Genomic DNA, 72,089 nt, shown 5'->3' on the forward strand with positions numbered 1-72,089 from the left:
CGTGTTCTTTTTCTCCATGCAGGGCCGCTCTTCTCAGGCCGTAAATGGCTACCGCAGGGGAAGGAGAGTTCCCAAAAACATGCACTTTCATGCGGTATTCAGTGATCTGCTTGCTTGGGTTGTTGTCTTCAAACCACAGAAACCTCAGGAAATCGCGATGGTCTTCACGGACGATGAAGCAGTAGAACATCTGTTGGACATCAGCCGAAACCGCTACAGGCTCTTTGCGGAAACGCATGAGGACTCCCAGCAGTGTGTTGTTCATGTCAGGCCCTTTAAGAAGGACATCATTGAGAGAGAGGCCCTCGTGCTTGGCGCTGGAATCGAACACCACACGTATTTGGTCTTTTTTCTGTGGGTGATAGACACCGAATATTGGTAGGTACCAACGTTCCTGTTCTGCAGTCAGCGCTGGGGCGGGTTCTGCTTGGTCGGAATTGAACATTGTTTGCATGAAACTGAAGAAGTGTTCTTTCATGCCTTGTTTCTTTTCTAGCATGCGGAGTAGGGACGTGAGACGGTTGACAGCATGTCGTCTGTTGTTGGGTAGACGCGGCCTGTTTGACCTGAAAGGGAGAGGTGCTACCCAGCAATTTGCTTCGTCCATGTAGACCTCTTTGTCCATGAGGTCAAGGAACAGCTCATCTTCAATGGACATGCCAAGCTTGTCGTCATGCTGCGTTCTTTGAAACACATTTCTGCCCAAGCGGTCTACCTCATAGCTGACACTGGCTACATAAGAAACACCTGGGGACATGTGGGGTGGCACAGGTTTATCAATCTTCTCTTTTACTACTAACCTGCTGGTGCATGGGCTCAGGATGGAATGGCGGCCGCTCGTTAGCACACTGGTCCTGAAGATGCTGACACTGGCGGCTTTGTGTGTTCTTCCCAGACACACATCTCCTATTATCACCCATCCAAGATCGAGTCGCTGGGCAAACGGTGCATTGGGAAGCCCATTACATTGTTCTCGTACTTTGTGCACCTGGATTAAATCCCGTCCAAGAAGAAGTAAGATTGACGCATCTGGGTCCAGGGCTGGGATTTTGTCTGCAAGGTGCTTGAGATGAGTATGATGTCTGGCTACCTCTGGTGATGGTATTTCAGACCTGTCGTCTGGCAGCATGTCACACTCAATCAGAGTAGGCAAGGGAATGTGGGCATTGCCATCTAATGATTCCACAATGAAGTTACTGGCGCGTCGTCCGGCAGTCTTGTTGCTTTGCTCGTCAAGAACAGCATAGGTCTTCATAGCTTGGTCTCTATGCCCTGCAGGATACACCAGGACGAGACAGATCTTGGAACATGATTTTGAAGTGTTCACACTCCCACAGATTTCAGTGCATTTGGACGTCACCGATGGAACAACCTCCAGCTGCTGCTGCTCCCTGCCATGATCTGTAGTACTCACATTGGCATCAGTTTTCCATGGGGCGGGCCCAGGATGTAGCGCTGACAGGTGTCTGTTGCTGTTGCACTCTTTGCACTCCACAGGCTTGTCACAGTCTTTGGCAAGATGGTTAGATGATGCACAGCACCTGAAACAGATGTGCTTTTCTTTCAGATAAGCTTTCCTTTCATCCAATGTTTTATTTCTGAAGCTGCGGCACTTTCTCAGTGGATGAGGCTTGTTATGTAGCGGGCACTGTTTGTCAGGATCATCATCTTTGCTAATTGCTGTTGTGCTGTCACCACTACTTGTTGAGACTTCAGTCTTTCTTACAGCAACTGATGTTCTCGCGTGATGACTGGATGACTGGAAAACACTTTTTTCTGTCTTGATGGCACACCATGCTCCCGTTATGCTGGCAAAGCTGGGGTCATTGCGCGTTTTTGCTTGTTCAATGACGAAGTTCACGAAGACTACAAATGGAGGGTAGGGCACCTTGTGTTGTTCTTTGTAACGTGATCCTACAGTAATCCACTTTTCTTGTAGGTTGTGCGGTAGTTTCTGGACAATCGGGCTGACTCCACGGGAGGTGTTGAGATACGACAGGCCAGGTAAGTACCCGTCTGCCCTAGCTGCTTCTAGTTCCATGAGAGTGTCTCCAAGCTCTCTTAGTTTGTGGTTGTCTTTGGCTGAGATTTTGGGGAAATCTTCAACTTTTTTGAGGAGGGCGTTTTCGATCACCTCAGGTGAGCCATAAACATCTTCCAATCTTTGCCACAACATCTTGAGGCCTGTTGGTGCATTATGAATATGTACTGCTCTAATTCTTTTAGCTTGCTCAGACGATGATGGACCTAGCCATTTACATAGCAGATCAAGCTCCTCTCTAGCAGAGAGTTTTAAGTCATCAGTAGAACTGAGGAAAGATGCTTTCCAGGCCCAGTAATTCTCCGGCTTAACATCAAACTTTAGCAGGCCTGAACTCACCAGCTCACGTCGCATCAGGTACTTGCCTAAGTCTGTTGTAGCTGCAGTACTGTATTGGCTTGTGTCATACATAGGGAGTGGATGCGCTTGATATGGCAAGGGAGGCTTGTAATCATCGCTGATGATGTTGTGGGGAAGTTCTCTATAGCTGTGTGGTTTTCTTTGTGCATTTACAGTGCTAGTGACCGGATTCGAATTCCAGGTAGCTTCTCCTCTGGACGAGCGTTGTCGAGCCAATTCGAGGAACTCATAGTCACTGATTTCACTCGATGTTGTATCACCTTGGTTCTCACAGCTCTTCACTTCACCGCTGTCCATGTTAGATTGGCGCACTGGTGTGTGTGGAGTTGTAGGTGGCTTTGCATCGGGAGGTGAGACTGTGACTAATGTATTGATTGTTCTTCCACTCTGATAGGACTGATGGCCTGGATGTTGAACAGGGGTCTGCACAGTAGCACTTTCACCATTAAGTTCAGATGGGGTCTGAGGCAGCATGTTGGTTTTAATTGGCTGAAGTGGGCTTAACAGTTCATAATCATCTTCGGCAGCTGCTTCTAGCATTTCAGCTTCTGCAATTGCGGCTGCCGCAGCCTTTTCTAGTTTCAGTTCATGCAAACTGGCGTGTAGTATAGCTTGTTGTTTTAATAGCTCAGCCTCTCGCTTAGCAAACGCCAGCTCAGCACGCGCAGCTTCTGCTTTAGCCCGTGCTTTTAAGGCGAGGGAATTAGCTACAGAGCGTTTGCTTGTTCTTGAACAGTTGGATATTTGTGACCGTGTCTCTAGTTCTTCAAAATCCATTTCTTCGTTTCTTTGTGTGGTGATGATTGTTTTGTTTTCTACTTACAGAACAGATGATTATTGGCCATTGAAAGAGTTGCCTTTTTACTGTTCTGCCCCCGCTCGTGTGTGAGGTGGTTAGCCGGTTACATTTGCTGGGCAGACAGACAACAGTTTCCCCAAGAATGACGCTGATGTTCCTTTTAAATGTTTTACTTGGAAACACTGTAAAACTAAGCATACATACAAAATATATCTTAGTTATATGTTCAGATTACAGCAGATATGTACACAATCACGTAACATTACATGCTTTTAATACAAATGGATGGGTTAGCTTAAGGCTAATATGTATGGTGAATTCCATTGGGTTGTTACCAATTAGCATATTGGACAAAAGTAATCATTCAAAACGAACTAAATTCCATAGACAAAGTTCCACACAAGAGGAACTTTTTCATTGCAACTAGAAATCATAAAACTGAGAAAATACTTACAGGCAAATGTTTTCTGGCCATGTAAAACTGAGTGGTAAAAAACGTGTCTGAGTAACTCATCAATGTCGTTCTGAACTAACTACGGAAACCCCGCAGGTACAAAATAACGTTACTGCAAGTGCATTTGACCACTAGAGGTCTCCCTACTCCTAAATTAACAACAGAACAGCACACAAACTGTTGATAAGATGTGCACTATGGAAACTGGTCTGTAGGCTAACATTGGACAAATAAATGACACTGACTCGCCATATCCTGACTCAGGAAAAAAACATTGTCTTGCTTTGCCGCAAACTCAGCAATGAAATCATAGGCCAGTTTGCAGGTAGCATAACGTCTTTTTCAATTCATAGAAGGGTGACATTGAGGTGCGCTAATAGTTTTTAATAGCCTGTTCAACTTCGAAAAGCTTCGTTCACCCGATGCCAGTCACTGATCGCAATTTCAAATTTCGGGAAGCTTCGTTCAATCTTTTTAAGTTTTAAGTGCAGTAGGCCCCTATCTGCCCCCTTTGGAATTATATCTCGAGCCTATTATAAGGTCCAGTGCGTTCTGGGATTCGGACGTGCTCAAAAAGAAAAGAAAAAACACTTTTTTTATAGATGGTGTTGTGGAAAAAATCACTAACTTTAACTCTAACTTAGCACTCTGAACAAAAACCAGCGGAGAACGGTCTGAGATGAGAAGTGGCCGCTTGTGGCCTTTTATTCACAAATCCTCCTGGGTACAGCTCTGGAAAATGCACAGAGACTAAGTGTCGCCAGGCAGGAGTTGCGAATGATGGATGTCCTCTGCAGCGGAGACTCAGGCCTTGGGGAGAAGGATTTTCCTGAGGGATTTTCCTCTTGGGGAAAGTTTTTGTATGTTATCAAAACACCTCCTTTTTTCGTATGGCCAACCCTGGCCGGGTGTCTGCCCCCTATGTAAATGGCAGACCCCCTTGTAGCCAATCAGTATACACTCAATAAATTATATTGGTGGATGAGCTCACTGAGCTGCCACAAAAATTATTAAATAATCCCCAGTAGGCCTGTGTCACGTTTGCGCACATGCATGACATCCTCCCCCAGCCTCTGCCTGGCCACCTGGCTGCACATGAACTCTTCATGAACTTTACTACATATATCTCTCGGCTGCAGCCTGGCAACACATGACATCTTCAAAAAAATCTGCCACAATGGTTATGAGGAGCAATATGAGTCTGAACTCCGTGTCATTCAGACTCAACCCTCTTGTTGCTTTGATATCTTTTTCGTCGTCGTTTGAACGTCGGCAAGCAGGCATGTTGCGGTTGCAATTTAAGTGAAATTTCTACAGTAGGCCTACAACATGCAACATGCTTGTTAGGCTGGGCTACTGTCAATGTACTTGTACAGGTAAATGTTCAACAATTGCTGGTGTACAGGCTATAATCAATTAGCTAAATCATTTGTCCAGCTGTTTAAAAAAAATGTTCGTGCTACATTCAAACGCAAAGGGTGCTTTGATATCTTTTTCGTTTGAATGTCGGCATGCTGCGGTTGCAATGAATGAGGATAATTGGTTTTATCTGTGGATTTATTTTTTGCATTATTTTGAATATGACTTGCTCCAGTCTCAACAGCACGTCTACTTTTTCCACACGCATCTAAGTTCTAACACACATCCCCTCTCGCTTTCTCTCTCCATCCCTGCGCATGGGGCTCTCTTAAAGGAGCTGCACCATTTTACAACAATTGCATCTACATTTAGAATGTTTTGTCTGTTTAAGTGTAAGCTTAAACTACCGTGATCAATTTAAGTTCCCGTGCCCCGGCTGAAAGTCTCATGCGCTTATCGTTACACTATCAAATCTATAAGTAACCGTGACAAATAGGGTATAAGATATATAAACTCACGCTATTGTATTATCATATATGTTTGGTAATGGCTCACTGCGTCATGGAAGCAGTTAAGTCAAGTCGCATCAAAAATAGTAGTGGCAGAACTCCCAAGTGACACCTTGTGGTTGTTTGTGTCAACTGCAGTTTGTGCCATTTCTGCTGAGAAAATGGGGTGCGTGATTCATGAAGGAACCCGTCCAAACTTAACTGGGACCCACTGTATAAGGCTGAGAAAAGTTCCTTGAAATCTTCTTTGACATACAGCTGTTCTCTGTAGATGTCATTTGCTCCAACATGCACAATGATGCGCTTGATAGTTGCATATTTTGACACCAGTTCTGCAAGCTTGTTTTTTGTGTCAGACACTGAAGCATTTGGGAAACAACATACAATCATCTTTTCCCCATTTATATGTCTCACAGCAGAGTCGCCTAGAACAGTGGTTTTCAAAGTGGGGGCCGCGAGGGGGTGCCAGGGGGGCCTCAGCAAGTTGGAGGGAAAAATAAAAGCAACAAATAAATACATTTGAAACATTTAAAATATACTATGAGGGTTGTTATACAATGGCATTATAATAATGTGATGCATATCTGATTTTCCATGATAATGACTGGGAATAATAGTAGAGTGATGGCTCTCATATAGCAGAAAGCCCCAAATAAATTTTTTACACACTGTATGCTCCATCGCGATGTGGTTGTGGCTAAAATAATTATTAGATTAGCTTAATGTATTTTTACATTTGCCGTAGTATTGTCGATGGGTTTAATTAATAAAACATCAAGGGGGTCCTTGGCCAGAACCTAGTGGTATTTGGGGGGCCTTGTCGTGGAAAAGTTTGGGAACCCCTGGCCTAGAACAAGGGTTGTGGGATGAATAGGTGTCGAGTGCTGCTTCTTGTCTGTGCCCATCTTTCTATTGTTGTGGTTTGATCGCTGCCTGCTTTGGGTCTGTTCCCTGGGACATTCCTCTCTCACGTCCCGGAGGCATTCAAATCTGTTCCATAGTGTTAGGGGCTGTGGGCTTCCCTTAGAACCACAAGCCCTGTAGTAGTTTGCTGATCTGTCTGTATTTCTGATACGAGGCCTGAAATTAACATCTGAATTTACTGGTGTTGAGGTAATTACAGTTCTTGTATTACGTTTTTTGTTTTTTGGTCTGTCACCTTGCCTGTGCCAAGGCTATGTACTCACATTTCCCTTTGTGAGGTCGATGCATTCATCTGCTCTATTAGCAGTGATATTAGACTGCTGGGTTACATTCTCTGCATTTCCAGTAGTTGCTGTACTCACTTCATGAGATGCCTCTCGTAGTTCATCTGTCTTTGATGGAAGGGCATGCATCTTTGATTCCAAAGTAGAAATCCTCTGTTCTAGCTCAGTACATTTTCGGCATGATTTCCTGGGTCACTGGCCGGAGGAGCGCATTTTGTTTTAATCCAACTTCAAGGTGAATTGCCATTCAGTTTTTGCTCTTTGACTTGGCTGGCTCATGTAAAGTAAAAAAACTAACCACTAAAGTTTCAGATTTAAATGTACTGGTTTCACTGTCTTTGCTAAACTAGCTTGTAAATGAAATAAAAGAATGAAAAAGAGTGGAAATTGCTAAAAGGATAGGTGAAGCAGGAGCAGTGTGAAATGCGTCCTACTCGCTTGAGTAGGTGGAGCAGATCCGACTCAAAGGGAATTTCAAAGTATTTCTATAGAGTAGCCTGGCTATTTTTTTCGCAACAATAGCAAAACAAAAACTTGGAGTCTCTGTGTCCATTATATATTGTCCATGTTGTATATAGGCTAAGTTTTTCATTTATTCAAGCAGTGACATTTGGTTTAATGCATGGGGTAACGTGACGTGCGTCAGAAAAAAGATGGGCCTCTCCCTCTCAAAAACATGTTAAAATAGTGTGATTAGCAACCAGAAAAGAAAAAAAATGCCCATGATCATCAAACCCTTCTGACCATTTCAGGTACATTTTTAGCATTTTTGAGCATCCAGTCTGGAGAAAATCAACTCTATATCTGGTGTGCGCCTGTTATTTTGCCTGCTGCTGTTGGCCGGTTGCTACGTATACTCAATACGTCAACGACATGCCTCTTTATGCAGACAGGACTCGATCCCCATTCTGTGCCCATAGACATGAACTACGACGAATTATCTTGCTCTGCCTATGTATAATCTTTGACGATATTTAAAAAAAGTCATCTGACTGACCCTCGGAGGCTTGGTTCACCTCCAACATAAGCATCCAGGCGAACATGCCTCATCCTGTTTGCCTTACTCGTGTCATCTGAGACCAGGTAAAAAGTCTACTAATTGCAGGGCTCTCAAGTGTCACCCATTGAGCGTGACAGTCACTCATTTCAGTCTTTTGTCACGCTCTCCCGCCACACATTGTATTTCTCACGCAGAAAAACTATTTATATATTTAATATATAAATGTCTCTGGCCGCGCCGCTCTCACTATGGAACCGGCAGGAATCAAGCGCGTATCTCCTGGAGTTGAGCCTGCCACTTATCAGCCAATCAAAAATAACGATACACAATAGCCAATCAAAAAATAGCTCTATTGTATCTGGGTAAGATTTAACGCAACAACCAATGAAAAATGCGTATCCTGGAATTGTTGAACGTGAACCTGTTACCTACTTCATCCAAGTTTCGTTCACCTTGGAGCTTCGAGCATCAGTTCATGGTTTCAGCACAGAGTAAGTCATCTTTTAATGTTACAACAAATCCACAACTTGTTTGACAAAAACAATGACAACGTGACTGCTGCTATAAAGAATGTTTCCCAGATAATTAGCATCAGTTTTTCATGACGGTCTGTAACCAACAGTTTCACAGCCTGTTCATTGACAACACTTGCTCAGAACAAGTAGCCTATGCCTAGTCATACTTTAGTTCACACGATGACTGACATATTGTCACATTCTAAACACCTCTCTTTCCAAATAGGCTTAATTATTTCATTAGCACTAAACAAATTAAAGTGTATTGCATAGCCTATTGTTATAGGTCACTTTTAAAATCATGTCATATTATATAATTATATCCTGGCCATGGATGCATTAATCATTGCATCTGTATTCAAAAATGTCGGGTAAAAAGCAATTAAGCATCCTCTCATTCACCCTGAGAGGAAAGCCCCCTAAAAGGTCCAGGTTAGTGGATGCTCAGAGGTGGTGAAAAGTAGGGGTGTGCATTGTCACAATTCGATTCGATTACGATTCACCAGGTAAAGATTCCATTCAATTCGATTCTACGATGCATTGCGATGCATCAAAATTCTACTGCACACAACAAGGCAAATTTTGAGGTCATGAGGCAATACAAGCAGTCAGATATTGAACAACAGATTTTATTGGCTGCTATGTGTGTATTATCACTCTCCTGTATCTTTGACATAAATATAATTAAATAAAATAAAATTGAATGGTACAGGGTATTGGATATGGCATTTTAATAAGTTTAATAATTTAAACACATTGTAAAACTTAAGAATTCCGGTGTGATATTGACCTAAAGTGTGTTGAAACATGATACCGAGTGTGAACGTATGTCTCATAGCTCATCTCGGCTTGTCCCCTGCACTCCAAAATCTGGCGCTAGTTAGCCGATGCTACCAAAAGCTTTTTCAATGGTGGTGCTTCGGCATCGGCCTAGCCATGCAAATAAATCACTGTTTTAAACCATTTACTAGGCTCAATGTATCTCCACACTTCATTGGTAGACTTCCGAGGGCCCTGACATTTAAAACGAGACATTGAGAACTTTGAAAAAGCACTGGTAGTTTACTTACAAGACGATTTATACAGACAGTGTCTTCACGAAGTTTAACGTTTGCAGCCATCTTGAATTTAGTCACGATAAGTCGAGTGACGAGTAAGAATGAACAGGTATGATAAGATTCAGATCAGATTCCAAAAATAATTCAGTGGAAATGCATGTATTCCAGTTGCTGCTACTGGAAGAAACTGGAATCCATGCATTTCCACAGAACTATTTTTGGAATCTGATCCCTTATCATACCTGTTCATTCTTACTCGTCGCTCGACTTATCGTGACTAAATTCAAGATGGCTGCAAACGCTAAACTTCGTGAAGATACTGTCTGTATAAATATTCTTGTAAGTAAACTACCAGTGCTTTTTCAAAGTTCTCAATGTCTCGTTTTAAATGTCAGGGCCCTCGGAAGTCTACCAATGAGGTGTGGAGATACATTGAGCCTCGTAAATGGTGTAAAACAGTGATTTATTTGCATGGCTAGCCCGATGCCGAAGCACCACCATTGAAAAAGCTGTTGGTAGCATCGGCTAACTAGCGCCAGATTTTGAAATGCAGGGGACAAGCCGAGATGGGCTATGAGACAAACGTTCACACTCGGTATCATGTTTCAACACACTTTAGGTCAATATCACACCGGAATTCTCCTTTAAAGCCCAAATTTGGAGACATCCATGCATGTCGAAATTTGCTGCAAATTCAAAACTGGATTACTCTGGAACGGCTAACTGTACAGGGGACTGCTTTACACCTTTCTGTTCGGTAAGGTCAGCTGTATATTATGATATATGGTTTGTTATGTGTTGAACGAAGGGTTCGTGTAGTATCCCACCGATATGAATGGGTAGGGAGATGGCGCAGAACCTTCAGTAGAATTTATGATTAAATTGAATTATATTATTTACTTTTCTCATGAACCGTTCACCACAGCAATTAATGGCTAACATCGTTTAAAAGCTGAGAAAAAGCTCTTTCATGTGATGTGATAGGCTACTTGTGATGTCTGTGTGATAAGTGGGCTCGTTCGCGAGTAGTTCAACTGAGAAGAATGGGTGAATTTGGATGCACTTTCTCCACTGCGTAAAAGACTAAATTAATGTGTGCTGTGAATGCTTATTTTGACAGGCTCAATAAAATTCATTATTAGTCGGACGCAAAACAGAATATCGAAAGAATGGGACACCAAGGCCACCGTGGCCTGTAAACCTCTGATTTTCAAAGGGGCATCACAGCCACCTCAAGGGGCAACGATTGCCACGGCCGTCGTGAAATTCCTACTCTGCACATACTGCACACACAGTAACGAAGCCAACTCAGGATGCCAACGATCGACATGGTTTGTGAAGTTAGTTGTATTGCCAACGTGCTTGATTTTAGTGTGGCAGGTTTTACACACTGGTACGTCTTGTCCAGTTTCCCATTAACTTCGTAGAATCCGAAATGTGCTCAGATGTCCGCTTTCCAAGCTTTGGGTGCGTTTTTAATTACCCGTCTATCGCGTTCATCTCCCTCCATCATCTTGATTCTTTAGCGTTGTTGTTATGCTAGCTAGTGCTGCCGCTTAGCATGTAGCTACAGGCTGCGCATGCCATTACAACGTTGCTCCAGAAATGCCCCCAGAAGTAATTGAAACTTCACAACTTTATTGTCCACTCAAGGCCAGAAAATAAACAGTGACATAATCGATTATGGCACGTTGCCGCATCGATGCTGAATCGTGCATGCCCCGCATTGCAATGCATCGCCGAATCGATTATTGTTGACACCACTAGTGAAAAGGCCCATTATTGAATTGTTAGTGCCATGTGTCAAATCTTTTCTTTTGCAAATCTGAGCAATTATAAATTATACTTTTGCCCCATTTTGACTTAGGAGGGCATTGCTCCTACATACTTTAGCCAAAAATCAAATACCTGCTCTCTTTTGGAAAGCTGAGGCACTGTTGGAAAACAATTAGAATAACTGTGTGATGTACTGACACAAAGTTACAAAGGCTAGATTATTCTTTTCTTTTTCTACCGGATAACAAGCACCTTTGAACTGACCACATTTCAGCCCTCTAGGTCTTGACTTGATATGACTTGAGTCCTAGCATTAGGTCTTGTCATGCTGTGTGCAAAAGTAGATCAATATAGAATGACAACATGAGTACTTTAGACCATTATTTGCCAAGGTATACTCATGCATTTTGTAAAATGCCCTATGAAAACTCCCCATAGGACTTTGGGTTGTCCAAAATGCATACTGGCAATCAAATGCTTACTGCATATGAACCCCTTATAAGCATAATCTTGGCCTCAAATGAAAGGTAATACTCTGAAGTTTCATGCTTGCATTTGGATTGTAGGCTACTTCAGGTTCTGATATGACTACACTAAATGTGGAATAAATACAAAAAATACAAATCTATACAATTTATATTTCAATTCAATTGGTGTGTATAAGATGGGCTATATTTCTGCACAACTAATATTGGATCAACTGGTAACCGACCTGGGGCTGGTGTATGCTAGCTGGTGATGCTAGTTGCGCGTGTAAATCCTCACACCCCTAACCTTAAGAACGGCTCTAACCGCTGAGTTGGAAGTAGGGTTACCACACGTTCTGGTTTTCCCGGGATTGTTCTCTTTTTTATATATCTGTCCCGGAAAATTGATCATCTTTCCCGGGACACCAAATGTCCCGTTTTTTTGTGCAAATATGCACTTCTATTTTTTTAAGTATTCCCTAGTTTCACTTTCAATAAAACGTAGCCTACGTTCTGCTTCTGCAATCTACTATTTTTCTTAAGTTATCTTGATTGTATCCAGCTGTCGGAGGCAGGGATGCGCTAATTTGATTGGTTGTAATGCAGACCTGCGAAACGAAAGTTTACCTTAACCATCAGCATCACCTAGCAACTACCGGCCCCGCGCAGCATGTCCAAGAGAGTGAGTGCGTGCGGGTAGGCAACAGATTGGAGACGGTAGCCTAGTAAGAAATTACGGTTCGATTTGGTTTGATAAAATGGGGCGCGAGACGGAGGAGGATATAATCAAAGTCAGGGCCAGCGGCGAAGAAAAAGAGATACACAGTAGGCTCAACGCCGACAGGGTGAAACTTTCGGAGTGGGTAACAACTTAAAGGAGAAGTTCGGTGTGAAATTGACCTTAGCTGTACTGAAAGATGTTGCCGAGTACTTACATGTGTCCAATAGGCACCTTCGCTCACCCCCTAGCATTCTGAATTACGCCGTTTTTAGCCAAGTAGCTGTGGGGGGCATAGCGTAGCCTATGCAGCTAAATCGCTATTTTTACACAATTAAAAAGGTTCCAAGACCCTCAGAAGTCTACCAATGCAGTGTGGAGTTACTTGGAACCTTTTTAATGGTGTAAAAATAGCGATTTATTTGCATAGGCTACGCTATGCCCCCACAGCTACTCGGCTAAAAACGGCGTAATTTGGAATGCTAGGGGGTGAGCGAAGGTGCCTATTGGACACATGTGAGTACTCGGCAACATCTTTCAGTACAGCTAAGGTCAATTTCACACCGAACTTCTCCTTTAATATTATGCATAGTAGCCTATTGTTAATGTTTTATGGATTAGCCTTATTTAAAAGAGCAGGTGAAAGGGCATTATAAGAACCGTTTAGACTCAGCAACCTTAAAGTGACAATGAATGCACCATTTGCAGCATTTGTTAATAAGTTATTATTTAAAACTAGTAATAGGCCTAGTATAACTATGAATTATAGCCATTTAACATTAATCAAAATCATATTTTTTTTTGGGGGGGGGGGGGGGGTCGGCAATGAATGTCCCGGATTTTCACAAATCAAATGTGGCAACCCTAGTTACTGTGCAAAGCACAGATTCCATTTGTGTTATCTGTTATCACAGATTTCATTCCATATTAGCCACCATCAACCAGCCAATGATGTTGTTATGCATGTACAAAATACAACATTTGAACACCCATATTGCTGCTGTTGTAATTCATTGTATATAGGCTACAGCTCTTTAATGTGATTACTCATATTTCAAGCCGCATTTCTCCGGCCCCTCAGTTGTGATGCTTTTCATGAACTGGCCCCCATTACAAACTAATTGAATAGCCCTGTCCTAGGACGTATGTAAAATGTTAGGCTACCGTTAGCATTGGTTGAGTGATGGAGGCCAATTTGATTATTGATGTATTTGTAGAAAACCATAAATACGGTTATAGGCTACCAAGCAAATTGATAACAGCACTAATTGTATCTTTCGACTTTCACCTCGTTTGCTTATGACCATAACCTAGGCTACTAACAGGAGCTAAGTGAGTTAGCCACAACGCGTTCGCTACGTGATGGTTTTCTAATGGAAAAAATTTATGGGCTTCCTGAAAGATAACCTGTCTATGATGCATCCTAAACACCGAGCTGGGACATTTCTGCTCAAAGTCTCAAAAAGCATCTGAGTCAACGTTCACTCCCAAACACCCATATAGGCTACTTCAACCCTTTATTTCCAAAGGTGATTCAAGTAAGGAAGAGCATGGCTCAAAGTAAAGTAACTAGGACTGAAACTACATAAATTCGTCAAAGTGAATCATTTGTGTCAACTCGCCGCAATGTAGATTTATTAACACACCTGTGATGATCTACATCTCCATTTAATCCAAATGTTTTAGAGCGCACGTTGAGATGTATTCAGGGCAGGGCTGTACCTAAACATATTTGTTGCACGTGCTACAAAAATCATTCTTTGCAATGGATGATTTAGTACCAACGTTACACCGGTCCGATACTGTTTTGCCTATACCGTGAGACTGAGATGCTTTTTGTTTGTTCGAAGTGCGTGTTTAGGGTGTGAGAGGGGAGTCGATGTGCTTTGATTCCAGCTTGTTAGTTGTAGTCTATGCGATTAAAAACATGTGTGTGTGTGTGAAGTATCCAAACAATGATAACGCTTTCATTGTGGCTGCTTTAGCCACAGACCTTGAGCTACTGTACAGTGGATCAGTGTTGCCAACTTAGCGACTTTGTCGCCATATTTAGCGAGATTTCAGGTCCCCCCAGCGACTTTATTTTTTTAAAAGCGACTAGCGACAAATCTAGCGACTTTTTCTGGTGTTCTTGGAGACTTTTGGAGACTCTGTCGTGATTGCATGTACTGTCCCATTTTACTCTTCTGAGTGAGCAGTGAGTTCTGTGCTGTGTGTGATTGCCCCTCCTCCCTCGCTACTGTCTCACCCTCTCTCAGCTGATAGCTCTGCTCAGTGGCAGTGTGTGCTGCTGCGAGACAGTGGGCTGGATTCAGGCTGCTCGAAACACTGCAGGCCGTAGGCTATGCAAGCGAGCATCACAGACCGGTCTGCTTATCCTGTCCGTCATCTGCCATTCTCGTTCTGTATTAAATTATTAACGCCTTAACTAACGTGATATCTGATCGATCATTTGCATTCAGTCAGATGAGTGTGGTAAAAACCAAACTTCGTAATCGGATGTCCTTGCAGACCTTTAACTCCATCTTGTACATCCGTTATGGCCTGAAGCTGTCTGGTGAGGCTTGCTATGAACACCAGCTACCTGATAATGTTTTACAGCTTTTTGGCACTTACTCTTTCAAGGCAGGTCCCTCAGCTGCTGAACCTGCCATAGAGGGTGAAAATGAGGATGACCTACTCTTTGTTTAGTGTGTGTGTGTGTGTTGGGAGCAGAGGAGTTCTGAATAGTTCATAGTTCATAGGCCTAGTTGTAAATCAATACATTTAGAAATTTTCATAAAAGTGGGTTAAAAACCAATAAAAAAAAAAAAAAAAAAAAAAAAAACATTACAAAAAACACAAAACCTTAAAAAAAAGTAACTCTGCCAGCGTGTCTTTTAATTTACGTCTGCCGGTCCTATGCCCGGGTAAAGGAGGAGGGTTAAATTCGTCATTACGTCATTTAGCGACTTCTGGCGACTTTTAGGACAGCCTTTAGCTACTTTTCTCACTGAGGAGTTGGCAACACTGCAGTGGATTGGGTTCCATTTAGAAGTGTCCACTTAATTTGCGCTTTCCGTGATTTACACAGCTGCGTGAAATGTATTACTACTGTAATGCAAAACTATTAATATATAACTTTTCGCCAAGAGATGGCAGCTTAAGTCCGCTTGATACTGTAAGCCATTGGTTCCCAAGGGAGATTTTATTTGGGTCGCCAGCATAGCTTAGTGACAATTTATGTTGTGTAATAGGCCTAGCATAGTGCCTACCTTATATAGTTTGTTAACAGTCATGGTTTTGTCATAACTCCCTCTATGCATTTTTGCATTTAGAATAGCTTTGAAACCGGGGGGGCGAACACGTCGCAGGGGGGGCGCCAGTGCGTGGATATCTCAATTGCAAAATTAAACAATATTTCTATTGGGCGCCTACCATGGACTATAGGCTGGATGAACTGATCTGCCGGCAATTTCTTTTTCGACTTCTTAAAAGATTGAGCTTGGTCTGGCGAAAGCCAGACTAACCATGGACCTCATAGTTGCAAAATGCAAGGGAACATGAATCAGCCTATTATTTGCACAAACAATAACGGACAGTAGCTCTTCAACTTGGCCCATTAAGATGTGTATGAATAGTCTAGCAAAGCATTTCATAAATGCCCTTTTGGACATGTCAGTTATTTGCACCACTGGGTAAAACTGCATTTTGTTTTAGACTAGTGGTATTTAATTTGTGCATAGACAAAAAGCTGAATACCATATGAACTAGATGACTAAACATATGCATATGTAGAAGAAGAAACATTCACAAAAATCCATGACATGACCTCTCTTCTTGATAGCTGTTGAAAACTGCATGGAACTGGCAGGGACTGTTTTGTTTAATAATAATAAATAAATAAATACATTATGCTGCTGCTTTCCCAAATACAATGTAGCCTACAGGTGTACCTTTCATCAGTCCAGTTGCAATGGATGGACTGTGATGAACTGCCCTACTTGTGATTGTTTAGAGATTTTAAAGATTTTATAACAATGCTACAAATTTTTTGGCAAGTGCTACAAATCTATTCACCTTTGCAGCGCCAGTAGGATATTTTGTGTGCGGCTGCAAACACACATTCCAAACAAGCATATACAAAAGTTTCAAGAGTGGGGGATGGAGTAGAAGATGGAGACCAATTCATTAATATGGTTTATTTTCGCGGCATGGATGTACAGGACTGTGCGGCGGTCATATTTTGTACCGCTGTGCGGTACATCTAGTTTTAGAAGGGATATTCGAACGTCATTTTTGAGCAATTTTGACATCCCTAGTCCACTGTAGGCTACGCCTATCGTCTGTTAACACCTTCCACCTAACCCCGGTGAGTGGGGGTCGCTATAATGCGTGTGAAATAGCACCATTGAGTAGTCTATGCGAAATAGCCTTAAAATCGTTCCGGTGTTGTGTGCCTTCTGGTTTCTCCACCTACTGGTTTCCTTGCGCGTGCATGCGCTGCAGCAGTTGTCAGACATTCACAAACAGTGCCGGTTCAGACCTCCATGGGGCCCTAAGCAAAATCCTGCTAAGGGGCCCTCCTACCTGAACTCTGAGTGTGAAAATTTAACCATTTTTTTACAGTATCATCTGACAACAGCGCTCCCAATATAATCATCCCACCCCATTTTGGATGTCTATGGAAGTTACCAAATATAGTGTGTTTCCCTATAAAGGACTAGGAGAAAGAAACATAATTGTGTGTGAATCACCTTCACACAGCAATAAATGCCCAGTTTCAGTGTCTGGGCTGTTTGCAAAAAATAACTGCAGTTTTTTCAAGTACAGTTCAGTTATGCCACAGTAGGCTACAGTGCAGTATAGTATTTTCATGTCCAAAATACTGCATTTCTGTAGTAAAGTACAGTACTATATGCAGTAGCCTACAATGCAGTTTTTTGTGTCTAAAATACTGCATTCCCTAGCCTGGGAAAAACCCAGACGTACTTCCGGCAAATTCGAGATTCGCTCTGAAAGTCCGTCTGGCCAAGAACCCATAGAGCTGGTAAGTCCCGCCCTTTCCGCTATCCCCGCTGGACCTCTAGATTGAAAAATCGTTAATGCAAGTGAATGTGAGAAAATAATTATTTTCTGGTCCCGTTTGAATTTTACCATGAATGTGAACATATGTTGTCTGTGAATTTTTAATATAATTTTTCGTGTAAAGAATGCTACAATTGAGTGGGTAGAAGTTTGATGCGGTTAAACTTTGTGTGAGAGCACTTTGTGGACTACAACTTTCCGCTAGACGACAGCTAACTAGTTTCCCATAACAACCATCAGTTGGTCGAGAGGTAGAGGGTTATTAAGATCGACTTTGAACACAGTGAACCATACAACTTTACAATCACACTGTATCATAGTGTTAATGTGTTGAGTGAAGCTAGACATGTTTCGAATATTTTTGTTACCATGTGTGTTTATTCCTGCCGTTACAAAAACTAGCATCTCAGTTAATGTTAGCGATTAGAGCTAGCTCACGTCACAGGTGACATGTAGTCTTTCTCGTTATGTCTTTTCCACAACTGATAGCCGAATAATGCATGAATATACTGTCAAACTCGTAACATGAAAAATTATATTAAAAATTCACAGACAACATATGTTCACATTCATGGCACAATTCAAACGGGACCAGAAAATAATTATTTTCTCACATTCACTTGCATTGACGATTTTTCAATCTAGAGGTCCACTGGGGGTTTAGCGGATGGGCGGGACTTACCAGCTCTATTCTAGCCCATTTCCAATTTTGCTAGATTGAGGCACCAATCAGAATCCTTTAGGCGGGCTTTACACGATGACGATAGAAGAAGCCGGGGTTTTAAAAAAAAACATCAACCATGACAGCTGCTGCTTGTTTGAAGCTGATATTACGTTGGTTTAAGACAGGGAGTTAGAAGTTTCTTAACTGCTTCCTTATGTTGGAATATGCAACATTACAAACATGTATGTAAAGGGATACCTATGTGATATCTGCAACAGTGGTAGGCTACTGAAAACGGTTTGATATTCTGTTCATTTATAGGACTATAGCTGGACACGTAGCCGACAAAAAACACATAGGCTACTTTTGAATTGGTGTGCTATGCAAGCATAACTCGAATGCTACACTTCAGTGTTTGCCTTGAAACAATTCCGGCATAATTGCTTTGAACGTTTCAGTCTCTCGTCCCCCATTCCTGCTATGTCCCGGTCAGCCAGAAAGGACGAATGAAACAAAATGCTCGTTTGAACGTGAACGGTTTTGTTCAGAGCTGAAAATGCAATTGTGTTTGACAGAGGGCAGATGTAAATTGCTAGTGACAAAATATTAGCTTTCAGTGTGGCACGATGTCTTTGTAAATTAGCCTACGTTTAATTAAAAAGTGGTTAATTATTCCTGCTTCTCCCTACAACCAGACAGTGTTGCAAATTGTGTTTCTGTCTCTTTCGTTGCTCTGATTGGTTTTTGGCCTCTCCTATTGCGTCCGAGGCATTTTGATCGGCGTCCGTTTGGGAACGCCCTTTGGAAATGGGCTGTGAACGAACCTTCCCCAGACCCACTCTCAGTTACGACTGAGAAGGGTCTGGTTTTAACCGGGCTATGCATTCCCTGCATAAGAACTGCAAATATTTTCTCCAAAACTGCGGTTTTCATACTCAGAAATCTGCAGTTTGACACTTGAAGTAATGCAGTTTTTTTTGTAAGGGTCTGGTTGTGCTAGTAGCCTACTGGCTGACTGTTCTTCACCTGTGTGTCTGTAGTAGGCTACTTGCCAAAGACAGGCTATGAACTGGCTCCCCTGATTCTCTTATTATTTCAATATTTATTTCAAACGTAGACTATTTTAAACAATCATTTTAATACTTCATATAGGCCTAATTTACGATGTGCATTGTCCATGCAGCACAGCGAATCAAAGTTAATACATTAGGCTAGACCTACTTTCCATTTTGCATACGTTCAGTTTGACTGAAACATTGTAAAACAATTTAGTTCTTTTAAAAATGTATGGGAAGAGTGAAATCACCTATTAGTTTAGACGGGTCCTCACATGTTTCTGCTGAAAAACGGCTAGTTCATCCCGAGCTGCACGTTATTATGAACGCATTTAAAGATGCGGTTATATAAATGTAGCCAGTCGCCCGCATTCAAACAAACGGAATATGCAATTATATTTCACAACTTTGCACTGTGACTGGGAAAGGCTGGCAAGCAAGCCGCAGACAGATCAGGGGATTCACTTCCCTGTTAGGTAGGCCTAGGCTAGGCCAGCAACACGCGCTGGAGAGACGCATGTTGACATCAAACCATGGAACGAACGCAAGTTTACCCGACTGCTGTTCCCGCTGTCATTCTCGTGGCATTTCTTCCGTTTTTCATGCCCTGAATGGTAATTCAGTTTCATGTTCATCTTCTTAATGTATGAGGCACTGTCGCTATAACTATATAGGGCCTACTTACTTGTCTGTCACTATCTTGACTCAAGAGGAGACGGGGGAGGGGGCCTTCATTAACTTGCGGGGCCCTACGCAACTTGCGTAGTGTGCGTATAGGGAGAACCGGCCCTGTTCACAAACAAGTTGTTTTAGGCGGTTTGAAGTCGCTTTTCATACGCCATGAGCGCTCGGCTACATTACAGCCACTCGGACAAAAGTCCGAAAAAAATATATGTTTTGAAAACTAGCATTAAACTGGATTCGATCCCGCAAAAGCAACACACGCGTGACTCTCTCCATCCTGATTCCCTACTCTTTGAGCCAACTAATATGTTACGCGAATCAATTAACTATTGTAGGCTACCATTAATTAATAACGTAAGCAACACCCAGGTAACATGTTGTCCAGGCTATCTGAAACAAGGGGTTGCCTCTCATCTACAACAACTGGTTACCTTGGACTGCTACAGTCGTCAGTGCACTGTGCACAGTAGGCCTATGCTTTGTGGTTGATCAACTAAAAATAAAAGATGTATTTGGTGATGACGTTATTGTAGGCCTAGTAGACCTACATTCTGAGAAATTAAATGGGACGAGAAACGATCTACATAGCGCACCAGACCGCGATGTTTTCAAGGGGTCATCCCTATGTTCCCCGGGTCCTATGTTCCCCGGTCCCGGGTCCTATGTTCCCCGCTACCGGGGAACATAGGACCCTTCCAAGTAGACTGCAGCCGCACGGCAAGGCGCGGTTTGTTGTTGCTCCGTGCCACACTTTGTTTGTGATGAGGGAAGGAGAGGGGGCGCCGCGAACTGAAGTTCTTTGCACAGAGGCGCAGTGCGGAGCCCAGTGTGATATAGTCACGTTTAATTTATTTAATTGTAACAGTAGCTGCTTGAAAAGACAGTGGCATGAGAGTGGTGAATTTCATCAAAACCCGGCCCTTAAAAGCGCGTCTATTCTCTACACTTTGCGAAGAGATGGTAGCTGACCAAAAGGCTGTACTGTTTCACAGCGAGGCAAGGTGGCTTTCCCGAGGTAAAGTGCTGTCGCGCGTGTTTGAGCTCCGAGTCGCCTCTTCTTGGAGGAAGAGCGCTATGGAAAGCCGATTGAGCATTTATTCTGATATCTTGATATCAGGCATAATTGTCATGTACATGTAAGCCATTTTTGTCAACTAGTTAACTAGTGAGCCATGTTTCTGTGAACTAGTTAACTAGTGACAGCCAAAATGCTCACTAGTTAACTAGTAAGGCCCAAATTCTCTCTAGTTAACTAGTTAATATGTTTCATATCTTACTAGTTAACTAGTAATGCTCAGCATGTTCACTAGTTAACTAGTGGACATTGCAATGTGCACTAGTTAACTAGTTTAAAGACTTCTATATATTACTAGTCAACTGGGTCATTCTACGAAACCGGTGCCTTTTGCGTCCGGTCCATTTCATGAGCTCTCAACAATGTAAAAATGTGTCAAAATGTATTTCAAAGGATCAAACCTGTTAATTTAAGTGTTATGAATTACATAATGCATATTTCAATGTCATTGTAAATATAAATCCTACACTTTTTAGTCATCTTTACCAAGGACATGGCCAATTTCCCCATGTCCGGAAAGTCACATATGGAATTCGCACCTAATATATTAATTAGAACATTTCATTTTTTAACCAAATTTTCATTAATGTCATGATTAAAAATATGCTCTTGATACTATACTATATGTTTTTTTTTAATAAAAGTATGATTTCCTATACAAAAATCATGATTTATGCCCGTCCCGTAGTTTTACATACCACCCCATAACGCTTACATGTTCTGGCTATTACAAAGACACTGTTTCTTTAAGTGACCTCACAGACAGCAGATGACATCACTCAAACCCTTGCAGGAGCCAAGGTCTCAAGCAGGGAAGTTCCCACACAATTTGATATGATTTATTTGCTCTTTTTGGTAGTTAGATAGGGTCCGTTAAGCTTAACCTTACCACCCCATAACGTATAATAGATAGGGAAACTGTTAAATTAGGATTTTTTTTTCAACTGTAATGTAAAGTGAAGGAAATTTTAAACTGAATGATATATTTGCTATCTTAGCTAGTCAATAACAGTGCTAGCTGCAGTCATTCTGAGGTGAAATTTACCACCCCGTAACATACCACCCCATAACACTTTGTATCGTTATGGGGTGGTAAGGGGAATGTAGAGGGGGTGATAAGGGGAATGCAGAGTGGTTGCCATTGCCATTTAGATTACACAATTCATAAAAATTATATTTATATATAGTTTTACATACTGTGATGACTGGGGGAAACCTCTGTTCTTTCTGCAGTGAGCCCTTAGCAATAAGTCCATAGCAACCAGCTAATCTGTTGAATGCTGGTTCATCAGTATGCATTGGTCACTGTTAATATTTTATGACTATATTGTATGCCAATGTTAGCCTACTGGAGACTATTGTGGTGAGAAATAATTATTAAACAGCTTAACTAGTTGTGATGAACTTGTTGGGAAGGGCTAACTACAAGCAGAAAGGAGGTTTCTGTGGTCATCACAGCAAATGAATGCATTTCAAAATGTAGAGTACTTAGCTTTTTTGTGTATCTAGTGACAACCCAGTCATGAACTCTCTCTCTCTCTCTCTGTCTCTCTCAACTTGGCACACACACCTAGTCAGTGTAAATAATTATGATAATTTTCATAATTTGCAGACAATTATGGCTCCAATGAGCAATGCTGAACGACAGCGACTGTTCCGTGCTCGCCGCAATGCCGATCCAGAGAGGAGGCAGCAGTATCTAGAGATGGAGCGGCAAGGAGACGAGATGTCGAAAGAGGGAAGAAGTTGTTGATCAAAGACCTGAGTGAGAGGGACCAACGACAGTTAAGGAAAAAGTGGAAGGAACAAAATGAGGCCCCGTCCATTTATTAGGGAAGTGCGGTGTAAGTTTAAATCTTACTAACGAAGGTATTATAGCAATATTATAAATCTGGCGACGGAATAGCCTAGAACTTGGGTAGGCCTAGCGTTTAGTAGCCTATGCACTTGCGGTGATAGCCAAAACTAATGTGAATCGCGGACTATCCTACAACCAAAGAAAGTAAAGGAGATTATTTGTACCTGCGTTAGCCAAATAAAGGACGGGACTGCACCCTTCACAAACCGTAAAAATGAAGTTTATTAGTTTTACAGTTGACTACAGTTGACAGTTCACTATCAGTCCACACAAACAATTCTGGTTTCCTTGCACTAGCCATTTTCGTCGTAGCCTATTATGTCTGTTTGTATAGCCTACAGCACGCAAGCTTTGGTCAATTTCTGTAACAGAAACAATGCCACCTCTAGGCCTGGGATATAAAGTAACGTGTTGAGTCGTGTTGAGATGGATACGTTTGGACGCAAATATTCTTGATACGGTTCCAGGGAAGACGGAGGAAAAAAAGATTGGTTTGGTACGTGTGGACTACACTGTAACAAGATTCTGTGATTTTCACAGCATCACTGCTGTTTTTGAGAAAAATGTGTACTGTATTTGTGAATACAGTATGTTGCTGTGGTTTCGCTATGAATTATGGTCAAAAATGGTCAAACTACAGTAATAAAAATTTGCTGCGAATCATAACACAGTAATAAATCTGACTCCTCCCTCACTTGTCAGCTTTTTGAAAATTTTGAAAAAACATGGCGGAAAATCAGTTGGGGTTTTCTGTTTTCGTTTTGCACATAAATACAAAGTTAAGCTCCCAGATAGCAAGGTGACATTGATATTATGTTGATTTTCCATCCAAATCATCATTTTGAAAAGATATTGAAAAGTCATGGATTTATGGTTTACTGGGAAATTTTGACGTGGTGATTGAAACGTGCACCGTGCGACGACGTTTGAACTGTCCGGCGGGAGATCATTTTTGAGCAACAGTTCAGTCAGAGTCAGACCAACGGTGTTCAGCACTCTGACAAGTTCGCAGCTCCACCTTAATGGTAAGCAAGCATTTATTTACGTTAATGTTTCATTGTGAAATTGTACTACATTAAATTCGGGCATGTGTACAGTCTATGTACGTTGTACTGTCTAACTTACAAACTCATCCATGCTTGTTGGATCAACTAAGTGCTAAGTAACGTTAGGCTAGCTATCATAGTTGCTGTTGCTGTGACGGTGGCATTAACGTTAATGTTTTATGTTACGTTAACGTTATGGCAGTCTCATTTATATTAGGCCTACCTTAGTTCTCAGTAAGTTACAGTTTATTATATTCATATCATTTATATAAAACATTCGCTAGTAGTGCTAGGCCTAGTATGTTAACGTTACTGTCACAATGTTAGGCTGAAGATGATGTGCTGCTGGTTAACGTTAACGTGGAGGTTTAGCTGCTACCAGCTAACTTATGTAACGTTAACTCCTCGTAATCATGTACGGTTTTGTGAGTTTAATAGGCTAACTTTGGCAATATTGATATAAGTTAACTTTAAGTCACATCTGACTATCATTAACCGTTCGGACGAACAGCGCGAATGGCTGTTGCTGCAAGCAAACATCATCAATGAGCTCACCCAGCTGGCTAACTAAATATACCTTGCGAAACTTATGCTAACACCATCTTCAGCCTGGCATTTTGACAGTAAACTCAAAAAACATACAGTATATATATATAAATGATTATTCTAAAGTTGCACTTGTAAGTAGCCTTCCGTTTCAGTTGAAAATTGTTATCTAACACTGTTTATCTTTTTTTCTTCTATTTCTGCTAGGTGCTGCTTCACTCTGCTACGGGTGGTGGATCAGGCTGACTGCAACCGTTGGTCTAACATTAGGATGCAGCACACGAGAATTTCTAAACGAAAAAAGTGAATAAATGTACTTGCTTTTCAAACTGATAACAAGTTGTCAATGGTTATTTATGCAAGTTTGTGTAGCCTAAACCATACCTAGGCCTAGCCAAATTTATCCTGGCTGTAGATAAAGCAGGATATGAATTTCCCAAAATTACTGTATATAATATTACAGCACTGGTATTACTACTGTACTTAGTTACAGTATGATCCATAAGTACTGTGATTAAAAATACGGTAGACAATTCAATACTGTATACATTACAGCACTGGTAGTACTACTGTAGTTTGCATTTACAGTATCAGGCATAGGTACTGTGATTTCATATACAGTAGGTGTACTGTAGAGTGAAATACAGCAACTTGCTGGTTATTTGCTGCCAGCAAGTTGCTGTAAATTTTACGTTAAACTTTTTACAGTGTAGCCCTGGAAAGCAGGCAAAGGCTAGCCTGGAAAATCCAGACCCTGATAATCTAGAAAGATTAAGGGTCTGGCCACGAACAATCATGTAATGGCCCAACTCGAGGGGTGGCACCAAGCATGCATTTGAAAATCTCACTGCACGCAATTGGATAACACTAGACCAATGTTTACTCTGAATGATTACGGACTTCGACGCAATTGGATAACACTACGATCAATGTTTCCAACGTTGCAACGCTGTCGTCATCAGTTTAGCTCGCCTCTGGCCCGCCTATGTCAGATACGATTTGATTGGTTCTACGGGATGCAAGGGGAAAAAGTAACGTGCATCATTGCTCATTGCCAGAGTGCCTCGCAGAGACAATTCCATTGTGCTCTTGCGAGAACTCTGGATTTCCAGGGTAGGCGAAGGCTAGAATGAAGGCTTTTGACACCCCTCCTGAGAGTACTTTATCTTTTTCAATGTACTCAATTTTATGATCATATATCAAAATGAATGTACTCAATCTTCTGAAATCTATCCATGTTGAATGTACCCAGTATTACATGACATAACATGCATTTTGAACTTCATATCAATAAATATGTTTATATATACTTTGGATCTTGACTTATTACGACATTAACAGTCCACACATATGTCCAGAACTAATCAAATTATTGTTAAATTATGGAAACAAACAAAATTAACCACCCCGTAACAGGATTTACCACCCTGTAACATGACTTACCACCCCATAACATGTGTGTTTTTTTTAAAAAAATACTAGAGAGTGAGTGAAATAGCCCATAAATAAATGTTTGATCATAGTGTGATGAAGTGGGCCTATTTACACATGTAGCTTTAATTTGACAATAGGGAGTAAAATAGCCAATATTGTTCAAAACACCAACCAATGGGCATGCGGAATTCACAGTTTGAAGATTAGAATCTAAATTCTGCAAATCTCCAATTAAAAAAGAAACCTATAACTTTTAATATCAAATTAAGGACATTTTTATGACAGGAAAACATGAAATGTTCTGAATTCAATGTATGCATTATGTCTAAAATGGAGCGCATCTTGTCCGTTACGGGGTGGTAAAAAAAAAGACACCTGGGCTACAATAAAAAGGAAAATATTAATAGGGATTTATGCCTGAGGTGGGAAAATATTTTTTTATGCAGGTCATATATGTCTTATATCATGTGGATGTCTTAAAATATGGTTTGTCCTACATGATTTTTTAAAAAAATGTCAAAGTGAAAAGGCACCGGTTTCGTAGAATGACCCAACTAGTAAGGTACAAAAATGTTTACTAGCTGACTACTGAATGTCAAATTCCCACTTGTTAACTTCTATGTAATTTGGCCAGCCGCTTAAGCATTTATTCTGATATCTTGATATCAGGCCAACATGCAAGCCATTTTTGTCAACTAGTTAACTAGTGAGCCATGTTTGTGCACACTAGTTAACTAGTGACAGCATAAATGCCCACTAGTTAACTAGTGAACACATTTCAGCTTCACTAGTTAACTAGTGACAGCCAGAAATGTCCACTAGTTAACTAGTAAAGGCCAAAATGCATACCAGTCAGCTAGTTGAAGGCTTTTGGGTCTCACTAGTTAACTAGTGACTGCCAAAAATGTGCACATGTTTACTAGTGAAGGCAAAACACATCACTAGTTAACTAGTTGCAGTAGGTCAATGGCACTAGTTAACTAGTGAACCATAAATGGCTTACTAGCTAGCTAGGTGATGGCAGTAGTCTCACTAGTTAACTAGTTGATGCATCCTTTGTCCAAACTAGTTAACTAGTAAGGTCATAAATGTATACTAGTAAACTAGTTCAAGACAAAATTCACACTAGTCAACTAGTGGCGCAGAATTCAAATTAGGAGGCGGAGAATTCTGGAAATTGAGGCTTTCTATTGGATCCCTATGTCCAAATAGAACATGACAACCAATCACAGTGCTGAATTTCACGAAATCCCACCCACAACATTTGCATGTGGCACACAAGTTAACATGCTGGCCAAAGGAACTTTAACTAGTAAACTAGTGGCTTCAATGTGACACTTACATGTAAACTAGTGAAGGCAGAACTGCTCACTAGTTAACTAGTGAAGACACAAATGCCCACTAGTTAACTAGTGAGGTCTAAAAAGTGTCACTAGTTTACTAGTGTGCACCAAAACACCCACTAGTGAACTAGTGATGTCAATTTCCATTCGACTAGTTAACTAGTGAGGTGCAAAAAGTGTCACTAGTTTACTAGTGTGCCCCAAAATGCCCACTAGTTAACTAGTGAAGGCCATTTTAGCCCCACTAGTTAACTAGTGAGATGCCAAAATGGTCACTTGTTAACATGTAAAGGCCAAAATACCCACTAGTTTACTAGTGAGGGTGTTGTGGACCTTACTAGTTAACTAGTGGCATGTATAATTTGTTCACTAGTTAACTAGTTACACCTAAAAAGAGAAACAAGCTGACCGTTTTTGTCCACTAGTTAACTAGTGGAACAATTGAAGTCTCACTAGTTTGCATGTGTGGCAGTGAAGCAGCTCACTAGTTAACTAGTGCCTGAAACGGCTATTATGCAAATTCTAATGAGAGGGTGGGTAGAAGACTCCTATTGGATATTATGTAAGAATCCCACCCAGTCTAAATGTAAATTTACTGTTCATAGGCTCGCGATCAGGTCCTGATGGGTGCCCCTAGTGGCTAAAGTGACACACTGCTCTGCAACGATACTTCAGTATAGATAGTAAAGCAGAGCCTGCAGTATCTCATATTCTGTCAAAATGGTTTTTAATAATAACAGGGAAACCCCATGCTTTAACAAGTGAGCTCTTAGTGATCCACACCAAAGATTCAAGGGATCGATTTTAATATTAGGCCTATTCTTTGTTTATTGTTGCTAGGCAACCACAGACATAAATGTATCCATTCAGTCACGCTTTTCTGATTAATAACTGAAAAACAAAAGATTGTACACATTAACTGCACATAGTTTCAAAAGTAATTAAAAGCTCAAAGATCAAGAAAAAAACTCCATGCACTTGTAAGGAATTGAACCCTGGTCTCCCACATGAGGTCATGCTGCTTAACCACTTGAGCTAGTCTTGCCACATCAGCAATGCTATCATCAATGTTCATGTTACTGAAACGTTTTGTTGCTAGGCAACCATATACAAATGCCTCCAGTTTTATCGCGATTTTCAGACTAATAACTGAAAAACTAAAGATTGTAGACATTAACTGAACGAAGATTACAGCAATACACCACAACTTTGTCACTAGACGTCTTATCAAAACATATTTTTATGCTCAAACGATCTTAGTTTATAAAAGTTTGCTCTTAGAACAGCCTGGACGAAGTCAGCCATGTTTTCTAGGTTTCTGAGTCCTAAATGGACCAATCAAAATCCTTGTTCCGCCTTCTTCATTTGCATGCAAGTGCGACATTGCACACTAGTAAACTAGTGGCCAATGTTACGTCCCACTAGTTAACTAGTTGCACAAAATGCCAGCCGTTTGTGTATTTATTCAAATTCCACTAGTTTACTAGTGTGAGGGGCATTTTTCTCCTGCTAGTTCATTATGGACAGTGTTTTGTCCTCACTAGTTAACATGTAAGGCTCAAAATGCCCTCTATAAGCTAGTGAAAGGCATTAATAATGCAGATATGCTCACTAGTTAACTAGTAAGCATGTCCTGTTCCATTACTAGTATACTAGTAAGGCCAAACATGTCAACTAGTTAACTAGTGAAGGCCAATGTGTCACTAGTTAACTAGTAAGAGTACCTTTTGCATTACTAGTAAACTAGATAGCTCCAAAAACAGCTACTAGTGTGTGTCTTGTGCGCACTAGTTAACTAGTGAGCTGCTTTACTGCCACACATGCAAACTAGTGAGACTTCAATTGCTCCACTAGTTAACTAGTGGACAAAAACGGTCAGCTTGTTTGTGTTTTTAGGTGTAACTAGTTAACTAGTGAACAAAATATGCATGCCACTAGTTAACTAGTAAGGCCCACAACACCCTCACTAGTAAACTAGTGGGCATTTTGGCCTTTACATGTTAACATGTGAGCGTTTTGGCATCTCACTATTTAACTAGTGGGGCTGCAATGGCCTTCACTAGTTAACTAGTGGGCATTTTGGGGCACACTAGTAAACTAGTGACACTTTTTGCACCTCACTAGTTAACTAGTCAAATGGAAATTGCCATCACTAGTTCACTAGTGGGTGTTTTGGTGCACACTAGTAAACTAGTGACACTTTTTAGACCTCACTAGTTAACTAGTGGACATTTGTGTCTTCACTAGTTAACTAGTGAGCAGTTCTGCCTTCACTAGTTTACATGTAAGTGTCACACTGAAGCCACTAGTTTACTAGCTAGAGTTCCTTTGGCCAGCATGTTAACTTGTGTGCCACATGCAAATGTTGTGGGTGGGATTTCGTGAAATTCAGCACTGTGATTGGTTGTCATGTTCTATTTGGACATAGGGAGCCAATAGAAAGCCTCAATTTCCAGAATTCTCCGCCTCCTAATTTGAATTCTGCGCCACTAGTTGACTAGTGTGAATTTTGTCTTGAACTAGTTTACTAGTATACATTTATGACCTCACTAGTTAACTAGTTTGGACAAATGATGCAGTTAAATGTCCAGTTACAAGGCAAAGACAAGCACATACCTCACCTAGCAAATAAGATTGCTGCATTCACCAAAAAAACTTGAGTATGGGACAGGCGCCTCGATCGCGACAGTATTATGCCTTTGAGATTTCTGAGCGAAATCGCTGAAACGTCTGATTGGGAGACACTCTTGTGATCCCATGTATTAAACAGTAGGCCTACATCACATCCCTGCAAAGTTTTTTTCAAAAATATTTCCCAACCAGCAGTGCTCAGTATGACTGGATTATGGATCCATTTAATGCAGCATGTTGGCATTTCATTGAATATATTGTACAATGCTGTGGCCTGTGCTTCCTAATATGTTGCTGGAAAACAGAAATATGTGTGTTATGTATTTATTTATTATTATATCTGCAGCACCAGCTGATTTTAACTTTGTTGAAGAGGATATATTTAGAACTTGTCATTATTTCAATAAATTTGACAATTTTAAGCTTGACCTACCACTTTCTTAGAGCGATGAGGGACAGGTGGGGCTCGAGAATGCCCCCTCAAAGTGGGGAATGAAAGAACAAGTTTGAGAACCACTGATCTAGTTTGTTAACTACCACAGTCACGAGTTCAGTCCCAAGCTTGTCATTGTCTTTGCACTTGGCATGTCATTGTTGATTCTTACTGTACAAGAGGTGACGGAGGTGATCTAAAATAGCCTTTGGTTGAGCTGTCGGAAGAATGGGATTAATTTTAATGGAACAAAGAGATATCAAACTATACTGGGCTGTAGACCCAAAGGGACATTTTTGGATTATTGACGAGTCAGACCAAAGGGGCTTCGGAGCAACGCGCAGTCCCCCCTGCAGCGTGCCAGCGAACGCAAAAATGAACAAAACAAAACAATTAAATATCAACTTAAAAAGGCATGTAGTTGTAGCGCGTTTCTTCTGTGTGAGGTGCAGCTCGTGTGTTGCTGTCATCAATTTAGTGCTGAAGCGGACAATGCGAAGTTACCTAGAATGTTAACTTTGAACTCGTTATATTCAGTAAAGAAGCACTACACAAGTAAAACCATTGTAGGCCTATGTTATAAAAAATGTTCTTCATCTATTCTTTTACTCCGCTATACTCAACGTGGAAGTTAGGAAAATCGCCCTTCTGGCTTGTGTCAATATTGCACCGTGCGCGTATGTGTAGGTCTACCTGGTGTGCTACGGCAAGCAACATTGACGGAAAAATACACTTTGCTATCGTTTGTGCACGAAATGTGCACTCGCAAGCATATCCCATGCAATTTCCGTGGTCAGATACAAGGCGGGGAACATAGGACCCTTTTCTACAAAAAAGGTCCTATGTTCCCCGGTCCCATACAAATAGCGGGGAACATAGGACCCGGGGAACATAGGTACGCTCCCGTTTTCAAGGGTTGAATGAAGGGAGTTTGCAAAACTTAGTGTATTTTTCAAGTCAATAAACATTCTTAATTTTCGAATGTCTTTGTCAGGGAACATCTGACTTTTAAAAACCATAGGCCTGGTAGTCGCTCAGACAAGGAGTTATAAGATAAAGGCAATACCATTTGTGTCACCTAATGCAGTTCAGTGAATTAGCAAGATACCATCAGAAGCCAACAATCATAAAGCACAGTGCGCGCGCGTTGCGACCACCTAGGCTATGTTATAGACGTTCTATGAGGTACCAGTGTTTAGCTGTGTCACAAAACAATAAGCTTTGTCAGACTACTTTTAAAATGATATTCAGGGCTATATACATTTTAAACATTCGGGGCTGAAGACCCGACAAAGACTTGCGTTAATTCTTCAGGTGGGAAGTGTCAGGATTTTTCATACGAGAGACGCTCTCATTGGTGGTTAGTATATGGAGTAGGGAATTGACAGCAACATATCCAATCACATTATGAGAGATGCTGAATTTAACATAAACTGCGATGTTTGATTTTAAATTAATGTAAATTTAGCCGGGACTGTAAGCTGGCACACGTGGGTGCTCGATGTTTTCAGTGGGTGCCCGAGAGACAGAGCACCCACGGTATCGGCGCCTATGACAAGCGTATCTCGCGGTTGCATCCATTACAAACAAACATGCAATGTGAACGTCTGGGATTGGGGAGAGCACTAAATGCTCTTCTGAATAAGCACGAAGTCAAGCCTTTAAATGAAAAACACTCTTTAATAATCAAAAAAATAAACGCTAATGAAGTAAACTTGTGATCATCAAAAATCGTTTATCGCCTGTAACTCTGTGATAACAGGACGTAACAGGAAGGCATTTGGCTGAGCAACGGAGGTTAATATGCTCTATATTTTGTCCAAATGATGTCTGTCTATCGTTGCACTCTGTAGTCTCAAGTCTGTAGTGAAGTCTGTGTAGGGTTTTCCAGCTCCATTTCTTTTTACGAGACACCCTGCTCACTTGAGACCTCTGCCGGTTGTTGCAGCGTCGTTGCAGCGTCACTGGAAAAATACAAATTGAAGTCGCGTGATGCCGCGTGGACCGCGAGGGAAGCTGGCCAAGTCGAAGCACTACCACTGTATAGCATGTGTGTATGGCACTTTCAATGACCAGGATAAATCCTTCTAACTAAAGGTAGTGAAAATGCCCTTAAAACAGTCTAGGGTTCTAAGGGCTAAATGAATAAATGTAAATAATTGGTGAACTCTGATATCTTGTCATTGCCTCTCATTTGACCTTCTTTCTCATCTGCTTTGCCCCTCAGCATGAAGATGAGGATGGCAAGAGTTCGGTACCACCGGTGTGCTCTGGTCAGTGCTGTGGCCTTCATCCTCTGCTGTGTGATGCTCAAGATGTACCACCACCTGGTCTTCCCATTGGACTCAAAATCGCCCCCTTTCTACCAGATATACACACATTAGGGGTGTAACGGTTCATGTATTCGTATTGAACCGAAACGGTACGGGCGTCACGGTTCGGTGCATGAATTTACACGGAGAATACACGGTATAAAAATACATAAAACTCGTGTGCGGATTAATTAATGTCATGCGCAATTACTGTTAAGTAGCGAGAGTTACGGGAGTTCTTTAGCGACACGTAACGCTAATCTGTAGGTCGTCAGTCGAGTCCGTCAGTCATTAGCAGCACTAAGGTTAGACCCACAAGAGTTAGAGGATCCGCTGGTCTCTTTAAGATCGCAAGTTTGAGAACTTCAGTTACAGTAACGTTAGTACAGGCGAAAGAGTGGTGGATAAGATGAAACTGTGTGTCGGCGTTGTTCAGCAGTTGTTGGGTATGTGAGTGGAAAAAATGCTACACATATTCGAAGCCATCACCCAGATGATGTAGGCTACCAATCACTGAAACGAGGGGAAAAAAAACTTCCCCTGCGCTTCAGCAGCCTTTGGATACACATACAAATAGGGCCAAAACCTATGGCTTAAATTAAATGATTTCGTAATGACAGAAAGCTATGTAAATCGCGTGGTAATTACCTTTATGTTGGGGTAACTTGTAACTTCTCACATGAGGAGCTGGTAGTGTTAAGTGCATAGACAGTAAAATAAAGTGACAACGCTAACCAGGCTAATAAACAAACCATGCTACGGTGAGTTAACGTCAAAGGGCAAAGTCACGTGACTTCTAGTTGTAGTCTGTTTATGAAATGAAAGGAGCAATTTCGTTTTTTAAAAAAAGGCAAAATAGTGTGATATTTTCACAGTTAGTAGGCTAGATTATTACTTTACACACAATGAAAAATATTGAGGCAAATTGTAGACCCTTCCATATACAACTAAACACAGATGTTGAAGGTCTTGCTTAAGTGGATTTTTAAAAATCATTTTTCTATGTAATTTGCACTTTCAGAAATAAGAGATACTGTAGGCCTATTTTCAGTTTTATAGCTGATTGTCTTATTTTGTTTACAAGTTACAGATGGAGTCTGGGTACTTATTGTACTGTTTAGCCTACATCTTACACACTTCAGGCTGTTGCAGATAGCTCAGGGAAGAGACTGTATGACACTAGATGGTACAGCCTGAGACATGCACAATAAAAAAAAATGCTTTCTGCATTTTTGTTTTGCTTTTCCCTCCATTGTACCGAACTCGTACCGAACCGTGATGTCCGAACCGAGGTATGAACCGAACCGTGACTTCTGTGTACCGTTACACCCCTAACACACATACATGCCCTTTTTGGTCCAACATATCTCATAATGGCACTGCCTCAGCACCAGCAGGCCTCTACACTGTCCAGTGGAACTTTACATGCTCTGCCAATGATGGCACAGAGGTCATTCCATCACACCTGCCCCAGTCATACCAGGAATTCTTACGCTACAGGCATTGCCGAGCATTCCCAATCCTGCTGACCCCTTCACCTTGCGAGGATGACCTCTATCTGTTGTTGGCCGTGAAGTCCACAGCTGTGAATGTAGACCGCCGTGCTGCATTGCGGGACACCTGGGGTCGTGCTGGTAGAATCCAGGGTCGGCGAGTTAAGCTGGTCTTCCTGATGGGCCGCTCACAAGACCAGGTGCTGGGTCACGACCTCCAGCAACTGCTGCAGTGGGAAAGCCGTTGCTATAGGGACATCTTGCAGTGGGACTTTGCTGACATCTTCTTCAACCTGCCTCGGAAGGAGGTGGGATTCCTCAGCTGGTTCTCTCGTAAGTGCAGCAGTGCGCAGTTTGCGTTCAAGGGCGACGACGACGTGTTTGTGAACACAGGGAATCTGGTTGAGTTCCTGACAGCCCACAAACCTGAGAATCACCTGTTTGCTGGATACATCCACAGACCTGAGATGCCTGTCCGAGACAATAACTCAAAGTATTTTGTCCCTGTGGAGATGTACCCAGAGGGGAAGCTCTATCCACCCTTTCCAAGTGGCGGTGGATATCTCATGTCACAGCAGACTATGTTGGGACTGGATGTGGCGGCCCAGAAGGTGAAGCTGTTCCCACTCGATGATGTCTTTCTGGGCTTGTGCTTGGAGCTAATGGGTGTGAAGCTCACACACCACAGCGGTTTTCTGACATTCGGCATCAGCAATGACCGAAAGCGGCCCTGTGTTTATCGTGAAATCATGCTGGTGCATCAGATGAACCCGACAGAGATGCGGGACATGTGGTTGCGGATGCAAGACAGTCCACCATGTGATAGTAGTGGGGAAAAAACTTGGGAGAATCCTACTCTGTGGGTTAGTTGTGATCACACTTTTTTTTTACACAGTACATCGAATGACAAAAATACAAAATCTATAAATAATGTCCTTTAAATGGTTCTGTCATGACTTATTTAGAGCAGACAGTTCAACATATTTTGTAATGAAGAATAAATCAGGTTTTGATGTTGCTCTTCCAGTATGCAAATCATTACATACTGGGGCCGATCAGCTAGTCATCCCCAGAGTCAATACCAAGCATGAAATGGCATTCAGCCATTACTCCGTCCATCATTGGAGATTATATCTGTTTTAAAAAGAGACTTAAAACTGCACTGTTTGTTTTTTATTGTACTCTTTTAATATGCCATATGGACTGTTTTATAGTCATATGTATATGTATTCCTCTTGTTGATTTTTTACTTCTTTTTATTGTATTCATTTTCATTCTTTTATGTTCCTTTTACTAGGGCTATTTCCATTTCATTCGTTTGTTATGTCTGAGTCTTGGGCTATTTCCATGTAATTTATTTGTTTGTTTTGTCTATTGTTGAAAAATAATAAAAATGAACCGAACCATGCTGCCAAAAAACCTTGGAAAAATTGAAATGTGAGATGTAACGCTGGAACCTTGTGTAAATAAAAGAAATGTTATACCAACAAAACACAAGGGGATGGTGAGGGAAATTATTGAAAATATGATTTTGAGTTCTGAATGAAGATGCGCCTTGCTAAAACATATTGCTGCTATGCTTTGCAATTGCTTTGCTTCACAACACCATTCATGCGTAAAAACAAAATGTGGGATTGCAATGTAACTTTGTATGCGACATAACCAATTTCTGAAATGTAACTTTGTATGCGTCTTGTTTGTTCTAGAAGTTGTATCCTGTCTTATCCAAATCTTCGGACTAAATGTGATTGCTCATTCAACCAGTCATTATGGAGATACTTTATATTGTCATTCTATGGATTTTATGGACTTTATGGATCTATCATGTCCAAGGCGCACGGGATCAGCTACACGAGCCGGTAAGGATATACTCTCGGGAATGTTTAATGCGTTGGGACAATCCGAGCAGAGGGGATTTATATTTGGACCCACTTGTGACTGAGGATATTCTGACCGAGATCTCTAGGAACAAGTCTTTTGGAAACTGGAAAAAACTTTCGCAACGCGAGGAAACGAGGAAGGAGGGGTGGCGTCCGACTCAGGCTAAAACGCCAAACATTGCGGCGCATTCCGCTCCCATCCATAATACTTGCGAACGTTCAGTCGCTCAGAAACAAAATCGATGAGCTGCACGCTAACTCGAATTACTTACACGAATACAGGAACGCCTGTATTATGGCCTTCAGTGAGACGTGGCTGTCATCTAGAGATAACGATGCGGACTTATCAATCAGCGGCTTTGGGGCGCCTTTCAGGTTGGACAGGGACGCTACATCTACGGGAAAATCTCAAGGTGGCGGTGTGTGTGTGTATATAAACCAGAGGTGGTGTAACAACATCACTGTCAGGGAATTAATATGCACAGCTGACATCGAACTGTTGTCTGTCTCTGTTCGCCCATTTTATCTCCCAAGGGAGTTCCCCCAAATATTTGTGACTGTAGTATACATACACCCCAAAGCCAATACACAAACTGCTGCTGATACTATCCATACGGTGATTCAAAGACTTCAGTCTCTTTCTCCGGATGCCCCGTGTCTCCTTATGGGAGATTTCAATAACTGCAAACTGAGCAAAAGTCTCAACCTCTATCAATATGTCACATGCCCAACTAGGAAAAATAAGACTCTAGATCTGTGCTATGGCTCAATTAAGGAGGCTTACAAGGCCTCCCCTCGGCCCCCTCTTGGTTCCTCCGATCACAATGCTATCCATCTCACTCCTAGGTATAGACCTGTGCTTAAGAGGGAGAAAGTAAAAACCAGAGAGATCAAGGTCTGGAATGATGAGTCTGTTTCCCAATTACAGGGCTGTTTTGATTGCACAGATTGGACTGTTTTCATGGACTCTGCTTTAAATATTGATGAACTGGCTGACACCGTATGCTGTTATGTCTCTTTCTGTGAGGATACTGTTATTCCAAAAAAGCATGTAAAAGTGTATGCGAATAACAAGCCATGGGTCACTCAATCCATGAAACAAGTGTTAAGGAAAAAACATAGCGCTTTTCACAAAGGGGATGAGGGTGAAAAAAGAGAGGCAATAAAAGAGGTCAGATCAGAAATCAAGAAAGCTAAATTACAATATAAAAGTAAGATAGAGGGGAGACTGGGCAGCAATAACTTGAAGGCAGCATGGGAAGGTGTCAAGAGAATGACAGGCCTGCATAGAACACAAAACAAGCCAGTCCATATCCCAGCTTATGAGAGTGATAGAGATATTTCTGAAGCATTAAACACTTTTTATTCACGTTTTGACATTCATGACTTTTCAGATGAACTTCAAAAATTAACCGATGAGCAATCGCTGGTAAAGTCCACTACATGTACATTTTTAATTACACAGGAAGACGTAAGGTCAGTACTCAAAAGAAATAAGGTCAATAAAAGTCCAGGACCAGATGGGATTACTGGGAGATTGCTAAAGTGCTGTTCAGAACAGCTCTGTGGGGTGTTCACTGATATTTTTAGAATGTCTTTAAAACAGAGAAGGGTTCCAAAGATATGGAAGGAATCTACTATAATCCCAGTGCCAAAAGGCAACACTATAAAGACTTTAAATGACTTCAGACCAGTGGCACTGACCTCACTGGTCATGAAGTCATTTGAAAAGATAGTGAAATGGTTGTTGTTGTTAAGGGTGGGTGAGGCCTTGGATCCTATGCAGTTTGCATATAGGGCTAATAGGGGGGTAGAGGATGCCCAAATTACACTACTTAACCTCCTGTACAGTCATCTGGAAGGTCCTGGCACACATGCCAGGCTCTTGTTTCTGGACTTTTCTTCTGCTTTTAATACTATCCAGCCACATGTTTTAGTTAGAAAACTAGTATCAGAATTTAATCTTGAGAATAATCTTGTGGGTTGGATTATGGATTTTTTAACCAACAGATCACAGAGAGTAAAGGTCAATGGTTGTCTTTCAGAAAGGCGCGTCTCTTCCACTGGCTCTCCGCAGGGTTGTGTACTTTCCCCTCTGCTCTACATCCTCTACACCAATGACTGTAGAAGTCAGCATATAAATAGGCATATCCTGAAATTTGCTGATGACACAGTCATTGTGAGTTTACTGCATAAACATGAATCCCAGCATGGGCCAGTGGTTGATGAGTTTGTCAGTTGGTGTGACAAGTCTTTTCTTCAGTTAAACATCTCAAAGACAAAAGATATGGTCATTGATTTTAGAAGAAACCAATCCTGTTCTCCACCACTGACTTATATAAATGGAAGCTGCATAGAGATGGTTGACCAGTATAAATATCTCGGGACAATGTTAGACAACAAGCTCAAATTTGATATAAATACCGAGGCTATTTGCAAGAAGGGACAACAACGGTTGTACTTCCTTAGGAAGCTCAATTTGTTTAATGTGGATAAGGTTATGCTGTCTTTATTTTACAAATCTTTTATAGAATCTGTTCTCACTTTTTCTTTTATTGCCTGGTATGGAGGCATCAGTCTTAGGGACAAAAACAATCTTAGCCACATTGTGAAGGTGGCTGGGAAGTTGATTGGCTGTCCACAGTTGTCCTTGCTGACCATTTATGAGAAGCAGGTCATCCAGAAGGCAAGTTCTATACTGGACTGTAAAAATCATCCCCTTCACTGTTCATTTGAAGCTCTTCCATCAGGCCGGAGACTAAGAGTCCCATTTTATAAGTCCAATAGGACAAAAAACTCTTTTATTCCTAGTGCAATACGCCTGCTAAATTTGCACAATTTTGCTTTATTGCACAGAAACGATTCTGATGAGCATCTGTCAGGAACGTAGACTGATAAGACAGTTTCTTTCTTTCTTATTTTCTTTCTGAACCTTCTTAACTGATATTAACCTGTGTCTTTTACCCCATCTTGTGTCTTTGTGTATCTTGTGCTATTTATATGTGTACCTGACTGCGAGACAAGTTTCCCTTTGGGACAATAAAGTTAACTGAACTGAACTGAACTGAACATAATACATTTTTGAAATGTAACTTTGTATGCAACATAATATTTGTTTGGTATGTGAACTTAAATGTGGCTTGATATATTATATAACCATGTATGTAGCCTACTATTAACGTTTTTCATGTGACGTATTCTAGGTTCTATAGCTTTGTTTACATCCAGCTGGTAGGCAAGGGACAAGTTGAACCCATTGAACATCGTTGTCTGCAGCTGCCTCTCAGTAGGCTACATCTCTGTATTTCAGCAATGTCAACATTTCAGGCATCAATAAAGGTGATGATGAAACGTTATCCCATTGTTCAATATTTGATAGCCTGTCACAGGAACGTTGTTTCGCTAAAATCGCCCTGATTTGGTGCATTGATCTGTATCGATAACGTTATGGGAGAACCTGCATGTAGCCTAATGGTAGCCTAACTTTTTTTCTCTGTTCAAAACTCTGTTTACACGAAGACTATAGCCTTTCTTAGAATCTGTGAAATTTGACCAGAAAACATGTCTTCCTTCTGAAAGCTGACACAAAATCAAACAATATTTGATCATTTAACTTCAACTGAACAGCGACAGGTTTTGGTAGGCAGTAGACTCAGCAGACGTTAAAACGGTAGCCTAATTGTAACCCAGGTTACTATTTGAGGTAAAAAGACCAGACTACGCCACTTAAGGCTCCGCCCCTTAAGACTTGTAGGGCTGTATTTTGGGTCACCAGCGCATGGCGTAATACTCGTTATTCACCCGCGCAAAGTTGAATTCGGTATTTTACACATTTATTTTTTAAGCATTGCGCCCAGGGGTGTGGCAATTAACAACTTAGGGAGGGGCCTAGCGCGTTGTCTAAAAATCGCTATCATACACCACCTAAACCTGGTCAGAAGTCAATGGCGAGTTGTTCATATGCTATTTTAAGAGCGCATGTCACCAGTCATATTGGCAGGTGCACGCACCATCCTTCTATCATTCATAAACGCACACCAGCGCACGTCCATGCAAAGCATTACAAATTGCACGATTACAATGGGAAACATAATTAGAACAAAGATATTACGAAATACTGTACATCTCATAATGAGTAGTTATTCACCATCATTTGCAAATTGGTAATGACGGTTAAAAGTGATTAGGGGAGAGGCGAGCTGAAGACGCACTGTCACGAGATATAAGCAACTCCTCTGCAGGATAAATGTTGTTTTATTCAGTCATTTGAGCAATATTAGGGTAAGTGTTGCTTTTTCCAGCCTATGTTTTCGGTGGTAACCCATTGTCAGTCAATAGTGAAAGTAACTGCATATAACTGTCTTGTCGTTGACTGACTCCTTGGTGAAGTTAGTTTCACTTTGCCAATGAGTTCAAATAATAGACGAGTGCAAATGCGTGAAGGCTATGCTAGGTTTTAGTGATGCATGGTTTAAGAATGACTATTCCATACGGTCTCGCAAGCAGCCTCCTTTAAATGCGCCGTTGAATGCCAAAATACCGATGCATTTATTTGACATATCGCACGTTGCGCCATTAAAGGGAATGACAGATGTCATTCTCATTAAAATGATGTTACGCCCCAAACACACCCATATGACTGATTAAAAGACCTAGGAACACCTTGTTGCCCCATGTGCTCCACGTTTGATAACGAAACCCCTCCCAATGTGAACTGGACATCCTACTAAATTTGAATAGACTTTTGACGAGTGACGATGCACTTTAGAATGTCATGATAGGGCCCGTAATTAGTGTAGAGAACTCCCACACAGCTACAGTTGTATGAAACAGAAAGACAAAGACTGATATTCCAGTGACTGGGCAATGTTTATTTAGAAAAACCAGGATTATATTAAAACACTTCAGCAAGATAAATTCATCAATAGCAATCACTTTATTCCAGTATGAAAAGATAAAAACAAGGCCTCACAACAATAAGCAGCAAGCAATAGTAAAGGCTGAAGTACTGGCGGTCCCATATAATAAGCAACACTAAGCAACAACTAGAAAACGCAATTCCAGGGAATTACCAGTGCATGAAAATGCAAAACATATGGTGTGAAATATATTGTTAAAACAGATGATGTGCTAATTGGCCACCAACATGATGAGGTTTAATATAGTTGGAATGACTGAACTAGGTAGATGAGGTTTAATATAGTTGGAATGACTGAACAGTTAAATAGGTGGATAGTTTAAAAGGTTAAATTATTTGCTAGGTAGACAAAGTTTAATATAGTTGGAATAAATGGTTAAATTTAGGGCTGTCAAAATAACTGATTAATTTCGATTAATTAATTTGAGAAAAAATAACTGATTAAAAAAATTAGTGCAGATTAATCGATTCCGTATGACCTTTGACCCCGAGCCGTTCTAGTCAGTAAAAATTAGACTGTAAAATGAAGGAGAGACAAGAAAACGTGCTGCCTGGATCATTGATTGGAACATTTACTCTTTAAAAAACGGCCTGATGGTGTTCATAAAAAATAAAGTGTTGAAAATAAAGTCCTCTGCAATGTCTGCAGCAAGGAATTTGCATATCACCGGAGTTCATCAAACTCTATAGTTGCACATCAATGCAAAGAAATAAGTGTTGACATTGAGGGGAGTGTTAATTTATTTTCATTGTGTCCCCTAGGTTATATCTGTGGCCTGAAATGCCTTGTATGTGAAAAAAAAAACTTCTTCCCGAAGCACTTTTGAACTTATTTCCTCAGCATATTAGGTCATATCATAGATTATTATGGCAATTATTTGAACAGTGAAAATAATAATAAAAGAGTTTTTGAACTTTAATGTCACTAATGCTGATTATTCAATGATTCATTTGAATTTAAATATGTAAAATACTTTCACAGCAAAATATATATATGCGATTAATTTAGATTAATTAATCACAGAGTATGTAATTAATTAGATTATTTTTTTTAATCGATTGACAGCCCTAGTTAAATTATTTGCTAGGTAGATGAGGTTTAAAGGACAATTCCGGCGCAAAATGAACCTAGGGGTTAATAACACATTTGTACGAGTTCGACCGTTCGCTGGGATTTATTTTCATGCTAGTCGAATGTGACCAGTTTTATTGCAAACCGCTAATTAGTGTTTAACGCTAGCCTTCGGGGCACACGTACAGTAGAAAGAAATCGCTATTTCTATACCACTAACAAGGCTCAAAATAGCACCACACTTACACAGTAGCATAATGAGGGTCTCTACATGTAAACCGAAGCATTGAGAAATTTGTAAGTGTACAGGCAGTTTATTAAAAAGAAACACATTACCGTTCACGTCTGGTTCACATACAGGCAGGCGCCTTGGGAAAACGAAACTCTGGGATGTGAAGTGAATCTCATGTGAAACGTTGTTGCTGAAAGAAAGGACTGTGCAAAAGAGAAGCACTGAACGCAACAGGAGACATAAGAGATGGCAGGCTATTTGAACGAATTTGAAGACATCGAGGATGAACCCTTATTGGACGTCGGAATATAGCCTACCAACGAAGAGCTGCGGAGCTCCGTGAAAGGGCTATGAGAGAGAGAGAGCTACCTGTAGTCAATGCTGCACACAGCCTCGCACTTCTAGAAACTGTAGGCTACCTGCGGACATTGTGAAGCTATAGCCACCGAAGAGGAGTGCCTGTTGCATGGAGTGGGACCTGTTGCGTCGCGACCCCCAAGAGACGCAGTGTTTTGTAGAGTCTGAAGATTCCCCCTCATTGATAAACAGGGCTGTAGTTGAAACTTTTTTCCATGTCCCGAAAAGAAATTGGAGGCGGCGATCGATACCAGAGAGACCAGATGGACATCCACTAAGTAAGTACACTATACAAGTTATGTTACATCGGAGCTTATTTCTGATAGGCCTATATTGAGCAAATTACATGATTTTAGTTCACATCGCCTGCCTGTATATGTGAACAACCAGACGTGAACGGTAATGTGTTTCTTTTTAATAAACTGCCTGTACACTTACAAAGTTCTCAATGCTTCGATTTACATGTAGAGACCCTCATTATGCTACTGTTTAAGTGTAGTGCTATTTTGAGCCTTGTTAGTGGTATAGAAATAGCGATTTCTTTCTACTGTACGTGTGCCCCGAAGGCTAGCGTTAAACACTAATTAGCGGTTTGCAATAAAACTGGTCACATTCGACTAGCATGAAAATAAATCCCAGCGAACGGTCGAACTCGTACAAATGTGTTATTAACCCCCAGGTTCATTTTGCGCCGGAATTGTCCTTTAATATAGTTGGAATGACTGAACTAGGTAGATGAGGTTTAATATAGTTGGACTGACTGAACAGTCAGTAAAAGGTTAGCCTGAGAAACTGATAGGGTGCAGGTGGCCTGGCCACCTGGCCTAGGATTCTAATTGCTTAACGGCAGTCTTAATAGAGCCATATTGTATGCTTAAAGCCTGAGACAGAGTATATAGTTTAAAAGTTAAATGTAGATAGTGTAATGGATGTTGATAGACAGAAAGTTGAATGGATGTTGATAGGCAGATTGTTTAATGGATGTTGATGGATAGTTTAATGGGTGGATGAGTGAATGGTTTGAAGAGGATGAATGGATAGAAAGTTGGATGAAATGTGTCTTATATCCTTGTAGAATGTAGAGACACAGAGAGAGTTGGTCTAGTTCAGTAGAAAGCAGTTGATACAGGTGCAATCAGTTGAACTGATTCTTTGATGGGGCCTAGATGAGCAGCTGGAAGATGATACAGGTGCAAATCAAGTTAATTAGTCCATTGTGATGTCATCAGCCCATGTTAAGTCTATGGGGAAATTTTGAGTAGTTTTTAATTAATAGTTTAAAAAGTATAAAAGTTACAAAGCTGAAAAATACAAAGCCCACATGTCCTAAGTAAGACCCACGCAACATAGTTTGAATGAAGTTTCTACGAAGAAGAAGAAGAAGATTTTCATGCACTGTAATTAGTTTAACAGCCAACGAGAGTGGTTACCTGGATGCAGGGAGAATGGGGGAAGTTCAACACAGCAACTACGCCACGTGCTCCAATATCTGAAATGTGTCTCACACACACACACAGCTACACAGCAAACTACAAAATAGAATGGGGGTGCTCATTAGCTCTATGCCTAGTTCACCTCATGCAGTGCAGGAAAAGGAACAACCCAGCATCCCAACCACCAGTACCACGTTCACAGGCTCTGTTAACACAAAAAGAGAGAGAATAGAGATGACACTAGCCTAATGCAACCAAGAATTTGGACCGCCAGTACCCAAGCTGAGTGCAGATGGAATCCTATGCAGAGAAACAGCAATCATTGCCCAATCATTGTCTTAGCATCACAGTTAAAGACGCACATCCATAACTGACAAAGAAACAAAATAAAACTAAACAAACAGAAACAGGCAAAACAGCAATGGCAACTCCTGAAACTAGTGATGTTACCCGTGAAACCCCTGCTTCGAAGCGTGTATCAAAGACATGAACCAATTTGGAGTGAAGCTTTGTATCGGAGCTTGATTCGTTTTGTGATAATCACGTGATCAGTGACGTCCGAAGCTTCGTTTCACACACACCCACGTGACTGCTTCGAAATTTAATTCAAAGCATTAAATTTGCGCGACACGGGGGGGCGCCGTTGTGGGTTGTTGAAGAAGGAGAGCCAACAGACTCAATAGTGCTGCTGACAAGAAAGCTTATAGCCCGGGCTTTTAGCTCAATTATCAGCATGCTCGACTCCCCGTTCTAAGGTGCGTCTATTTCGCGGGTTCGAGTCCAGCCGCATGTAGGACTGAATCGCATAGTTACAACACAACCCAGATTACAATTGGTCTAGGCTACGTACTCAATATAATCACAGAATTGTATGTGCATGCCCATTCTTTATTCATCTCCCTTCTAAATTGATGTATTTGTTTATGAATACAAGAAATGTTCACAGCCAAAATACTACCTTTATTGTTTTTGTAGAGAAGGCAATTACATTTGTATTTATACAGGGTACAAAATAGGCTTAGTTAGGCCTATTTATTTATCCATTAATTCATGCTCAACATTTATTCATCTTCGACTCAAAGACATTCATGGCTAATGTCTGAAACACTTTGTGACACAATGCTATCCTTAACTTTCACCAGCAGAGGTCCTCATAGAGTTCTGAAGCTTCGAGTACTGAACCCTTTTTCGATACTTCACTGGTTCAGAAAGCTTCAGTTCGCCATCACTACCTGAAACACACAGCCAAACAGATTAGTACAGCACAGCCTCAATACATCAGAATCAAAATGTTAATCATGTATAGTGCGTGCCACTCAAGAACCAGTTCGCCATACTTGCATTTCCGTACCTACATTTAACATCCGCACAGCACACGCACATATGTAGCCCCTCTCAGAATAAGAGCAAGTCGTTATCAATGTCCGTGAACGCTCACGCAGAAGCTGAACACCGCAGAGGATACCCGCAACTGTAGGGAAGTACAATGCAGTTAGGTTACGTTATAAAAAAGGTAATCTTAACACACAAACAGACCAACCTTGCCGGGATCTCCATTAAATCCCCACAGCTCGGAGTAAAGTGGGAAGACAGAACACGCAGCCCTGTTACGGCTGCTTCCTGGTTTTATTGTGTGTGGCTGCAATTACTCTAATCAGTGTAAGTGTCGTCAGGTGTGTGTAGCAGGAAGCTTAGGTCTTGTTAGGCCAAAATGTAAACACGGGCGCCCCGGAAGTAAATAAAGTATTAAGGTTACGGCCATAGATATATATAGAACACTATCAGAGAATGTCTAATAAGGGGAGAACCGCCACTCTCGGGAAACTTCCGGTTTCTGAACTGGTTGCAGTTCCTGTTCTGGTTCCACATGAGGGCGCTCACGAATAAGTGCAGAATGAATGGAGGTCTATGGAGCTGTACCCCTCAAATCCACTTTTCTCGGGATATAATTTTTTGGCCAGAAATTGGAATGTTGCATGCGAAAAAGGGGGCAGAGAAAATATACACCGCTGAGTATTATATTTTTTGAGTCACTTATTTGTTCTAAAAAGCCTTTCAAATGCGTCAATGACGTCATTCATTAGCAGCAAGCTAGTGAGTTGTGGGCAACAACGACCCAACCTGTAAGAAATCGAAAGGACGTAAGTACTCGTTCATTCAACTTTTGACCTATAATCCATATTGATCTTGCAGAAACCACAATCCAATCTTCGATTTGTCAACGACAACCAGGTGAAAGAGACACATTTAGCCGTCTAGCTCCATAGACCCCCATTGTTTTTGCACTTATTCGTGATCGCCCCTAGCGGAACTGCAGCAGATTGCAGGTACAATGGAGTTAATAGGGAGTGATCCGGCTCTCCGTAAACGGGCTCTGACACTATTCTATATATATCTATGGCCGTAACCTTAAAACTTTATTTACTTCCGGGGCGCCCGTGTTTACCAACAAAACTAGATGCGCGCGCAGCCGTGAGGCAAAAGACGCTTGGTGGCCATCCACAACGTTATAAACTAAACCTAAATAGTCAGCTGCTGTAAGCTACAATCTGATTTTTTTGTATACCCCTGTTGTCTCAATGATAATAACATCTCATTTCAGACTATTTCAAAGTTTGACGTTCATTTGCATTATTAATATAACATCGTATTTTGTCATTTTTGGCGAAGACATGCATTCCGTTATAGACAAGTGCTATTTCAAGAAAAAGTCCTTGTATATGGCTCTAGAGGCATTTCTTAGTAAAAGTTGGGAACAGGACTTTTTATCATAATTAACATGTGCTGAATCCAACTAGCCCTGTTCCCAAGCAGAATTTTGAGTTTTTGACCATCTAATTAGCATTAACAAAATGGTTGCCAAAATGGCGCTTTTGGGCACTTTCTTTGGACGGGCATCATTATACCATGTAAATAAATTAATATTGTTCACATCTGTGCATCTCAGAAATCTCCCGTGGGCAATAAATAAAAAGTAAAGGCTATGAAAAATATAAAAATGCAAAAAAAAAACGATTATTATGCTAATTAGCCTTGGTTTTTTGTATGCTTGTAGCCTTGTCAGGGCAGCTGTGGCCTACTGGTTAGCACTTCGGACTTGTAACCGGAGGATTGCTGATTCGAACACCGACCAGTAGAAGCGGCTGAAGTGCCCTTGAGCAAGGCACCTAACCCCTCACTACTCCCCGAGCGCCGCTGTTGTAGCAGGCAGCTCACTGCGGCAGGATTAGTGTGTGCTTCACCTCACTGTGTGTTCACTGTGTGCTGAGTGTGTTTCACTAATTCACAGATTGGGATAAATGCAGAGACCAAATTTCCCTCACGGGATCAAAAGATATACTTATACTATACTTATCACCTTGTGAACCATACTCTTGACTACTTATACTATACTTATCACCTTGTGAACCATACTCTTGACTATGTTTACAGTCCTCTTTGGCAAAGAGTCTGGCCTGGCTTCATTGGTAAACATCTTCTTCGTGGTGGGTGGACACATGTTTGGAGTTTAAAATCATTGGAGTTCCTTTGAACTAATCACGAACAACCGTTAACTAACAAGCTAGCATCATATCCTTGATTCCAAATGGGAAAGATGGCCAGCAGTCACATGTTTCATTTGATTAGATTATCTTAGATTAGATTTACCTTCATTGTCATTGTGAAGAGTACTAAAAATGTATAAGTGTATGTGCAGTGTACAGTATAAAGATCAGTAGAATATCACTATGTGTAAGTGTAAGTACAGTATGTACATTTATAAATATAAATAGAATACTATGGGTGGGATAGGACCAAAATGTTTGCCTCCTTGTTGTCCCTGTGAAGGTTGCCATCGACATGGACACCTCAACAGGCACAGGCAAGGAGGCACCGGGGGAGGGGGGGGGGGGGGGTGTTGATGGAGGGGTGTGAGGAACCAGTGATGTGTTGAGCAGTTTCTCTTTCCGGTCGGAGGCAGATCAGTTGCCATACCATACTGTGACACAGTTGGTGAGGATGCTCTCAATGGTGCAGCGGTAGAGGTTTAGAAGTTCACCAGGATCTGAGATGAGAGATGCTGGTGAGCCTTCTTGATCAAGGTAGAGGTGTTGAGGGTCCAAGAGAGGTTCACAGAGATGTGGACACCCAGAATCATGAACTGGTGACATGCGCCACCTCAGTCCTGTTGATGAGGATGGGGCTTTGTGTGCTAGCTTTTGACTTCCTGACGTCCACATTGAGGCCTTTGGTCCTCTTGGTGTTGAAAGCCAGGTTGTTGTCAGTGCTCCGCAATGTTAGGTGCTGGACCTCCTCCCTGCAGGCTGTCTCATCATTGTTGCTGATGAGAGCAATCACCGTAGTGTTGTAGCCATGTACAGGTATGCAGTTGTAGATGAAGAGGGAGTAAAGGAGGGCTCAGCACACGGCGGTGTTCAGGGTGAGGGTTGAGTGGGTGAGGTTATCTAATCTAACAGACTGCAGTCTCTTGGTTAGGAAGTCCAGAATCTAGTTTCCGAGGGAGGAATTGATTAACCTGACTCTCGCCAGATGAATTTCGTTCCGCTTAGCTCCGCCTAGCTTCACTCACATCCATCTGGGACCTCTTCCATTGAGAGTGATTTCAGCACGAGATTGTATGGTAGGGCCAATCAGGACGCAGGGCGGGAGTTTCATAGATGTGACATAGCGTAGAAGCGACTGTGAGACTGTTATCAGCGTCACGGGTTGGCTTCGATGTGAGTGGTTGAAGTAGCACGTCAATAGATGACGGACAAGTGGCTTATTCAATCATATGCAAGCATTTTTTGATTAGGCCCAGCCTTCTGAAGCAACACTCCAATGGATTGGTCCCAGATGGATGAGTGGAGCTAGGCGGAACGAAATTCATCTGGCGAGAGTCAGGTTAGGAATTAATGCCCAGTTCACTGAGTTTGGTGATCAGTTTGGAGTGGATAATGGTGTTGAATGCTGAACTGAAGTCAATGAACAGCATTCTCACATAGGTGTTACTATTGTTAAGGAGGGACAGGGCAGAGTGAATTGCCGTAAAGATGGCATCCTCTGTGCTCCTGTTCTGGCAAATTCTCTTGAAGCACGCTATACTGCAAACAAAATCCACCTCTGGGTACAAATAAAGTAACTTGAACTTGAACTTGCATTAGTTCTAAAGTTATTCACCTAGCTATTAATTCACAGGACATTCAATCATTTTACCAACACAAAGGTTATGAAGAAATATGGGTAATGCTTTATGGTATAAAGGTACATGAATTATCATGAATTCATGCAATAATTAATTCATGATTTATGTATTACTTCATTCCTTATATCCTAAGAATCATCAGAAATTGACATGAATTTCTATACTCTCATTCATGATGACCTCATGTATGAACAACACATCAACTAAAGCATTAGGTGTGATGGGTATATCATTATGATTTCTTAAGCATGATCATCATGATTACATGAATTTTAGGTTAATTGCTCATGCATTCATCATGTCTGTGGCCCCTCAACTAAAGTAGTGAATAATGACATGTGTTTAGAGAATTCCAAAGTTACGTTCAAATCAGAATTTGACCAGTGATGACCACATTTTTGGCAGAAAAATAAATAGTCATGATCATGCTTAATACATCATGTGCCCATCGTACCTAATACTTTAGTAATGTGTTCATGTATGAGGTCACAAATGACAAACTATGAACTCAGCAAATTCCTGATGATTAATTAGATATCAATGAATGAAGTAATACATAAATCATGAATTAATTCATGCATGAATTCATGATAATTCATGTACCCTTACCATAAAGTGTTACCGAAATGGGTAAAGGCCTATGTAACTTACTCTGAGACTACATACATTACCAACCTAATTCGCTTCAATTATGTTAAATGTAATGTAAATCAGGTTTTATGGCCAAGTATACTTGCGTATACAAGGAATTTGTCCCATCCATGAATTAGTAAACACACGTGTCACACATTGAAGCACACATTAACCCGGAGCAGTGAGCTGCCTTGCTACAGTGATGCTCGGGGAAAGTGAGGGGTTAGCTGCCTTGCTTAAGGGCACTTCAGCCGTGGATGTGGGCATGGGAGAGTAGTGCTCAACCTTTCCACCACCCATATTTTTCCTACTGGTCGGGGATCGAACCGGCAACCTTTTGGTTTCAAGCCTGAAACCCTAACCAGTAGGCCACAATTTTAAACTTTCATCACTACACATCTTTCTTGACCCTCAAAAAACATAAGTCTCATTCGTCAAATACCATGTGCCTGCTTAGTTTTACAATTTTAACAATTATGTTTTTTCAGGTAATTAGCATAGGCATAATACTAGATATTTTTCTTTTTTTCACAGCCTGTATCCTTGATCTATTGGCCAAGGGAGATTTCTGTGAACAATATGAATTAATTTACATGGTATAATGACATCTGCCCAAAGAAAGAAAGAAACTGCCCAAAAGAACTGAAAGAAACTGCACAAAATTGCCATTTTGGCAACCATTTTGTTTATGCTAATTAGATGGTCATAAACTCAAAATTCAGCTTGGGAACAGAGCTAGTTGGATTCAGCACACCTTAATTATGTTAAAAAGTCCTGTTCCCAACTTTTACTAAAAAATGCCTCTAGGAAGCACATATCTCAAAAATATCACCTGTCTATTAGGGATATTGAACATATTTAACATTCTCTAACCATCGTGATTTCGAATTGGTGCAGTGTTCAGCACAAAAACTCATTTTATTCTTTTGCTCTTTTGCATTGCTCTATGCTGTTCTATGGTGCTTTCTGCCTCTTGGTTGCGCACGCATGTTTTCGTGACGTTGCATAGAAATCCATGTATAGAATGTTCTAGACTGTAACTGCCAAAAAGACATAGTAGCTCCTACAGTATTAATACAACTCAACAACCACAGGCTGAAACTCCACACTGAACTGTGGAGATTTTGTGGAGTGTTTGCATTATTATTTGCTGGGACATTGTGGAAACATCCATTGTGAACATCTTCACTATTATTTCAAGCTTTTAAGCTTTCACTTTACCCTCCAGTTCAAGTGTAGTAATGTCCATTGTCTTACTGGAGAGGTTAAGTTGTGTGTGTGTGTGTGTATGTGTGTGTGTGCATGTGCGTGTGTGCGTTAGTTGTCTGGCAAAATGTTTTGAATGTGTATGATTTCAAGATCTGACTGTATGCTGTATGGTTCCATGGTATGGCTCCAACACAATTGAACTAAAGCATTTGCAGTGAGCATGAATCATGGCATTATAAAGGCTTAGGGATATTTCATTGGTAGACTAGGTTTAATGGCAATATGTTTAGTGATCACCTGATGTTAATGAATGAATTCAGTTACAAATAGATGCATTTGCATTCAACTTTACAACATTTATGCACAGTTTCCTGTTCGGATTTGCCGAATATTTGATAATTTTTAGATCATTTAGGCCTTAACATAGTCAAAAAGTGTTTCTATCAATAAATGAACCCCTCTAATCAATTCCCCATGTTGTAGTTATATGAAAAAGTGGTCTCATTTGTCTTTATATCATGTCTGGTTGAAAAGTTATATGAATTGTTAAATTTCTTAATTGTAAAACTCGCTATTGCACAGGTTCTAAAAACAGCTCTGAAAAACAGTCATGGGACAATTTGCAGCAATGCTAACATCTTTTATTGTTAACTAGACATATTAAGGAGTCTAAAAAAATGGGTGTCAACAACAATTACGGGGGGTGCGCGTGGACCCCCTCTAATGACTAGACTATGATCATGCTAATCGTTGTTGAACACCTGCAACAATCTTGGGTTGTTCTGATTCAAATAGCCTAGGCTACGGAGTCCCCGTTGTATGAGAGCGGGGCAGATCGAGACTGAGTTTCCCAAGTCAGCCCACACTTCCGATTGATTTGTTGTAATCGGAAGTGAAGGAGAAATTTTGGATTACTAACATTTATTACATAGAAGTGATTAACATTTAATTTTCTTATATTCTGTGTTATGCTTTCTATACATTCAATACTGTGCATCAATTTTGCTTTGTCTGTCATTTGCTCTCTCCATGTCATGATTTTCTAATAAAGGTCATGCGACCCCCTTTGTCACGAGTTAAGGGTTTTCTGCCTGAGGCAGTAATATTAGGAATATCCCAACAGGAACTAGACTGGCAAGAGAATGCTGAAGGATGTATATGTATTGTATTGACCAATTATCTACTTACTTGGAGTAGCCACATGACTTGCGTATGGCGCATGGATCACATGCTATGTCCAAGAAGTGTATATGTATTGTTGTATTTCTGCATGTATGATTTTTGGAAAAGACCATTGTACTCATGTGATTTGTATTACCAATGTAATTAACATGTATAAGATGGGGCTTCGCCCTAGAGAACTTTGAGTAGTGTTACTGGAACATGATGTTGCTAGTGACCTGCTCCCGGTATCGTGAATAAACCTGCAGTGGTTCCTCACACCTGAGTGTTGCCTGGATATTTTTGACCACAGAAGTGTCAATCAGCTGACATTCAGCGTCCGACTTAATGTCTTTGTGGAATGTTTATTGTGTGTGTCATGCATAAAACATTTGTCTTACCTAGGCCACAGCCTGTTACCAACGAGAACCACCACATCTCAAGCTAGGCCGGATCTGGGCCAGATCAGCACAGAAGTCTCTGGATCCGGTTTAGGCATAGGCTACGTGCAGCCGGATCTGGGCCAGATCAGCACAGAAGTCTCTGGATCCGGTTTAGGCATAGGCTACGTGCAGCCGGATCTGGGCCAGATCAGCACAGAAGTCTCTGGATCCGGTTTAGGCATAGGCTATGTGCAGCTTCCGCAAGTGTCCCAGATGTGTCTTTATTTTTTATTTTTTTCAAATCTACAACACTGACTCCACCTCACTCCAACCTGGCAGTTTTTTGATAGACTGCACAAAATATCAATGGCATCAATGTAAAGATTATTTGTCAGCTTTGGCTCTTGCCTTACCATTCCAATGTCTACATCATACCAAAAAGACAATAAAAAAATATTTATAATGCACCTGTCTGATTTGTATTAAGTTCACAATAGTTAGTTATTTTAATATTGCCCCTTACCTATGGCATGTGGCTTTAACCACACAAGTAATTATTATGATTTAATGTATTAAATTACAGTAAACTATTGATCTTTAACACATGGAACATTGAGGGTGTGTACAGTATAATAAAAGGAATCTTAATGAGAGTCCTTGTTTCTATGGGGACATGAAGTGATGCGTACCTACATACAGGAGAAATAAACTTATTTGGTAACACTTTATAATAACTACACACAATTCATCATGTATTAAGCCTTTGTTACTTATTAGTTAATGGTTTGTTCATCATTAGTAATTTCTAATTTATCATCAGTAAAGCATTTGTTCACACAGTTACAAATAGTTTGTTGATAGTAAATAAGCCTATATTGTTATTGTTTATTGTTAATACTTAATAAATGATGCAATAATATGTTTTTGATTAAGTAATATTTCCATTATTTAACAGTTGTTACATAAACATGCATTAATGATTAGTTAGGGTGAGGATACATATAAACCACTTCCTAATACTATAATTCATGATTAACTCAGGAGTTACAAGTGGTTAGTTAATGATATTTTGTGAGCTCATCTAAAGTGAGGACATTTTATGCCTTGCAACACATTTACAAATGAATTATAAAGTTCACACTTGCATTTATTAATTTAGCCGACACTTTCACCCAAACGGCTTAAACATGTCAATGAAATTAAAGGGCAAGGCCACATTGGTGGACGCCGGGGCTTGAACCCCCAACTTTATGGGTTACTGCATGTTAACCCAGCTCTCTATCCACTACACTACCTCTGTCCAGTAGTATTACAACAGTCAATTAAAAAATATAATATAGATTTGCGTGTTTACTATGAACAAACCATTTTTAACTGTGTGTAAACATGATTTACAGATGAGAATTAATGTAGGAATAATGCTTTACAAACGAAGAATACAGCATTTAATAACAGTTTACAGATGTTTAATAACAGTGTGTAGTAGAAGAAAACAGAAACTCTTGCATAGTTGTAGGGGTTTGTATCTGGGCCAAGGTAGTGTAGTGGATAAGGAGCTGGACTAGTATGCAGTAGCCTGAAAAGTTGGGGGTTCGATTCCCGGCTTTCACTGTTATGTCAATGGCCTTCAATTTAATTGACATGTGTACGTCGCTTGTCTGCTAAATGAATGAAGGTGAATGTAATCTTTACAACTCATTTGAAAATGTGTTGCAAGGCATAGAAAGTCCTCACTTTAGATAAGCTCACAAAATATAATTAACTAACCACTTGTAACTCCTGAGTTAATCATGAATTATAGTATTAGGAAGTGGTTTATAAAATATGTATCCTCACCCTAACTAATCATTAGTGCATGTGTATGTAACAACTATTAAATAATGGAATAATAATCAACAAAATACTATTGCATAATTTATTAAGTATTAACAATAATTCATAAACATATTTTAGATATAGGCTTATTTACTATGAACAAACCATTTATAACTGTGTGTACAAATACTTTATTTATGAGAATTAACATATGAACAATGCTTTACAAATGATGAACAAAGCATTTTGTAATAGTTTGCAACTGGTTTATAAGAAAATTATTTCATTATAAGTGGTTGTTTCATTACTTATTATGTATAAATCATGTACTTACAAACATATTTTTTGGATAGGATTATTTACTATGAACAAACCATTTATAATTGTGTGAATAAATGCTTTACTGATGATAAATTATGTATGAACAAGAAATTACTAATGATGAACAAACCGTTAACTAATAAGTAACAAAGGCTTAATAAATGATGAATTGTGTGTAGTTATTATAAAGTGTTACCACTTATTTTACCAGACTGCACTGTGTAGATTTGCTGTGTATTGTGCAAAGACAACCACCTGTGCTTTGAGGAACAGCATTAATCTTTAAGAGGCAAGATGCAGCCAACATTACACTACATTATTATTTTGTGAAATACAAGAAATTTGATCAGAAATGGTTAAAATGACAGATAAAACAAGCAAACTACTATTGGCTAAGCAAAAATGGAGGGAAAATCTCTGTATCAATTTTGGGACAGGGAGAATAGGCATGGTAACTACACTACACACCAGAGTGGAGGTAGAATGAGTCCTAAGTATCAGCAGGGTTAACCACACAGTCAATATTTCTTTAATAATAAGATTTCTGAAGAAAATTATGAATTATGTCCTTTTATCACACAATGTGTGTTATTTTAGTTCAATTCTATGGCATAGGCATATTGCACACATTAACATGTTACCTGTACAGTTGCACACACATTGATATATTTGGTTATACCTGGTCATTTATTCAATAAACTTGCTGACAATGTGAATTATATGAACCTCATGTTGAATCAAATGCATATACAGTTGTATTAAGATAACATCAGGGCTGAGATAATATACCTCAGATTTGTCAGTCAGCTCATTCAACACTAAGGGCCCTAATGATAAATTAGCCAATTCATTTTACTTAGTTATTATCACCATGGGCAAGAACTTAAGCACAAGCATTGATGAGTCACTCAATGCTACCACAGCATTGCTGGCTCTAGTTCAGGCGCAATAACTTTGCTTGACAGACTTTGCACTTTGCCTGCCATTTAAATAAGCGCCCCTAAAGGGTGTTATGATCTCAATCAAAGGCATCCAAACCAGGTTTTAGTGAACTTAACACTGATTTATTGAACTGAAATCACACGTTTAACACAAAACGGCAAGCAGCATACAAATCTCCAAATCTGAATAACCTAAGCAATACAAATACATATTCTGTGGAAAAACAGCAAAAAAAATAATTACATGTTTTTTTTTGTCAATAGATGCCGAGGCTCCCATCTTGTGACAACAATGAGGTCACAAATGTTATCTTGGCAGCCAAGGAGGAGATTGTGGGTGGGCGGGATATTGCATGGCCCTCTCACAAAATTTGGATAGACCTCAGTGAACAACTCGGAGGTAGAATTTCAGCAAAAGCCTTGTACACTTTTGTTAAAATGAATCGCCACAATATTTGAGAAAAATTAGGCTTAACCAATGAAGCCCATGAGGAAAGCCAAACCTCTGATGTCGATTTGGATTCAGCAACAACAATTGGCTTTCAACTCACCATTCCTTTTCAGGAGTGGACAGAACAATTTGTTGAGGAAATAGTGTATAAGAGCACAGAAGCACAATCCAATGATAGACATTACACTATTTTGAAGCGAGGCTCTTGGACTCATACCCTAAATCAGAAAATATGGAGTGCAATCAAATGTCCTTGCACACTCAGTTTCAAGAGAGCAAAGGTGCACCCATACAGTCCATCAATGTGCCTTGTTATCACTGGACTCATGCAGAGAGCTTGCCAGTGGACAATGAACCAGTGATTCTGCAATGTTCATTGGAGAATGTTAATAACAGCCTTCACAGTGGGAAATCAAAGCGCAATTTGTCCAGTGAAGAAAGAGCCAAAGTATCAGAGGAGCTCTGGAACGGTAAACAACTTCCTCATGTGTGGCGAGCAACTAAAGCTAAGGAGATGATGGAAATGGGAGATCCCGAGCCAAGCCATCTTCCCAGCTTATCTACACTGCGAAAGGCCAAACAGGAGAGAGGGGACAAGGAGTTGGGGCACAACGATCCTGTCCATTCATTGCAGCTCATAAAATACAGTGCCTCTTACTGTGGAAGCATTTTTGACATTGGCCTGGACAAGTTCTTTTGTCACTACTGGACTCCATCACAGTTGCTGGTTTACAAGTCCCTTTCCAAGGCCCGTAGATCACGTGTGAGCTTTGATGCCACAGGTACAATAGTGAAAAGACTCAGCGGACCAACTGAAAGATCAGGACACATCTTCCTATACCAAGGTGTTCTGTCTGGTGAGTCTGGGGTTCACATACCTGTTGTGCAGATGCTATCTGAGAGGCACAACATACCTGCCATAGCCAACTGGCTTAGCGAGTGGCACAGAGGAGGTGCTCCTGTCCCTAAAGAGGCTGTATGTGACTTCTCACTCGCTATCCTAGGGGCTCTTGTCAAAGCCTTCACACCTCACCCAGACTTAAAAGCTTATATAAATGAGTGCTTTGGGGTACTATTGGGAAATCCCTCATCAACATTACCTCCCTGTTTCCTCCGTGTAGATGTTGCACACTGCATTAAAATGATAACTCAATGGGAATGCCTGAGGAAGAAGGGAAGTCGGGTGAAGCATTTCTATGTCAAAACCTTGGCACAAGTGGTGCAGTGTGTGTCAATTGATGATGCAAGGCAGCTGATTCAGTCGATTACAGTGGTGGCCCTAAGTGAGTCGGAAGGAAACGATGAAAGTGGTGCACCGGTCATCTCAGAGGTCTGCAAAGGCAACCTCAAAAAAAGAATTGCAGATGGCAAATACAACCCTGCCCTAGCTGATGAAATGGCCAAAGATGGGCAAATCATGGAAACATCCATGAACTCCCTGGAAGACTGCAACACGGAAGCACAATCTTGGGTTGCCAACATCTGTGGTGAGAGTAAAACACTTGCCTCACATTGTGGTGACCGGGATAATCTGCACTTCCTTCCAGAGCTTCTCCCTAATATGATTAGGATGTGCTCATACCTGCCATTGTGGACTGGTGTGATGGTGCCACATTTTGAAGGCAGTACCCTAACTGCTAGCTCTGCTCATGTGGAAGCGGAATTTAAACATTTGAAACATGGGCTGTTTAAACATGATAACTTGCCCATTCGCCTAGACCGGTTTGTCAGCAGTCACCTAAATTATATTGAAGGGCAGATGAGACTTTCTTCTGCAGCTGTCTCAGCCAACAACATAAAATCAGAAAAAAATGAAACTGAAATATCTTCTATTAACTGTGATGATGGCGAGACAGAAGACGACCCAAAAATTCACGAACCCTAAAACTGGAGAGGCCTGGCTGTACCACCAAAGAAGAGAAAGTCATATCTAACTCCACAACCAGAGTGGCTTCATGTTGACATGGCTCCTAAAAAAAGCAAAACACAAATTGGCCTGCTACAAAATGGCAATTTATCAAAGCCTATAAAGGTAGGCAAGGCACTTGTAAGTCTTAGCAATACATGTGCCTTTGACTCATTCTGTCAGTGTCTCTGCTGTGCATTCTGTGACAGTGCAGATTTCAGAGATTTTATCCACTGCCACCAAGAAAACACCGAAATATTCCAACTGATTACTACCATTGTGGCAAAGGGAATGCAATATGATGCCTTCAGACAGAGGGCTGAACTCCTGCTGAATATTTTCAGCTCAAGTGAGCTGAGGTCAGGGGCATGTAACATTGCTTACGTCGTAACATCACTGATGAGGCACACTCCTAGTCTGGTGACAGAGATCCAGTGCTCCAATCCACACTGTCGTCGAAGTTCCACACACCGCAGGGAAGTTCCTCTTATACCTGTTGAGGTAAGCATTTTAAAAACAGAGGGCATCAAAGGGCTTCAGGCTGCACTTCTGGAAGGAGTGCAGCTGCAACCTTCAAAGTGTCTACGGCCTCTTGTAACACCAGAAACATCAGACAACTTAACAGAGGATCCTTCCACATTTCCGCAGTTGTGTACTGGATTGGTTAGCCACAGTTATACCACTGGAGCAGCACTGTTCATTGAAACTGCTAAAGAGACAAGCTACCCACTAGAAGAGTTTCCCATGAACATTACCTTCACCAATGAGCACTTCATTCTGAGAGGAATTGTTGCCTTTATTCCAGGGCCATACAGGAGCGCTCTAGGACACTACGTGGCCTACTGCAGGAGGTCATTCTCTGTCTGGGAGCGATATGATGATCTCAGCAAAGGAGTTTCCACTGCTTCTGAGAAAAACAAAGTAAAACCACATGTTGTGTTTTATACAAAAGAGTGAACAGAAACACACAGTGAGACTATATGATTGGTATTGTTCTGCATCTCCTGTTTTTGTCACTGTGGCTATCATTCAGTTCTGCCAATTCTCAATCTGCTAATTCCTCACGGCTGGATTGTCTTGTTTGTAAATCTTTTCATGTGTGATTCTTGGGAGTTTTATTTGTCACGTTAATGTGACTATGTTAATCAGCTGTTGCTCTTGACTATGTGTTTGGATCAAATTATTACACCTTTACATCAACACATCCATTGACTAGTTGCACGAAAGGCTCTCGGTGAGTTTGTTTGTTTCCTGCGGAGCCAGGTGTGTTTGAATCTGCCACTATTCTGAATGTAATTAGTGTCTGCATGTCCTTCTTTATTGTAACGTGCTGATTCTCTAGGTGCAACACCAAACCGGGTCCGTGTAGACACTAATGACATTCAGAACAGCAGCAGGTTCAAACACACCTGGCTCCACAGGAAACAAACAAGCTCACCGAGATGTAAAAAAATCAAAGCAAATTCAACAGAAATATATTAACATATTGATATATTGAATAGGTAACACCATGTTACAGCCAAAAAAATATTTTTTATAAGGAGTTTTCAGTGTGCGGACTAACGTCATTTTTTATTACTGAAATATTTGGGTCCAGCACCTGTTTGGATCTGGATGTGCGCGTTTTTTGTATTTTTTTACAGCCAAAAAGTTCCCCATAGAAAAAGGAATTGTTATGAAATCTTATTATGAAATACTGAGAGAAATAAGCATGGGAACAGGCTAATTGTGTTGCAGTTGTTGCACAGCAAATATGAAAAAAGGGGAAATGGAGGATATATGAAGTGCATAGGCAACAATACCTGGAGAACAGTAGGCTTAGTTAACTAAAAAATGAAAATCAATACAGCTTATGTTATGTATGTTACACACACTACAGAAAGACAACCACACTGATAATGTAGGTTGTAGGCTACAGTGTCTCTCATGCAGCTACTCTAAATTCTTTCAGTCAGATCAGTCACGTGCTGATCATCTGATTGACAGCTGAATTTCCCGCCATTCACTCTAAGGTCGTATGGTCAGTAGGCTATTCATAATAACTTTTAGTATAATTGTCTAAAACTCATGGTTAATTTCATGGTTAATAATTCAATAAAGGAAAAAAAAAGGAGTTATCGCACACCAATGAAGTCTTTCCTGAGGTGCTGGCTTCTTGTGTATACAAATGTTAAAGAAAATAAAGAGAAAGTCGCACACTCTGCTCCACGTTTTAATGTTGAAGTGACGTTTCGGCCGTCTGGCCTTCTTCAAACTTACACAACACCAACATCCAAAGTGTCTTTAAATTCATCCCAATTAATGAACACCTGGTCCCCTAGTGCATAGAGCTCATCCATTGGTTAGTCACCCTAAATGCCTCTGAGTAGCCTACAAGGCTCACTCATTGGCAAATCAGTCTTAATTAGGGGTAACCCAGAGTATTTACATCTATTTACACATGTTTACAGATTGAGATTAAAACATCAGTTCGGTTAAAACATCATAAATAATACAATCTGAAAACCTAAACAACAAATTTTTTGCAGGTAACCCCTTCAGAGAAAACATTTAAGGTCATATTCAACATTTAAACCATAAGGTGTTAAGGTTTTTAAATGGTATATCCAGTAGTGTTCCCTTCTGGAGAGTAAATTGTCTAAATCATCCCCTCTAGGGGGCAATGATACCTTCTCAATACCAACGTATTTAAGGGATGAAATTGGATGATTGAATTCAACAAAATGAGCAGCAACAGGATAATTCAGATTTTTGCATCTAATAGTGCTTCGATGCTCAGATATACGTGTCTTCAAAGATCTACTCGTTTTTCCAACATAAGATTTACCACATGGACAGGTTATTAAATATATCACATACGTTGTACTACAAGAAATTTTACCTTTGATCTTAATTTCCTTCCCCGTATGTGGGTGTTTAAAACTGTTACACCTATATGTATAATTGCATTGGGTACAGTTACCACAGCGCCTGTTCCCATCAGGGATCGGTGCTAGGGTGGTTTGAGACACAATAGGGTCAGGGGACAGATATGAATGAACAAGTTGGTCTCTTAAATTTCGACCTCTTTTGTAGACAACAAGTGGTCGTTCATTAAAGACATTTTTTAATTGATCATCTGATTCCAAAATATGCCAGTGTTTCATGATTATATTCTTTAACTGTCCAAAGTTTCTGCAATACTCTGTGGTTAATAGCACCCGTTTATTGGATTTCTTTTTTGGTTTATTTTTTAATAAATCAGTTCTTGGTATATTATTGATTTTATTAGCTGCTTCATTCAAAACAGAGTTTTTGTAGCCCCTCTTTCTAAAGTTATTTTTCATGGTTGTCATGTTCTTTTTTTTTACAGATACGTTTTAAGGGAACACTACTGGATATACCATTTAAAAACCTTAACACCTTATGGTTTAAATGTTGAATATGACCTTAAATGTTTTCTCTGAAGGGTTACCTGCAAAAAATTTGTTGTTTAGGTTTTCAGATTGTATTATTTATGATGTTTTAACCGAACTGATGTTTTAATCTCAATCTGTAAACATGTGTAAATAGATGTAAATACTCTGGGTTACCCCTAATTAAGACTGATTTGCCAATGAGTGAGCCTTGTAGGCTACTCAGAGGCATTTAGGGTGACTAACCAATGGATGAGCTCTATGCACTAGGGGACCAGGTGTTCATTAATTGGGATGAATTTAAAGACACTTTGGATGTTGGTGTTGTGTAAGTTTGAAGAAGGCCAGACGGCCGAAACGTCACTTCAACATTAAAACGTGGAGCAGAGTGTGCGACTTTCTCTTTATTTTCTTTAATAATTCAATAAAGCCTATCTCTGGGATATTACCTACACCGCCTATGGTAGTGGCAACACCTATTAACTGACAGTTCAATTCACAGTAGGCCTAGTTAGGCCTACACATGTGCTTGTCATATTTTAGGCTTATCGCCTCCAAATATAACAGGCTAGGCCTACGGGGTAGCGCAGACCGTGCTTAAACTCATGAAGACAAGAAAAATTACGAATATTTGACTTACCTTCAGGATGAAGCCAGCCAACTGCTGGGCAAGGGCCGGGCGGAGATGCCAGTGAGTCTCCTCCTAAGCTGTCGACCGAAATGGCAGATCCATTGTAGTGATGGCCGCAGAAGCGGCTATGATGACGTCACGCACGCAAAACGTGTCAGAAGCCTTTGCAATGCAAACGTCTATGAGTGCAAATAGTAGCCGTGTAATAAAGCCTGCTTACGTGAAAACCGAAGTAGCACAAATGTTTCTTTTAACAGCACAAATCAGCACAAACGTAGCACAAACGACTGAGACCATTTTGGTGAGATTTGGACATTGATGGGGGGCTGGGTGACGTCATGCGTGTAACAAAAAATAAAGCCTGCTTACGTGAAAACCGAAGTAGCACAAATGTTTCTTTTAACGGCACAAATCAGCACAAACGTAGCACAAACGATTGAGACCATTTTGGTGAGATTTGGACTTTGATGGGGGGTTGGGTGACGTCATGCGTGTAACAAATAAAGCCTGATAACTTAAAAGCCGAAGTAGCACAAATGTTTCTTTTAACGGCACAAATCAGCACAAACGTAGCACTAACGATTGAGACCATTTTGGTGAGATTTGGACATTGATGGGGGGCTGGGTGACGTCATGCGTGTAACAAATAAAGCCTGATAACTTAAAAACCGAAGTAGCACAAATGTTTCTTTTGACGGCACAAATCAGCACAAACGTAGCACAAACGATTGAGACTATTTTGGGGAAATTTGGACAAGTATGGGGGGCTGAGTGACGTCACTGGTCAGAAAATGTTAAAGTTGAATTACTTAAAACCCTTAACAGCACAAACGATAATTTTTACGGCACAAACCGGCACAAACATAGTACAAACGATTAGCAGTGTTTGTTTTTGAATAACATGGGGGGCCAGCTTCACGCAGGTCATTCAGAGCACCTAGGAATGACAAGGACCGCCCCCATGGCTACTTTGTTTTTCTGACAGCAAGTGTTCATGTGCTTTGCCATCAGAATGTGTGACAAACACGGATGCCACAACAAAGGTTAAAACATACACTCACTAATCAGTGGCGTAACAAGCCAATGGTGGGGCCAGGTGCGAGAGCGCTAAGCGGGCCCCATACCGACGAACTTTGGCCCAGGATGAATTAGCTCTGATACATGCAATACACATTAAGGGTGACTTCAATTGTTTATGCAAAGGGCCTGAGGCACCGAAGTAGTTTAGTAGTTACAGATTACAATTTCAAATAAAAAACACATGACTACATATCCATTACATGTAAAAACATTAAAAAATAATTTTATTAACAGCCTGCAGGCCAAGGTAATCTAATATTACTGCATTACAGTTTTTTACAATTGTTTACACACGTTTTCAAAACTCTGTGTCTATTTTTCAAAACTCCACACACAAAACCCACAACTGCTCACACAAAATGCAAAATGCCCCAAATCTCCAGCAAAATGACACACAACATTCAAAATGTCAAAAACACATGTTTAAAGCAAACATTCGCCTCACATTACAAACACTTTTGTCATAATATGACATTTTGGATACATCATGTACACACTGTTGCTCAAAACCTAAAGCTCTTCTGTCTTAGGCTTTCTATATGTATTTCCATACATGAGTGAAAGTTACGGTATCAACAAAGAGAAGTTGAAATACACAGTAAAAATGCAAGCAATATTGAAACCAAAAATAGTGATTTTTCCCAAATAATTTGCTGTTGTGAATACAGTATTTTACAGCAAACAAGAAAAAAAGCAAAGAAGAATACAGACAAGTGTGTGTGTGTGTGTGTGTGTGGGGGGGGGGGGGGGTTGTGTACAGTATGTATTCATAGGCCTATAGACCCTTTCAACTGCAGAAACAAACAATTCTACAGTAAGCGTTCCTAAGGCATTTCTGGAGGCACAGAAAAATGTATTGAGCTAATGGTACTGTAACATGGGGACAAACAAAAATAGAGTAAAAAGACAAATTTTACATAAAGTCAACATAGTAGAACATTACTGTAAGCTAAAGTCCGATTACTGTAATTTTCAAAGTATCTGCATTGGTTCTGAATATTTCAACCGGAAATCCTCTAGGAGCAGATTGAAAGGGTCTATACCTATATAGAGAGTACATCTATTCATAGACCTATACGAAGGCAATGATTGGATGGTGTTCAGTAAAGTAAAGAGTGTTTGCACATGTGAAGAGAAAGAGTGAAGCACTGGTGATTTAGTGTGGCATTTTGATGGGTTGTGTTTGAAGAACGAAATCAAGTTACTTCCTGTTAGATTTTTGTGTGTTAGGTAGAAAATTGTGTGTGTTGTTTTGCAAAATGTGTTTTAGTCAATTGAAAACTGAGTCAAACACTGAGAATTAGTGTATGGTTTTGCAGATTTGGTGTCGGGTTATGATGTTTGGAGGACATGTTTAGAAAATCGTGTGACAAGCAAAGATTTAGTGTGTAAGCAGTTGAAAAAAACTGTAACATAAACTCGCATGGAATTATGGGAACACTCAATGCGCTTCTTCAACCCTCTGCTGAAACTGCAAGCGTAGATTGCTTGCTTATAAACTCGCACTGCGCAGAAACAAAACTTAATGTAGCCTAACTTATTTAACCGTCCAGAAACCAAATAAAATCATTCATATGCATACAATCCCCAATATGCGTGAATTAGGCCATTAGAAGAAGGCAATCTTACGAGCCTTTCGTTGTGCAAAATCGTCAACGGTGTTCCCAATATTTAATGCTCTGGCTCTCGTATTTTCAATGGACAGGATAGCTAACCCACAGAGCCTCTCCTGCCCCATATTAGGTATAGGTCTTAATAAGTTTGAGTTTGGAAAAAGATCGCTTAGCTGTTGCCACAATCACAGGCAATGTCAGAAACAACATGAGTACACACTTCCCCGAATGTGGATGTTACACTGTCATAATCTACCACCAGCATTTTGGCAAGTTGAAAAATAGATGACTTCTGTGAAATCTCTGCTTTAAAGCAAGACCTGAATGAGAGGAGTTGTGTTGGGAATGTCGGTGCAATGTCCCTGCTATAATGGTCTGACAAACGTCTTGCCTTTTCAAGCAGTTCATCATCACCTGCGAGTTGAAGGGTCATAGGACGTAAAGACTCAAACACATGACAAGTTTCCCGCATACTTGCAAATCTTTGGGAGGGCTGACTGATTATGATGTCCAGAGTTGCATTAAATACCTGCACTTTGAAGTATCTCTCTGCATCGGTTAAGCGCTCATCTTCCGATAGAATCGTCAAAGTGACGCTTCACTCTCCGTGCTCCAACATTCTAAAGTTCTAAAAAAAAAAAAAAAAAGGAGGCAGGGCGGAGGTAGCGACGGGCCCCGGGAGGTCACGGGCCCTGGTGCGACTGCACTTGCTGCACCTACTATAGTTACGCCACTGTCACTAATCCTAAACAAACAACTGTATTTGCTTAAAATATAGTGTAAGATGCTCGTGAAAGAAAGATATGCAGCTTTCAAGTGATAAAAAGGGCAAATTCCCAAGTTCTCATTAAAACTGTTGGACATGAAAGGCCACATGGACTACAAACGAACTACAACGTGACGACAAAAGTGATGACGAGCCACTAACTGGGCAACTCTGTTAGCAAAATCTAGCCCCAGTTTCCGACCTCTGGCTCACACATTAAGTGACGTGAATGACGCGGAATGATGATGTTTTCACTCGGAGAAAGGTTTTTCCGAAGCCCATGAATGCTAGGATACTGTTATAGCCAGCGTCAGTCAGCATCATGTAACATTAATAGCGTTAGTCATGAATCCTGTAACATAATATATCATATAACAGCGATGGCTTATTCGAAGACGATCTGCATGGATATATAACCACCCAGAAAAACTCAGAATGTGAGTGATAAAGTTCATTAATTGTATGAAACTTTTTATTAGTTATCCATTGCAGCATCGCCTATATTAGGCTGTTATGCTAGCTCAGCCTTTAAATATGTTGTTATTTTGGTCATGTGGACTTGATTAAACGGGTAAAGATAATTCATAAACTGCTTATTTCTTACATGACTGAAGCATTAGCCTAGGTTCAACAGTGGTGTTTGAGGTTGCTGTGTTAAGTTGTGTGTGATCGCAAAACAATTAGGATCAAATCAGTTTATTTTGACATACGGGAGTTAGCCTGACCTATAACGTTAGCCTATAGCACATAAGCCTATTCTGTTTTCATTTATTAGCATTTGTTGTGATTATATAATCAAATGACACTCATGATAACTTGAAACTAGATGTACCGCAGAGCGGTACAAAATATGACCGCCGCCCAGTCCAGCACATTTTTTCCACAAAAAGAAATCACGCTGAAAGGCCTACAGTATATGATTCTAACTGTCTCACTAAATTGCATTATCCACACTCAATTCTCACTGATATCTGCTAGACAACAAGTACCAAAACATGATTAGTTCATAGATTTCACATGTAAAATTCATTTTATACAACCCCACCTCCATCTTGCCTGTTCATAATTCTGAGAAATTCTTGAATTGTGTGCATGTACATGTTTATGTTATGTGTGTGTGTGTGTGTGTGTGTGTGCCTGCGTATGTGCCTGTGCATGCAAGCGTACATATGTCTACTGTGTACGTATGTGTCATACGTATGATTACTGTGAATGTATGTGTGTGTGTGTGTGTGTATCTGTTTGTGCACATGTGTGCACATGAAATGGGTTAACATGACCCCTGGAGGCAAACATATGGAAAAAAATGGTCATCCTAGTCCCTACAGTTCTCAAGATATTCACAGAGAACTGTGTCTGCCCTACCCTCCTTTCGGGGGGTCCAGTCCAGCGGGGGGGCAACAGATCAAAATGAAAAATGACGGTTCCATGCTATCCATGTGGGGTTACATGCCCACCAAGTTTCGTGTACCCCGGTCTTTCAGTGTCCCGGGAATCCTTGTTGGTGTACGTCACTAAATGTACACATACATTATTTTATTGTAAGGCCCCCCATGAACGAAAGTACACAAAACTTGGCATGCATTCGGAGGGTGTCATAATGATCCTACACTTTTAATTTCGTGCAGTTTTGACCTTGTCAGCCAGAGATATTGTGATGAAAACACTTAATTTTTTGCTTTTTAATTTTTAACTAGGTGGCGCTATACATGAAATAAGTGGTAATGGGATGGGTTGACATGCCCCCTTAAGACCAACATACATAAAAAAGGTGGACCTCCTAGGCCCTACGGTTCTCGAGATATTCACAGAAAACTGTCTCCGGCCACCTACAGGCCAGTTGGTGTATAGTAACATAAATTAATTTATTGTGTGGCCCCCCATGAACGGAATTCCACGAAACTTGGCGTGCATACAGAGGGTGTCATAATGATCCTACACTTCCAATTTCGTGCAGTTTTGACTATGTTAGGTAACAGATACCTGTGATTACAACACCTCATTTTTACTTTTTTGTGTTTAACTAGGTGCCGCTATACATGAAATGAGTGGTTATGGAATGGGTTGACATGGCCCTTTGAGATCAACATACAAAAAAAATGGTCCTCCTAAACCCTACGGTTCTCGAGATATTCACAGAAAACTGTTTCTGCCCTACCCTCCTTTCGGGGTGTCCAGTCCAGCGGGGGGGCTACAGATCAAAACGAAAAACGATGGTTCCATGCTATCCATGTGGGGTTACATGCCCACCAAGTTTCGTGTACCCCGGTCTTTCAGTGTCCCGGGAATCATTGACGGAAATTTGGGCATGCGAAAAAGAAAAAAAAAAAAATCTGACTAAACCTATATGACCGCCGCTTCGCTGCGCGGCGGTCATAATAATTGTGATTGTGATTTTTGCCATAATCTAGCAGGCCTAACATATGTCCAGGCTGCCTTCTGACCACGGGGCTGCCCCGTAGATATATCATAGGCCCTGGGCAACATAAAGACACCCATCCTCACCACTCTCTCCACCCCAATTGTAACGGCTCCTACACACAGTTGCGTGCGTTGCAGTGCTGGAGACGCATCCCATTCACTTTACATGGGCATCCGTTGCAGAACTGAATTGTGGGTCTGTTGCGTTGCATTTCTCCCGTCGCTCGCGTTGAGAAGTTCAGCTGTTGCTGCACCGACAGACGGCACCGGCCAATCAAGCCAATCTACAGACGGCACCAACCAATCATATTACGGTTATACTTCAAGTCATTTGCATAGCTACCGTTGGGAACACCCACTGGCATGCGTTGACGGAACGCAACTGTGTGTAGGAGCCGTAACACTTATGCTAGGGTGACCAGACGTCCTCTTTTGCCCGGACATGTCCTCTTTTTGAAACCTAAAAATGTGTCCGGGCGGAATTTCAAAGTCGTCCGGGATTTTGTTTATTCTAGCTTCCAACGTGTTTACAGCGAATTTGCATTGCTCTCTCTTTCATTCATGTTTCATTCATGGATAGCCTATATCTATGTCTTTCATTCACATACTAGTCACGCCCTCCCCCTACAGTTCGCTTTGCATTGAGTGGAAAGTGTAGGGTGTTGAGCCTGACCTTAGCTACCGTCATTGGTCGATAGTAATCTCAAACATTTAATTGGTCAGTCAGTCACCTCAATAACGCAAACTTCCTTGTTTAGTGTATGTTCACTGACGAATTAAAACGTAAATTTCCATATTTTTGTCTCGGTCGATATCAACATGAAGCTGAGTGCCTGACCTGCAAAGCAGGCACTTACATGTCGGTCGCAAATAAAGGTGCCAACGACCGACCCTACAGGTAGGCTACACAATATTCAGCAAAGCATCGAACGGCAGCGAGGGGTGAGAGCTCATCAGCTAAAGTCACAGAGTTTTTCGACCTTAACATTACGTCTCCAAAAACATTTTGATGGCACATCAACTCATAACCATAGACTATAAAAAATATAACATGACGAACAGTTCTGCCATTGTCTGAGCGGCCTTCTCTGGACGATTGCCGACCTAGCAACTTTCTAGCTTTGGGTAGGAAACTGCACTTTGGTTATCCCTTTAAACTGCCACTGAGATAGCCTGCACACTGACAACAGCAGACAGTGACGGACTGGGATTAAAAAACGGCCCTGGCATTTTCACCAACCAGCGGCCCACACGGGGACGCGCATGCACGCGCGTGCATTTGCCGCAACACACAGATAACTTCACATGCACGGACATAACACGTTTGTAGCCCCATTGGTGATGAACTCTAAATTTAATATGCATAAAGACTGAACCAAGAACATGGATATATCAATGCACAACTCCAAAAATATGACATATGAAAATGAAAAAAGAATAGCCTAGAATAGGCTACATGGATTTCTATGCAACGTCACGAAAACAAGCGTGCGCAAGAGGCAGAAAGCACCATAGAACAGCATAGAGCAGTGCTCTCCATGAAAAGAACAAAATGAGTTTTTGTGCTGAAAACTGCACCAATTCGAAATCACGATGGTTAGAGAATGTTCAATATGTTCAATATCCCTAAAGGAATGCATGTCTTCGCCAAAAATGACAAAATACGATGTTAATGCAAATGAACGGCAAACTCTGAAATATAGCCTGAAATGAGATGTTATTATCATTGAGACAACAGGGGACCAGCGGTATATAAAAAATTCCGATTGTAGCTTACAGCAGCCGACTATTTAAAGCAACACCAAAGAGTTTTTTGTACCTTAAAATAATGTTTCCAAAATCGTTTCAGTGGTTCATCAACTCGTAACAAGGTGAACGGCACTTTCTGCATTCGCTTCGCGGCCCTCTATCGGCTATTACCGCACTATGTAAGTTTGCTGCATCGGGTAGCGGATCTGTAGTTCGATGGAATGAGACATGAGAAACTACAAATTTGACTTGCATCTGATGTCGCAATACATCGTACTTTCATAAAATCATGCAACTTATTCTACCTTGTCTGTGGACATTGTTATTTGCAAAGCCGGTGCTGGATAAACAAATAGTGCGTGCGACAGATGAAAAGTTCTTTGGTGTTGCTTTAAGTCAAGTTTATAACACTGTGGCACCAAGCGTCTTCTGCCCCACGGCTGCGCGCGAATGTAGGCCTAGTTTTGTTGGTAAACAGGAAACCCATCAGAGCAGCCGCTCCACAAACGTGTCTTAATTAACGTCATGCAGTTAACAAGTTGCGAAGGAGCTTGCTCATCAGCATCCAAGTTCATTATAGGACCTCTTTCTCTGTCGCCATCAGCATAAAGGCCTCCAAATTATCCTGTGACAATCGTGCCCTTAGGCGATTCTTGATGAATTTAAGAGTGGAAAAACTCCGTTTGCATGCCACTTGAGTACATGACAGTGTTAGTAGGAATTAATTTGCTAACCATATATAGTTGTAGGCACAGGTAAAGAGGTTTAACTGCTGGAGAAGGAAATAGCAACAGATTGCACAATTCTTGCAGGTAGCACATTTCTTGCTCACCAGGTTTATTTCTGTATCTTCCTATATCTCCGCGGCATCATCAAAGTCCGACGCTTTGACTGTATACTCCTTTAGAGGAGACTTTTTCCGGCTGTCCCAGTGCGTGGCGAGATGTGTCAATTCCGACTATTTTCAACCGTAACACCTTTACTGAATTTAAGCAGACATTCTCTTATGTTTCGAAGTGCATTTGGGGGCAGTTTATTAGCTTTTATAAGGGGAAAATTCCGAGGATCAAGGCATGCTAGATCGGCAATTCCCCGTGCTGAAGGAAGTAGACACATTCGGTTTTGAAATTCCCAGAAGTCATTGCTTCATGTAGCCTAACTCTTGTAAACCAATAATAAAATAAAAGATACAGGCAGCATATTTATTGTATTCCAATTTCAAACAATGCACTTTTAAATCATTTGATTGAATAAGGTTACAAAAGAATGTAGACTGATGTAAATATTGAGGGTCACCATGACTGTAGTGTAGAGACTCATGTCTGGTATAAATACTGATCAGGTTCCCATAATGAAGGAAGAAAAGGGAGTTAGAGATAAATGTCTTGTTCGAAGCCATTTAACACTATTGATGCTTGATAGTGGGACGAGATATAAACCGTCTTTACGATAAATGGGCCGCGCAAACCCGACAAACATTCCGCTCCGTCATTGGCCGGCCCACGAGGGGCCGCGGCCCTTCTGGCATCTGCCCAAATGCCAGACCGTCCAGTCCGTCACTGACAGCAGATGTCAATAATCCTCTATCTAGGCTACTGTAGCCTATATGCAGGTGAATTAAATATGTGGGCATAACATAAGGGATAGATGTAGGCCTATTTCTTTACAAAAAAAATATGTAATAATAATGGATTGAAAAGAGGTAGGCCTAATAATAGACCAGACATGATTGAATAAATATAAGAAAATGGACAACATATCCACATCAGTCCCCATCAACACAACTGTTTTCACAGGTCAGGATTTTTAAGCTCTAAAACAGATTGTTCAAAATTATAGAGCTAGGCTACTGTAAAAGATTCAGTTTGTATTTTCAGAAACACCTAGGGCCCTATCATGACATTCTAAAGTGCATCGTCACTCGTCAAAAGTCTATTCAAATTTAGTAGGATGTCCAGTTCACATTGGGAGGGGTTTCTTTCTCAAAAGTGGAGCGCATGGCGTAACAAGGTGTTCCTAGGTCTTTTAATCAATCATATGGGTGTGTTTGGGGCATAACATCATTTTAAACCAATGAGAATGACATATGTCATTCCCTTTAACGGCGCAACGCGCGATATGTCAAATAAATGCATCGGTATTTTGGCATTCAACGGCGCATTTGAAGGAGGCTGCTTGCGAGACCGTATGGAATAGTCATTCTTAAACCATGCTTTACTAAAACCTAGCATAGCCTTCACGCATTTGCACTAGTCTATTATTTTAACTCATTGGCAAAGTGAAACTAACTTCACCAAGGAGTCAGTCAACGACAAGACAGTTATATGCAGTTACTTTCACTATTGACTGACAATGGGTTACCATCGAAAACATAGGCTGGAAAAAGCAACACTTACCCTAATGTTGCTCAAATGACTGAATAAAACAACATTTATCCTGCAGAGGAGTTGCTTATATCTCGTGACAGTGCGTCTTCAGCTGTGCTCCATACGTGTCTCTCGCCTCTCCCCTAATCACTTTTAACCGTCATTACCAATTTGCAAATGATGGTGAATAACTACTCATCATGAGATGTACAGTATTTCGTAATATCTTTATTATAATTATGTTTCCCATTGTAATCGTGCAATTT

At 40.8% G+C, this 72,089-nt stretch overlaps 1 protein-coding gene across 1 annotated transcript; it reads left to right on the forward strand.

The window, feature by feature from the left end:
- The first annotated feature begins 12,304 nt into the window (after nucleotides 1-12,304).
- On the forward strand, nucleotides 12,305-37,468 carry LOC143138703 (N-acetyllactosaminide beta-1,3-N-acetylglucosaminyltransferase 4-like). Its single transcript, XM_076299122.1, has 4 exons — nucleotides 12,305-12,409; nucleotides 32,328-32,373; nucleotides 33,801-34,768; nucleotides 37,376-37,468. The coding sequence occupies exons 1-4, from the start codon at nucleotides 12,305-12,307 to the stop codon at nucleotides 37,466-37,468; spliced, it is 1,212 nt and encodes a 403-aa protein (XP_076155237.1).
- The last annotated feature ends 34,621 nt before the right edge of the window (nucleotides 37,469-72,089 follow it).

Source organism: Alosa pseudoharengus, unplaced genomic scaffold (assembly GCF_046254945.1).
Source record: "Alosa pseudoharengus isolate Yale_2024_CS ecotype anadromous, Long Island Sound unplaced genomic scaffold, YU_APseudo_1.1 YU_APseudo_1.1_scf_21, whole genome shotgun sequence".
NCBI classification, from domain to species: Eukaryota; Metazoa; Chordata; class Actinopteri; order Clupeiformes; family Clupeidae; genus Alosa; species Alosa pseudoharengus.

Bases quoted from the DNA above. Each gene is read 5' to 3' on its own strand.
- LOC143138703 (XM_076299122.1), top strand. From the start codon at position 12,305: ATGGGGCGCGAGACGGAGGAGGATATAATCAAAGTCAGGGCCAGCGGC. The intron at 32,374-33,800 runs GTCAGTGCTGTG...GCACTGCCTCAG, and splicing joins GGTACCACCGGTGTGCTCTG to CACCAGCAGGCCTCTACACT. The intron at 34,769-37,375 runs GTTAGTTGTGAT...TGATATTTTTAG, and splicing joins GGGAGAATCCTACTCTGTGG to AATGTCTTTAAAACAGAGAA.